Genomic DNA, 71,580 nt, shown 5'->3' on the forward strand with positions numbered 1-71,580 from the left:
AGTCGAGCAAAAACACGTGCGAGAGGATGCATCCCGCAGGCTAGTCGAGTAAAAACACGTGCGAGAGGATGCATCCCGCAGGCTAGTCGAGTAAAAACACGTGCGAGGATTTGTGGGATGCGCATGCGCAGGTTTTGTGGGATGCGCATGCGCAGGTTTTTTGGGATGCGCATGCGCAGTTTTTTTGGGATGCGCATGGCTAGTCGAGCAAAAACACGTGCGAGAGGATGCATCCCGCAGGGTAGTCGAGTAAAAACACGTGCGAGAGGATGCATCCCGCAGACTAGTCGAGTAAAAACACGTGCGAGAGGATGCATCCCGCAGGCTAGTCGAGCAAAAACACGTGCGAGAGGATGCATCCCGCAGGCTAGTCTAGCAAAAACACGTACGAGAGGATGCATCCCGCAGGCTAGTCGAGCAAAAACACGTGCGAGAGGATGCATCCCGCAGGCTAGTCTAGCAAAAACACGTGCGAGAGGATGCATCCCGCAGGCTAGTCGAGTAAAAACACGTGCGAGACGATGCATCCCGCAGCCTAGTCGAGTAAAAACACGTGCGAGAGGATGCATCCCGCAGGCTAGTCGAGTAAAAACGCGTGCGAGAGGATGCATCCCGCAGGCTAGTCGAGTAAAAACACGTGCGAGAGGATGCATCCCGCAGGCTAGTCGAGTAAAAACACGTGCGAGGTTTTGTGGGATGCGCATACGCAGGTTTTGTGGGATGCGCATGCGCAGGTTTTTTGGGATGCGCATGCGCAGGTTTTTTGGGATGCGCATGGCAAGTCGAGCAAAAACACATGCGAGAGGATGCATCCCGCAGGGTAGTCGAGTAAAAACACGTGCGAGAGGATGCATCCCGCAGGCTAGTCGAGTAAAAACACGTGCGAGAGGATGCATCCCGCAGGCTAGTCGAGTAAAAACACGTGCGAGAGGATGCATCCCGCAGGCTAGTCGAGTAAAAACACGTGCGAGGTTTTGTGGGATGCGCATGCGCAGGTTTTGTGGGATGCGCATGCGCAGGTTTTTTGGGATGCGCATGTGCAGGTTTTTTGGGATGCGCATGGCTAGTCGAGCAAAAACACGTGCGAGAGGATGCATCCCGCAGGCTAGTCGAGTAAAAACACGTGCGAGAGGATGCATCCCGCAGGCTAGTCGAGTAAAAACACGTGCGAGGTTTTGTGGGATGCGCATGCGCAGGTTTTTTGGGATGCGCATGTGCAGGATTTTTGGGATGCGCATGGCTAGTCGAGCAAAAACACGTGCGAGAGGATGCATCCCGCAGGCTAGCCGAGCAAAAACACGTGCGAGAGGATGCATCCCGCAGGCTAGTCGAGTAAAAACACGTGCGAGGTTTTGTGGGATGCGCATGCGCAGATTTTTTGGGATGCGCATGCGCAGGTTTTTTGGGATGCGCATGGCTAGTCGAGCAAAAACACGTGTGAGAGGATGCATCCCGCAGGCTAGTCGAGTAAGAACACGTGCGAGACGATGCATCCCGCAGGCCAGTCGAGTAAAAACACGTGCGAGAGGATGCATCCCGCAGGCTAGTCGAGTAAAAACACGTGCGAGGTTTTGTGGGATGCGCATGCGCAGGTTTTGTGGGATGCGCATGCGCAGGTTTTTTGGGATGCGCATGTGCAGGTTTTTTGGGATGCGCATGGCTAGTCGAGCAAAAACACGTGCGAGAGGATGCATCCCGCAGGCTAGTCGAGTAAAAACACGTGCGAGAGGATGCATCCCGCAGGCTAGTCGAGTAAAAACACGTGCGAGGTTTTGTGGGATGCGCATGCGCAGGTTTTTTGGGATGCGCATGTGCAGGATTTTTGGGATGCGCATGGCTAGTCGAGCAAAAACACGTGCGAGAGGATGCATCCCGCAGGCTAGTCGAGTAAAAACACGTGCGAGAGAATGCATCCCGCAGGCTAGTCGAGTAAAAACACGTGCGAGGATTTGTGGGATGCGCATGCGCAGGTTTTTTGGGATGCGCATGGCTAGTCGAGCAAAAACACGTGCGAGAGGATGCATCCCGCAGGCTAGTCGAGTAAAAACACGTGCGAAAGGATGCATCCCGCAGTCTAGTCGAGCACAAACACGTGCGAGGTTTTGTGGGATGCGCATGCGCAGGTTTTGTGGGATGCGCATGCGCAGATTTTTTGGGATGCGCATGCGCAGGTTTTTTGGGATGCGCATGGATAGTCGAGCAAAAACACGTGCGAGAGGATGCATCCCGCAGGGTAGTCGAGCACAAACACGTGCGAGAGGATGCATCCCGCAGGCTAGTCGAGCAAAAACACGTGCGAGAGGATGCATCCCGCAGGCTAGTCGAGTAAAAACACGTGCGAGACGATGCATCCCGCAGCCTAGTCGAGTAAAAACACGTGCGAGAGGATGCATCCCGCAGGCTAGTCGAGTAAAAACGCGTGCGAGAGGATGCATCCCGCAGGCTAGTCGAGTAAAAACACGTGCGAGAGGATGCATCCCGCAGGCTAGTCGAGTAAAAACACGTGCGAGGTTTTGTGGGATGCGCATACGCAGGTTTTGTGGGATGCGCATGCGCAGGTTTTTTGGGATGCGCATGCGCAGGTTTTTTGGGATGCGCATGGCAAGTCGAGCAAAAACACATGCGAGAGGATGCATCCCGCAGGGTAGTCGAGTAAAAACACGTGCGAGAGGATGCATCCCGCAGGCTAGTCGAGTAAAAACACGTGCGAGAGGATGCATCCCGCAGGCTAGTCGAGTAAAAACACGTTCGAGGTTTTGTGGGATGCGCATGCGCAGGTTTTGTGGGATGCGCATGCGCAGGTTTTTTGGGATGCGCATGCGCAGGTTTTTTGGGATGCGCATGGCTAGTCGAGCAAAAACACGTGCGAGAGGATGCATCCCGCAGGCTAGTCGAGTAAAAACACGTGCGAGACGATGCATCCCGCAGGCCAGTCGAGTAAAAACACGTGCGAGAGGATGCATCCCGCAGGCTAGTCGAGTAAAAACACGTGCGAGGTTTTGTGGGATGCGCATGCGCAGGTTTTGTGGGATGCGCATGCGCAGGTTTTTTGGGATGCGCATGTGCAGGTTTTTTGGGATGCGCATGGCTAGTAGAGCAAAAACACGTGCGAGAGGATGCATCCCGCAGGCTAGTCGAGTAAAAACACGTGCGAGAGGATGCATCCCGCAGGCTAGTCGAGTAAAAACACGTGCGAGGATTTGTGGGATGCGCATGCGCAGGTTTTGTGGGATGCGCATGCGCAGGTTTTTTGGGATGCGCATGCGCAGGTTTTTTGGGATGCGCATGGCTAGTCGAGCAAAAACACGTGCGAGAGGATGCATCCTGCAGGGTAGTCGAGTAAAAACACGTGCGAGAGGATGCATCCCGCAGGCTAGTCGAGCACAAACACGTGCGAGGTTTTGTGGGATGCGCATGCGCAGGTTTTGTGGGATGCGCATGCGCAGATTTTTTGGGATGCGCATGCGCAGGTTTTTTGGGATGCGCATGGCTAGTCGAGCAAAAACACGTGCGAGAGGATGCATCCCGCAGGCTAGTCGAGTAAAAACACGTGCGAGACGATGCATCCCGCAGGCCAGTCGAGTAAAAACACGTGCTAGAGGATGCATCCCGCAGGCTAGTCGAGTAAAAACACGTGCGAGAGGATGCATCCCGCAGGCTAGTCGAGTAAAAACACGTGCGAGGTTTTGTGGGATGCGCATGCGCAGGTTTTTTGGGATGCGCATGCGCAGGTTTTTTGGGATGCGCATGGCTAGTCGAGCAAAAACACGTGCGAGAGGATGCATCCCGCAGGCTAGCCGAGCAAAAACACGTGCGAGAGGCTGCATCCCGCAGGCTAGTCGAGTAAAAACACGTGCGAGAGAATGCATCCCGCAGGCTAGTCGAGTAAAAACACGTGCGAGGATTTGTGGGATGCGCATGCGTAGGTTTTGTGGGATGCGCATGCGCAGGTTTTTTGGGATGCGCATGCGCAGGTTTTTTGGGATGCGCATGGCTAGTCGAGCAAAAACACGTGCGAGAGGATGCATCCTGCAGGGTAGTCGAGTAAAAACACGTGCGAGAGGATGCATCCCGCAGGCTAGTCGAGCACAAACACGTGCGAGGTTTTGTGGGATGCGCATGCGCAGGTTTTGTGGGATGCGCATGCGCAGATTTTTTGGGATGCGCATGCGCAGGTTTTTTGGGATGCGCATGGCTAGTCGAGCAAAAACACGTGCGAGAGGATGCATCCCGCAGGCTAGTCGAGTAAAAACACGTGCGAGACGATGCATCCCGCAGGCCAGTCGAGTAAAAACACGTGCGAGAGGATGCATCCCGCAGGCTAGTCGAGTAAAAACACGTGCGAGAGGATGCATCCCGCAGGCTAGTCGAGTAAAAACACGTGCGAGGTTTTGTGGGATGCGCATGCGCAGGTTTTTCGGGATGCGCATGCGCAGGTTTTTTGGGATGCGCATGGCTAGTCGAGCAAAAACACGTGCGAGAGGATGCATCCCGCAGGCTAGCCGAGCAAAAACACGTGCGAGAGGATGCATCCCGCAGGCTAGTCGAGTAAAAACACGTGCGAGGTTTTGTGGGATGCGCATGCGCAGATTTTTTGGGATGCGCATGCGCAGGTTTTTTGGGATGCGCATGGCTAGTCGAGCAAAAACACGTGCGAGAGGATGCATCCCGCAGGCTAGTCGAGTAAGAACACGTGCGAGACGATGCATCCCGCAGGCCAGTCGAGTAAAAACACGTGCGAGAGGATGCATCCCGCAGGCTAGTCGAGTAAAAACACGTGCGAGGTTTTGTGGGATGCGCATGCGCAGGTTTTGTGGGATGCGAATGCGCAGGTTTTTTGGGATGCGCATGTGCAGGTTTTTTGGGATGCGCATGGCTAGTCGAGCAAAAACACGTGCGAGAGGATGCATCCCGCAGGCTAGTCGAGTAAAAACACGTGCGAGAGGATGCATCCCGCAGGCTAGTCGAGTAAAAACACGTGCGAGGTTTTGTGGGATGCGCATGCGCAGGTTTTTTGGGATGCGCATGTGCAGGATTTTTGGGATGCGCATGGCTAGTCGAGCAAAAACACGTGCGAGAGGATGCATCCCGCAGGCTAGTCGAGTAAAAACACGTGCGAGAGAATGCATCCCGCAGGCTAGTCGAGTAAAAACACGTGCGAGGATTTGTGGGATGCGCATGCGCAGGTTTTTTGAGATGCGCATGGCTAGTCGAGCAAAAACACGTGCGAGAGGATGCATCCCGCAGGCTAGTCGAGTAAAAACACGTGCGAAAGGATGCATCCCGCAGTCTAGTCGAGCACAAACACGTGCGAGGTTTTGTGGGATGCGCATGCGCAGGTTTTGTGGGATGCGCATGCGCAGGTTTTTTGGGATGCGCATGTGCAGGTTTTTTGGGATGCGCATGGCTAGTCGAGCAAAAACACGTGCGAGAGGATGCATCCCGCAGGCTAGTCGAGTAAAAACACGTGCGAGAGGATGCATCCCGCAGGCTAGTCGAGTAAAAACACGTGCGAGGTTTTGTGGGATGCGCATGCGCAGGTTTTTTGGGATGCGCATGTGCAGGATTTTTGGGATGCGCATGGCTAGTCGAGCAAAAACACGTGCGAGAGGATGCATCCCGCAGGCTAGTCGAGTAAAAACACGTGCGAGAGAATGCATCCCGCAGGCTAGTCGAGTAAAAACACGTGCGAGGATTTGTGGGATGCGCATGCGCAGGTTTTGTGGGATGCGCATGCGCAGGTTTTTTGGGATGCGCATGCGCAGGTTTTTTGGGATGCGCATGGCTAGTCGAGCAAAAACACGTGCGAGAGGATGCATCCCGCAGGCTAGTCGAGTAAAAACACGTGCGAAAGGATGCATCCCGCAGTCTAGTCGAGCACAAACACGTGCGAGGTTTTGTGGGATGCGCATGCGCAGGTTTTGTGGGATGCGCATGCGCAGATTTTTTGGGATGCGCATGCGCAGGTTTTTTGGGATGCGCATGGATAGTCGAGCAAAAACACGTGCGAGAGGATGCATACCGCAGGCTAGTCGAGTAAAAACACGTGCGAGAGAATGCATCCCGCAGGCTAGTCGAGTAAAAACACGTGCGAAGATTTGTGGGATGCGCATGCGTAGGTTTTGTGGGATGCGCATGCGCAGGTTTTTTGGGATGCGCATGCGCAGGTTTTTTGGGATGCGCATGGCTAGTCGAGCAAAAACACGTGCGAGAGGATGCATCCTGCAGGGTAGTCGAGTAAAAACACGTGCGAGAGGATGCATCCCGCAGGCTAGTCGAGCACAAACACGTGCGAGGTTTTGTGGGATGCGCATGCGCAGGTTTTGTGGGATGCGCATGCGCAGATTTTTTGGGATGCGCATGCGCAGGTTTTTTGGGATGCGCATGGCTAGTCGAGCAAAAACACGTGCGAGAGGATGCATCCCGCAGGCTAGTCGAGTAAAAACACGTGCGAGACGATGCATCCCGCAGGCCAGTCGAGTAAAAACACGTGCGAGAGGATGCATCCCGCAGGCTAGTCGAGTAAAAACACGTGCGAGAGGATGCATCCCGCAGGCTAGTCGAGTAAAAACACGTGCGAGGTTTTGTGGGATGCGCATGCGCAGGTTTTTTGGGATGCGCATGCGCAGGTTTTTTGGGATGCGCATGCGCAGGTTTTTTGGGATGCGCATGGCTAGTCGAGCAAAAACACGTGCGAGAGGATGCATCCCGCAGGCTAGCCGAGCAAAAACACGTGCGAGAGGATGCATCCCGCAGGCTAGTCGAGTAAAAACACGTGCGAGGTTTTGTGGGATGCGCATGCGCAGATTTTTTGGGATGCGCATGCGCAGGTTTTTTGGGATGCGCATGGCTAGTCGAGCAAAAACACGTGCGAGAGGATGCATCCCGCAGGCTAGTCGAGTAAGAACACGTGCGAGACGATGCATCCCGCAGGCCAGTCGAGTAAAAACACGTGCGAGAGGATGCATCCCGCAGGCTAGTCGAGTAAAAACACGTGCGAGGTTTTGTGGGATGCGCATGCGCAGGTTTTGTGGGATGCGCATGCGCAGGTTTTTTGGGATGCGCATGGCTAGTCGAGCAAAAACACGTGGGAGAGGATGCATCCCGCAGGCTAGTCGAGTAAAAACACGTGCGAGACGATGCATCCCGCAGGCCAGTCGAGTAAAAACACGTGCGAGAGGATGCATCCCGCAGGCTAGTCGAGTAAAAACACGTGCGAGGTTTTGTGGGATGCGCATGCGCAGGTTTTGTGGTATGCGCATGCGCAGGTTTTTTGGGATGCGCATGTGCAGGTTTTTTGGGATGCGCATGGCTAGTCGAGCAAAAACACGTGCGAGAGGATGCATCCCGCAGGCTAGTCGAGTAAAAACACGTGCGAGAGGATGCATCCCGCAGGCTAGTCGAGTAAAAACACGTGCGAGGATTTGTGGGATGCGCATGCGCAGGTTTTGTGGGATGCGCATGCGCAGGTTTTTTGGGATGCGCATGCGCAGTTTTTTTGGGATGCGCATGGCTAGTCGAGCAAAAACACGTGCGAGAGGATGCATCCCGCAGGGTAGTCGAGTAAAAACACGTGCGAGAGGATGCATCCCGCAGACTAGTCGAGTAAAAACACGTGCGAGAGGATGCATCCCGCAGGCTAGTCGAGCAAAAACACGTGCGAGAGGATGCATCCCGCAGGCTAGTCTAGCAAAAACACGTACGAGAGGATGCATCCCGCAGGCTAGTCGAGCAAAAACACGTGCGAGAGGATGCATCCCGCAGGCTAGTCGAGTAAAAACACGTGCGAGAGGATGCATCCCGCAGGCTAGTCGAGTAAAAACACGTGCGAGGTTTTGTGGGATGCGCATGCGCAGGTTTTTTGGGATGCGCATGTGCAGGATTTTTGGGATGCGCATGGCTAGTCGAGCAAAAACACGTGCGAGAGGATGCATCCCGCAGGCTAGTCGAGTAAAAACACGTGCGAGAGAATGCATCCCGCAGGCTAGTCGAGTAAAAACACGTGCGAGGATTTGTGGGATGCGCATGCGCAGGTTTTGTGGGATGCGCATGCGCAGGTTTTTTGGGATGCGCATGCGCAGGTTTTTTGGGATGCGCATGGCTAGTCGAGCAAAAACACGTGCGAGAGGATGCATCCCGCAGGCTAGTCGAGTAAAAACACGTGCGAAAGGATGCATCCCGCAGTCTAGTCGAGCACAAACACGTGCGAGGTTTTGTGGGATGCGCATGCGCAGGTTTTGTGGGATGCGCATGCGCAGATTTTTTGGGATGCGCATGCGCAGGTTTTTTGGGATGCGCATGGATAGTCGAGCAAAAACACGTGCGAGAGGATGCATCCCGCAGGGTAGTCGAGCACAAACACGTGCGAGAGGATGCATCCCGCAGGCTAGTCGAGCAAAAACACGTGCGAGAGGATGCATCCCGCAGGCTAGTCGAGTAAAAACACGTGCGAGACGATGCATCCCGTAGCCTAGTCGAGTAAAAACACGTGCGAGAGGATGCATCCCGCAGGCTAGTCGAGTAAAAACGCGTGCGAGAGGATGCATCCCGCAGGCTAGTCGAGTAAAAACACGTGCGAGAGGATGCATCCCGCAGGCTAGTCGAGTAAAAACACGTGCGAGGTTTTGTGGGATGCGCATACGCAGGTTTTGTGGGATGCGCATGCGCAGGTTTTTTGGGATGCGCATGCGCAGGTTTTTTGGGATGCGCATGGCAAGTCGAGCAAAAACACATGCGAGAGGATGCATCCCGCAGGGTAGTCGAGTAAAAACACGTGCGAGAGGATGCATCCCGCAGGCTAGTCGAGTAAAAACACGTGCGAGAGGATGCATCCCGCAGGCTAGTCGAGTAAAAACACGTTCGAGGTTTTGTGGGATGCGCATGCGCAGGTTTTGTGGGATGCGCATGCGCAGGTTTTTTGGGATGCGCATGCGCATGTTTTTTGGGATGCGCATGGCTAGTCGAGCAAAAACACGTGCGAGAGGATGCATCCCGCAGGCTAGTCGAGTAAAAACACGTGCGAGACGATGCATCCCGCAGGCCAGTCGAGTAAAAACACGTGCGAGAGGATGCATCCCGCAGGCTAGTCGAGTAAAAACACGTGCGAGGTTTTGTGGGATGCGCATGCGCAGGTTTTGTGGGATGCGCATGCGCAGGTTTTTTGGGATGCGCATGTGCAGGTTTTTTGGGATGCGCATGGCTAGTAGAGCAAAAACACGTGCGAGAGGATGCATCCCGCAGGCTAGTCGAGTAAAAACACGTGCGAGAGGATGCATCCCGCAGGCTAGTCGAGTAAAAACACGTGCGAGGATTTGTGGGATGCGCATGCGCAGGTTTTGTGGGATGCGCTGTCACGCCGTTCACCGGTTCTCGACAGAATCGGTGGCCGGACTCGGGAAATTATGGCCTGACGGCCGGGCCACGCTCGGTCGCGCGAAACGTGGTCCTCCCGGGACAAACAATCACTCGCGTATTCGAAATTGTTCACCCTCGAGCGCTCGAAAAGGAACCTACGGGCGCCAGGCACGCACTCGTGCCGCACGAAAACAATCGGGGTTCAAACCCGAGGGATCACTTTTCCGAACACCCGAGGATTGCGCGACCTGGGATAGCGATAGAAGGGTCCAAGGTTACACGTGGGATGAAGGACGGGGCATTCCCCGCGACGGGAACGTTTCTCACAGGGAAAGAATGAACCGAGACATTTACGGCAGACAAAGATCGTTTATTATCTCGGGAATTAACGTTGACAGGCCACCGGCGAGAGCCGGTGGCAAACAAGATGGCCGCCGGCGCGATCTCGATCGATTTCGACGGGTGTTCGGTCGTTCGCGCGTAATATTCCCGGTTCGCGTCGGACTCGGCGGTCACAGGATTCCGCGTGAATGATACAAGCCTGGAAAGGCACGATTTCCGCCGAGCCCCGATAGAATACGCGTCGCAGTGCGAAGAGACTAGGCGAGGACGGCAAACACGTAGCGAGATCGAAGCGGGCGCGTCGCGTCGTCCCACCGTGGAACTTCCGAGGATCGTGAATCTAAAGGGCCGCAATCGAAATTCGTACGTCCCGCAAAACCACTCGGGATCGCTACGACACACTGCTTCGGCGCCGGCGCGAGAACACTCGTCTCGGACCCCGGACGCGCCGAAGCACTTAGCCCGCGCAAATAGGTTACAGAACCTTCCAAAAGACGTCCCGAGCCAACACGAGCAATCACAGAACTTTAGTCGCAGTATTATGACCGGTACTTACCAAACGGCACGGCTCAAGCCCGACAATAGCGGTCGTAGCACAGTACTTTTTCTGACGACAACGCGGTTAGAGAATGCGTGAAGCTACTACTGGGTCCTTCGTCCTAGTGACACACTTCGCGTCGGCTCGGAACGCGGAAACGGGGCGTCCCCCACTACTTCCTCATCTATCCTTGCTGCTACTACGGTCGGACCTATCGCGTGGCTCCTCGCTACAGGGCCGAATTCAGGGAATTCGGACCCGGGCCTCCGACAATTGTTCATTTTCTCGGGGCCGCGTCCGATAACGCTGCGAGGGCGAGGGGATGGACCCGAGCTATTCCAGGTGAGCTCTCGTGGCTGTTCCCGGGTGAGAGTCGGCAAGGTTGGGCCGATGAGCGTCCCTACGAAGTCATTTCCTCGTCGGCATCTCCGGGTTGGTAAATCCGAGCTCGGTCCAATCCCCGTTGTCTTCCTCGTTCGCGCCGTCGCGTGATAGGTCGGCCGGGCGTCTTCCCGTAATGGCTTTCGCCAATTAGCAGCTGCGGATAGGTGTCGGCTCCCCTTGCAAGGGAGCAGGTCCTGAAACTCCGTGTCGCGCCCAGCGGCGCGACATTCAAATGCGATAAATTTTCCGCCGCTGGAGGCCGGTTGTCTCCAGGGAGATCGATCGCTACGCTCGCTTCGATTCGTATCGGCTCGCGAGTGACCCGGTCTCGGTTAAAAGGGTTCGGACAGACGTCGGCAACGCTGCCACGTCACAACTCCTCCCCCCCTAAAGGAGACCGGGGCACACCGCTTGGCAGTTACCGGTCATTTCATTCGTGGGCTCGGTGACGATCGATCATCCTCAGAGTTCCGTGGTGTATCCCAAAACCAACATAGAGACATGTACGAACCCGACAACACCAGTCCCAGACAAGTACCTGCAATCTTAACCTCCTTACTTCTTTCCTGTTGACGAGGCCTGCTCATACCGCCGGCACGCATCTGAAACGAAACTTACGCTTTTGCCGGGCCCCGCTTGGCCCGGACGCTTGACGACGACGGGGTGGGGGTGAATGAAGCGACTATCCTCCCTTATTATTAAACGTTTTTATTATGCGCCTTGGCGCGGCAAAGAGGAACATTAAAGCACGCTTAGGTGCGGCAAAAAAAATTGTGTGGGACCTTCAAAAAAAAAATAATCTAACTTTTACGTGCCTGTTGGCGCGGCAAGGTTTCCCACACACGAAACTAAAATAAATACTTTATCTTTGGTCTTCTTTCTGATTAGCTCTTACAGTCTTATTTCTTTTTCTCCTCTCCTCTTCGGCTGTCGGCGATGTTGCAGCCCTCAGTCCGGTGGTGGGCGACCGCCTACCATTTAGGCCCCCGGTCATGCCGTGGCCCCCCCGTTCTCCATGTATCCTTGCATTCGGGGCACGTCTTAACCGTGTAAAACGGTCGCCCACACCGGAAGCAATAATCCCATCTTTGTGGCTTGCGGCACTCATGATGGGTGTGTTCCATGCTGTGGCATCTCCAACAGCCGAATTCCACTTCGCACCCGCGCTTCTTCTTCGCGGCTCCCCGCCACCTGGGTCCGCCCGCCGGGATCGCCCTTCCCTCTTGCCTGCCTCCGTTTGGACTTCGAGGTACTTCCTCCTGTCCTCCCGGGGCCAGTACCTCAACCGTTCGGCGCTGTTGCTCTTGGATGCGCCGCATCCTCGCCTCCACGTTTTCGTGTTGCCGGTTCTGGCTTCTTCCTCCTGCTGCTGGCGGTACGACGGCCGTTGGTAAAGACCTCGGACTCGGGCCCGGCTTGACCTGAGCTGCTGGGATCGGTCTAAAGCTTGAGTCCGGGTTCGATATTTTAGCCCACCTTTCCCGTCCGCGGGGTCCTCCCCTGCCGAAGGCCTGTGCCCAGGCCAGTATCACCGCCATTTGCTCCTCCCGGGGTTGTGATGTTGGGACCGGTGAGCCTAATGGGGGGGGTTCTTCCGACATCCCCCCCGGTACCTCTGCTTCTTCCCGGTCGGGCTCCTCCTCCCCCGAGGTCGTGGCCGACGGGTATAACGCCCGCAATGCCGCCAGGAGGCCTAGGCGAATTATTTCGTCCGTCTGCTCCGCGTCCCCTTCGTCCTCCTGTTGGACGCTTGGTGGCTCCTCTTCCCCTTCCTTCCGTTCCTCGGCAGGATCTTCAATTTGGTGCCGCGTTTCTTCCGCGGAGTCTTCTTCGGGGGTGGTAATTGTTTCCCCACTCGGGAGCCCCAATAATGCCTTCATCCAGGCATCCACCCATGACTGGTCCTCCATCGTGTTTCCTTTTTTTTTTTCTAGTGGACAGGACGGTAATCTGTGAAACGGGAAGATCCTACGATATCAATTGGTGTTCGTTGGTGGCTGTGGGGGGAAGTATGGCTTGAGATCCTCTATGTGGGCTTTGCCGAGGCTGCGTCCGTCCTCCGCGGTTAGGACGTACACCCCCGGCGATAACTTCTGCGTGACCGTGACGGGGCCGATAAATTTCGGCACTAGTTTTGCCGCCACATAATTTGCCGCCGAGGAGAGTACTCGCTGTCGCTTCATTACCCTATCCCCGACGTTAAATTCCTTATCCCTACGTCGCAAATTATAATAGTGCGCCTGTCTCTTATACGCGTCCTCGAGGTTCTCCAACATCCAGTGCCTTAGCGACGGCAACTGTGACACTCTTTTCTTCCACGTGTCGTTGGAGGTCACCTCGAGGTCGACAGGTGGGTCCACGCTTGCCCTTACGCACTTCGCCGGTCGTGGCTCTCGCCCGAAATTCAGAAACGCGGGAGAGGCCTGTAGCACGGAATGGTGCGCGGTATTATATGCGAATCTGAACTGCGGTAAATTAAGGTCCCAATCTCGGTGATCCCTACCAATATATGCTACGATCATTGTCTTCAGAATTCGATTAACGCGCTCTATCGGATTGGCCTGCGGATGGTACGGGGGGGTCGTAGTGAGTCGGATCCCGTACTCTTCCGCGAGCTCCCGAATACTTTTGTTGGCGAACTCCGTACCGTTATCCGTTAATAGGACGTCCGGAGTCCCCCAACGCGAGAAGATTAACGCCTCGAGTGCCTCGGCAATCTTTTGGCCGGTCGCTTTTCGGAGCGGGGTACACTCAATCCATTTCGTGAATAGATCCTGGATCACCAGGAGGTAAACATTGCCGGTCCTGCCAGGCGGAAACGGGCCCATTATGTCCGCTGCTACCACTGACCATGGCGTGTCAACACGGCGCCGACCCATCAACCCCGGTGGAAGTGCTTGCTCCACTTTCGTGAGTTGACAGGTATTACAGCGTCTCACGTATTCGACCACTGTCCTGTACATGCCAGGCCAGTAATAGCGGGACGCGATACGCTGGTACGTCTTTTCGACGCCCAGATGCCCTGCCTGCGGATTGTCATGCGCCTCTTGCAGGATCTCGGTTCTGCGATCCTCCGGTATCACCAGTTTCCATTCACCCCCATCTGACCCCAGTGTTTCCGCGATGAGGGGATCGGTACGGCGGCAAAATAGTTCCCCGTCCCGAATGGACCAGTCCTTATTTTTATTCGGGTTCCGCTCTACTTCCGCGAACTTCCCCTCGTACCAATTCGCTCGTATTGTTGCCACAACGTGTGTCCCGTTTTCTTCGACCCCCTCCCCCTCGAATGCTCGCGATAGTGCATCCGGCACTTTATTCAGGGCGCCCTGCCGATATACCACTTTAAAATCGTATTCCATTAGCTGCAGGGCCCACCGTGCTAACCTACCCGTTGGGTTCTTCAACGTTCTAAGCCAGCGCAGGCTGTTGTGGTCCGTCACCACCGTGAACGCGTACCCCTCCAAGTAGGGTCGAAACTTCTCCACCGCCCAGACGATCGCGAGGCATTCCAATTCCGTGGCGGAATATTTTCTCTCCGGTACCGATAGAGATCTACTCGCGAATGCGATAACTCTTTCGACTTCATCGACCTCCTGCGTTAATACGGCGCCTAGTCCCACCGTACTTGCGTCCGTCTGTACTGTGAAGGGGACTTCGAAATTCGGGCACGAGAGGGTAGGTGCTGAGGCTATCGCGTCTCGAAGGGATTCGAAGGCGGTTTGTTGATCGTCCTTCCATTCCCATGCACGGTCTTTCCGTAAAAGGCCATTTAATGGTTCAGCAAGTGTGGCGAATCCCGGGATGAATCTTCTATACCAAGAAGCCATTCCAAGGAAACGTCGCACCTGCTTCACCGTTTTCGGCGGAGGGAACGATAATACGGGTTGCACTTTCTCCGCATCCACCTTTAGCCCCTCTCGGCTCACCACGAAGCCCAAGTACCGGACTTCCTGTCGGCAAAACTCGCACTTTTTCGCATTGATTATTAGACCAGCCTTTTTGATCTTATTCAACACTCTATCGAGCCACACGAGATGTTCCGTGAACGTCTTGGTGACGATAATGATATCGTCTAAATACGAAAACGCGTGCGGCTCCATTTCCGGCCCTATCAATCGGTCTAATAATCTCTGAAAAGTTGCGGGCGCGCCTGACAGTCCGTACGGCATGCGGCGGAAATGGAATAGGCCCTTCCCCGGGACCGTGAAAGCTGTTATTTCCCGGCTTTTCTCTTCCAGGGGAATTTGAAAATACGCCTGACTGAGGTCGATTGTCGAAATGTATTTCGCCGAACGTAATTTGTCGAGAATCTGTGTCATGAGCGGCAGCGGATACGCGTCTTTCCTCGAGACCTCGTTAACTTTCCGAAAATCGAGACAGAAGCGGTACGTACCATTGGCCTTCTTGACCATCACTATCGGACTTGACCAGGCACTCTGCGATGGCTCTATTATGCCGTCGGCCAGTAGTTTATCTACTTCCTGGTATATGGCCTCCTGTACTTTCGGGGAGACGGCATAGTATCGCTGTTTAATAGGTTGATGGTCACCCACATCGATTCTGTGGCTGATCAAGTCCGTTATGCCCGTCATTTTGTCGAATTCCGGCAACGTGGACTCGAGGAAGGCGTCTAAGCGACTCCTTTCACTGTCCGTTAAAATCTGCAGACCACAACATACCGCGCTAGGGGGGGTATCTTCGAAACGGAACCTATCACCGGGCCGCGACGCGAAATACCAGACAGCGTTATGGTATTCCGCTACTATGCCGAACTTCGCTATCGAATCCGTACCTAGCAGTAGGGGGGTCACGAGATTGTCTAGGACCTTCGCGGCTATCACGCGTCTCTCTTCGCCTATTCTTAACTGAAAATGTGCCTCGTCTTCGGCACGATCCAAAGCCCCCGTGGCAAGAAGGAAATAGCACGGTTTTCCCGCTTTAATGAGCTCGACCCTAGTGCCCTTAACTTTACCGAGGACGTCCCGACTAACAAATGTCAGGGACGACCCCGAATCGATTAGGGCGCGCGTGGCCATTTTGCCGATAAATGCGTCCACGGTTAGCAAAGGAGGGCGGCATTTGTCCCCGACCGTTACTACGCGGGCCGATATCAATTCGGGTGGAGTCTCTCCGGCCGCTCCGATTGACTCCCCCTGTCGTTTCCCGATCGCGGTCGACACCTTTGGCAACGTTTCATCGTGACACCTCCCGCCCCGCAACCGTAACAATGTAACCGACGTTCTTCTCGGCAATGGCGTGAGAGGTGACCGGTCTTACGGCAATTCCAACATTGCAGCCGAATCCCTCCGTTCGCACGCTGTTTATCGTGCGAGTCCCATTGGCCTGTTGTTACGGCTGCGGTCATCTCCGCCGCGCGAGGGCGGGGCTCACGCGAGGGGTCCCGTGATGTTTTTCCGGATCGGGATTTTTCGCTTCCCTTCGGCGTGGCTTGTGGAACACTCTTCCTTAGCGCCGCCTTGGGTTCGCGAGTTCCCGACCCAGATCTCGAGCTCCCCCCGGCAGATTTAAATGAACTCGCGTCCGAATCTCCCGTCTCGTCCCCGCTGGTGGTTGCTACCGCGTTCGCATACTCGAAACGGACTGATCTATTCCGCGTTTCCGATCTAGAGCGCGAGTATCGGGGGGAATCTGAAGCGGATCCGGGGCGGTCCTCCCGCGAGGATTTCGGCCCCTTCTTGTTCCTTTGCTCTATCTCCCGTTCAGCTTCAATTAACTGTTTACGCAGTTCTCTCACCGTAGCTATCGAACCGATCGCTATGGAACGCTGCAGGGATGGCCTTGCGCCCCAATATAACCGCTTCGCCTTTTTCTGTTCCGACCACGGTGGCTGTAATCTCTTAAATAAAACCGACATTTTCATAATGTATTCGCGTACCGGTTCATCCTTCTCCTGATAATTATCTTTTATTCTGCGTACCAGAGTGTCCTGGTAGTCCGTTTCCCCGAAAAATTCCCTAAAAGCCTCCGCGAATTCCTCCCATGTTGTACACTCCGCCCCCTCCTCCTTGTACCAATGCTTTGCGGTTCCCCCGAGACATACCGCTAAACAACGTAACAGGTCGCTTCTTGCGATATTACAATACTCCCGTTGTAGCTCTAGATCTTCTAGAAACTCCTCAGGGTCCTCTTCCGGTTCTCCGGTGAATTTTAATTTCCATCGTCGCATTATGTCGACGATGGGTGTTCCCTGGTAATAAAGGTCTCGAGGTCTCGCTCCGCTCGGTACTCGGGATGTGGGGACTGGGAGGATTACTTCGTGAGGGGGTGACCTCTCTCTCTTGCCCCTTACGTACCCCGAGGGGCCCGCTTCGGATACCCACTCCTGTTCCATCGCGTCTCCGTAAACTGATCGCTCTTCCGAGTTGGACCGTTCCCTTTTCGGTATATTAAGTAGGCTTCTCATTTCCGGGGCTTCGGTCCCTGACTACTCTGGTTGCGGTTGTACGGTATAATGGATAGGGGTCGGGTTCGCCGGCCGCGTTACACGAATGCCGGCCGCTCTAATTGCGGAAATTATTCGAGAGAGAGAGAACGCGTATCCACTTTGTACCCGCGAGCAAACGAAAAATCCGATTTTTCTTACGCGGCCTTCCCCCGGCAATTCATCTTTCTTATCTTCGCGGCAGGAAAGAGTAAGTCTCCTATCGAGTAACCTAATCGCGTTCTACTGCCCGTCGACAGTGTTCACACGCGTTTTCTGTAACTAATCGTCGTACCCCCTCCTCCTTTTCTCGGCCAGCGCTAGCCGTCGCAATCTATACTTGAGGGGTGTACGATATTTCGCTAATTTCATTCGAAAATCACAAATACAACCCGAACGAATCTAATCGAGGTTAAGACGGCACTCGTCTAGGCTACCACATTGACATCTCAAACACCATACTTTCCCCCAACACCACATAAAAAAAACATCATAAAAAAACATGTGGGTGGGCGACAAAATTTTTTGGGGAAAATACACAATAAATTTCAATCAATTTTGCATAAATTCTATCGGTCGTGCGTCATTCCAGGCCTCGATAACTAATTTTCTTTTTGGCGGGTGACCCCGACAAAACCAAAATAGGGGTTTAATTAAACTGCGTCTCCTCGAACGAGTTTTAGTGGTACAACCTCCGCGCGCTATATCCCGCGTGTCGGTTTGCGAGGGGCACCCTCGACCCGCTGGTGGGTCGCACTCGTTGGCGCGTCCCGTACCAGCAAGTGCGATAGTCGCCCGTACCACGCAACCGACCGCGAGACCCCACAACCTACGAAGGTTGTCCCCCCTAAACCTCTTTGGAGACGTTAAAAAAAAATTAATAAATGATAAAATTCGTAGACAACAAATAAGTAATTAAATAAATTAATAAATAAATAATTTAGTAATAATAAATAATTTGAACGAATTACATGACTAGAGATTTACAATAAATAAATTAATAAATAAATAAATAAACTCTTCAACAAACAAATAAATAAATAAATACTGCAACCAATAGACCAACACTTTCAGAAATAATAATTTATTAAATAATCAAATATTTAATCGGTATAATTGTGGTCACCCGGTATCTACGCTTAGCCGCTGGAATGGCACACGAAACACTTACAAGGTGAACCTTGTAGACAGTAAATATCAGATTGTAATACAATTCCGTGCTGGCTCGATTCTCCCGACTGAATGAACGAGAGAGAGAAAAAAAATGTTTACACGGGTCGCGTGTCTCTATTACGCCGCGGCTCGCTTCGTCTCTGTGACTCGTCTTTCCTCGCCGATAATATATTTTCTCCTGTGAGAGCCCGGCGCCTCTCCCCGTGTCGGTACGAACAAGCCTTTTCTCAAATCGCTTCCTCTGCGAGAGATTTGAACTGTTCGGGCGCCAATTTGTCACGCCGTTCACCGGTTCTCGACAGAATCGGTGGCCGGACTCGGGAAATTATGGCCTGACGGCCGGGCCACGCTCGGTCGCGCGAAACGTGGTCCTCCCGGGACAAACAATCACTCGCGTATTCGAAATTGTTCACCCTCGAGCGCTCGAAAAGGAACCTACGGGCGCCAGGCACGCACTCGTGCCGCACGAAAACAATCGGGGTTCAAACCCGAGGGATCACTTTTCCGAACACCCGAGGATTGCGCGACCTGGGATAGCGATAGAAGGGTCCAAGGTTACACGTGGGATGAAGGACGGGGCATTCCCCGCGACGGGAACGTTTCTCACAGGGAAAGAATGAACCGAGACATTTACGGCAGACAAAGATCGTTTATTATCTCGGGAATTAACGTTGACAGGCCACCGGCGAGAGCCGGTGGCAAACAAGATGGCCGCCGGCGCGATCTCGATCGATTTCGACGGGTGTTCGGTCGTTCGCGCGTAATATTCCCGGTTCGCGTCGGACTCGGCGGTCACAGGATTCCGCGTGAATGATACAAGCCTGGAAAGGCACGATTTCCGCCGAGCCCCGATAGAATACGCGTCGCAGTGCGAAGAGACTAGGCGAGGACGGCAAACACGTAGCGAGATCGAAGCGGGCGCGTCGCGTCGTCCCACCGTGGAACTTCCGAGGATCGTGAATCTAAAGGGCCGCAATCGAAATTCGTACGTCCCGCAAAACCACTCGGGATCGCTACGACACACTGCTTCGGCGCCGGCGCGAGAACACTCGTCTCGGACCCCGGACGCGCCGAAGCACTTAGCCCGCGCAAATAGGTTACAGAACCTTCCAAAAGACGTCCCGAGCCAACACGAGCAATCACAGAACTTTAGTCGCAGTATTATGACCGGTACTTACCAAACGGCACGGCTCAAGCCCGACAATAGCGGTCGTAGCACAGTACTTTTTCTGACGACAACGCGGTTAGAGAATGCGTGAAGCTACTACTGGGTCCTTCGTCCTAGTGACACACTTCGCGTCGGCTCGGAACGCGGAAACGGGGCGTCCCCCACTACTTCCTCATCTATCCTTGCTGCTACTACGGTCGGACCTATCGCGTGGCTCCTCGCTACAGGGCCGAATTCAGGGAATTCGGACCCGGGCCTCCGACAATTGTTCATTTTCTCGGGGCCGCGTCCGATAACGCTGCGAGGGCGAGGGGATGGACCCGAGCTATTCCAGGTGAGCTCTCGTGGCTGTTCCCGGGTGAGAGTCGGCAAGGTTGGGCCGATGAGCGTCCCTACGAAGTCATTTCCTCGTCGGCATCTCCGGGTTGGTAAATCCGAGCTCGGTCCAATCCCCGTTGTCTTCCTCGTTCGCGCCGTCGCGTGATAGGTCGGCCGGGCGTCTTCCCGTAATGGCTTTCGCCAATTAGCAGCTGCGGATAGGTGTCGGCTCCCCTTGCAAGGGAGCAGGTCCTGAAACTCCGTGTCGCGCCCAGCGGCGCGACATTCAAATGCGATAAATTTTCCGCCGCTGGAGGCCGGTTGTCTCCAGGGAGATCGATCGCTACGCTCGCTTCGATTCGTATCGGCTCGCGAGTGACCCGGTCTCGGTTAAAAGGGTTCGGACAGACGTCGGCAACGCTGCCACGTCACAGCGCATGCGCAGGTTTTTTGGGATGCGCATGCGCAGGTTTTTTGGGATGCGCATGGCTAGTCGAGCAAAAACACGTGCGAGAGGATGCATCCTGCAGGGTAGTCGAGTAAAAACACGTGCGAGAGGATGCATCCCGCAGGCTAGTCGAGCACAAACACGTGCGAGGTTTTGTGGGATGCGCATGCGCAGGTTTTGTGGGATGCGCATGCGCAGATTTTTTGGGATGCGCATGCGCAGGTTTTTTGGGATGCGCATGGCTAGTCGAGCAAAAACACGTGCGAGAGGATGCATCCCGCAGGCTAGTCGAGTAAAAACACGTGCGAGACGATGCATCCCGCAGGCCAGTCGAGTAAAAACACGTGCTAGAGGATGCACCCCGCAGGCTAGTCGAGTAAAAACACGTGCGAGAGGATGCATCCCGCAGGCTAGTCGAGTAAAAACACGTGCGAGGTTTTGTGGGATGCGCATGCGCAGGTTTTTTGGGATGCGCATGCGCAGGTTTTTTGGGATGCGCATGGCTAGTCGAGCAAAAACACGTGCGAGAGGATGCATCCCGCAGGCTAGCCGAGCAAAAACACGTGCGAGAGGCTGCATCCCGCAGGCTAGTCGAGTAAAAACACGTGCGAGAGAATGCATCCCGCAGGCTAGTCGAGTAAAAACACGTGCGAGGATTTGTGGGATGCGCATGCGTAGGTTTTGTGGGATGCGCATGCGCAGGTTTTTTGGGATGCGCATGCGCAGGTTTTTTGGGATGCGCATGGCTAGTCGAGCAAAAACACGTGCGAGAGGATGCATCCTGCAGGGTAGTCGAGTAAAAACACGTGCGAGAGGATGCATCCCGCAGGCTAGTCGAGCACAAACACGTGCGAGGTTTTGTGGGATGCGCATGCGCAGGTTTTGTGGGATGCGCATGCGCAGATTTTTTGGGATGCGCATGCGCAGGTTTTTTGGGATGCGCATGGCTAGTCGAGCAAAAACACGTGCGAGAGGATGCATCCCGCAGGCTAGTCGAGTAAAAACACGTGCGAGACGATGCATCCCGCAGGCCAGTCGAGTAAAAACACGTGCGAGAGGATGCATCCCGCAGGCTAGTCGAGTAAAAACACGTGCGAGAGGATGCATCCCGCAGGCTAGTCGAGTAAAAACACGTGCGAGGTTTTGTGGGATGCGCATGCGCAGGTTTTTCGGGATGCGCATGCGCAGGTTTTTTGGGATGCGCATGGCTAGTCGAGCAAAAACACGTGCGAGAGGATGCATCCCGCAGGCTAGCCGAGCAAAAACACGTGCGAGAGGATGCATCCCGCAGGCTAGTCGAGTAAAAACACGTGCGAGGTTTTGTGGGATGCGCATGCGCAGATTTTTTGGGATGCGCATGCGCAGGTTTTTTGGGATGCGCATGGCTAGTCGAGCAAAAACACGTGCGAGAGGATGCATCCCGCAGGCTAGTCGAGTAAGAACACGTGCGAGACGATGCATCCCGCAGGCTAGTCGAGTAAAAACACGTGCGAGGTTTTGTGGGATGCGCATGCGCAGGTTTTTTGGGATGCGCATGTGCAGGATTTTTGGGATGCGCATGGCTAGTCGAGCAAAAACACGTGCGAGAGGATGCATCCCGCAGGCTAGTCGAGTAAAAACACGTGCGAGAGAATGCATCCCGCAGGCTAGTCGAGTAAAAACACGTGCGAGGATTTGTGGGATGCGCATGCGCAGGTTTTGTGGGATGCGCATGCGCAGGTTTTTTGGGATGCGCATGCGCAGGTTTTTTGGGATGCGCATGGCTAGTCGAGCAAAAACACGTGCGAGAGGATGCATCCCGCAGGCTAGTCGAGTAAAAACACGTGCGAGAGAATGCATCCCGCAGGCTAGTCGAGTAAAAACACGTGCGAGGATTTGTGGGATGCGCATGCGCAGGTTTTGTGGGATGCGCATGCGCAGGTTTTTTGGGATGCGCATGCGCAGGTTTTTTGGGATGCGCATGGCTAGTCGAGCAAAAACACGTGCGAGAGGATGCATCCCGCAGGCTAGTCGAGTAAAAACACGTGCGAAAGGATGCATCCCGCAGTCTAGTCGAGCACAAACACGTGCGAGGTTTTGTGGGATGCGCATGCGCAGGTTTTGTGGGATGCGCATGCGCAGATTTTTTGGGATGCGCATGCGCAGGTTTTTTGGGATGCGCATGGATAGTCGAGCAAAAACACGTGCGAGAGGATGCATCCCGCAGGGTAGTCGAGCACAAACACGTGCGAGAGGATGCATCCCGCAGGCTAGTCGAGCAAAAACACGTGCGAGAGGATGCATCCCGCAGGCTAGTCGAGTAAAAACACGTGCGAGACGATGCATCCCGCAGCCTAGTCGAGTAAAAACACGTGCGAGAGGATGCATCCCGCAGGCTAGTCGAGTAAAAACGCGTGCGAGAGGATGCATCCCGCAGGCTAGTCGAGTAAAAACACGTGCGAGAGGATGCATCCCGCAGGCTAGTCGAGTAAAAACACGTGCGAGGTTTTGTGGGATGCGCATACGCAGGTTTTGTGGGATGCGCATGCGCAGGTTTTTTGGGATGCGCATGCGCAGGTTTTTTGGGATGCGCATGGCAAGTCGAGCAAAAACACATGCGAGAGGATGCATCCCGCAGGGTAGTCGAGTAAAAACACGTGCGAGAGGATGCATCCCGCAGGCTAGTCGAGTAAAAACACGTGCGAGAGGATGCATCCCGCAGGCTAGTCGAGTAAAAACACGTTCGAGGTTTTGTGGGATGCGCATGCGCAGGTTTTGTGGGATGCGCATGCGCAGGTTTTTTGGGATGCGCATGCGCATGTTTTTTGGGATGCGCATGGCTAGTCGAGCAAAAACACGTGCGAGAGGATGCATCCCGCAGGCTAGTCGAGTAAAAACACGTGCGAGACGATGCATCCCGCAGGCCAGTCGAGTAAAAACACGTGCGAGAGGATGCATCCCGCAGGCTAGTCGAGTAAAAACACGTGCGAGGTTTTGTGGGATGCGCATGCGCAGGTTTTGTGGGATGCGCATGCGCAGGTTTTTTGGGATGCGCATGTGCAGGTTTTTTGGGATGCGCATGGCTAGTAGAGCAAAAACACGTGCGAGAGGATGCATCCCGCAGGCTAGTCGAGTAAAAACACGTGCGAGAGGATGCATCCCGCAGGCTAGTCGAGTAAAAACACGTGCGAGGATTTGTGGGATGCGCATGCGCAGGTTTTGTGGGATGCGCATGCGCAGGTTTTTTGGGATGCGCATGCGCAGGTTTTTTGGGATGCGCATGGCTAGTCGAGCAAAAACACGTGCGAGAGGATGCATCCTGCAGGGTAGTCGAGTAAAAACACGTGCGAGAGGATGCATCCCGCAGGCTAGTCGAGCACAAACACGTGCGAGGTTTTGTGGGATGCGCATGCGCAGGTTTTGTGGGATGCGCATGCGCAGATTTTTTGGGATGCGCATGCGCAGGTTTTTTGGGATGCGCATGGCTAGTCGAGCAAAAACACGTGCGAGAGGATGCATCCCGCAGGCTAGTCGAGTAAAAACACGTGCGAGACGATGCATCCCGCAGGCCAGTCGAGTAAAAACACGTGCTAGAGGATGCACCCCGCAGGCTAGTCGAGTAAAAACACGTGCGAGAGGATGCATCCCGCAGGCTAGTCGAGTAAAAACACGTGCGAGGTTTTGTGGGATGCGCATGCGCAGGTTTTTTGGGATGCGCATGCGCAGGTTTTTTGGGATGCGCATGGCTAGTCGAGCAAAAACACGTGCGAGAGGATGCATCCCGCAGGCTAGCCGAGCAAAAACACGTGCGAGAGGCTGCATCCCGCAGGCTAGTCGAGTAAAAACACGTGCGAGAGAATGCATCCCGCAGGCTAGTCGAGTAAAAACACGTGCGAGGATTTGTGGGATGCGCATGCGTAGGTTTTGTGGGATGCGCATGCGCAGGTTTTTTGGGATGCGCATGCGCAGGTTTTTTGGGATGCGCATGGCTAGTCGAGCAAAAACACGTGCGAGAGGATGCATCCTGCAGGGTAGTCGAGTAAAAACACGTGCGAGAGGATGCATCCCGCAGGCTAGTCGAGCACAAACACGTGCGAGGTTTTGTGGGATGCGCATGCGCAGGTTTTGTGGGATGCGCATGCGCAGATTTTTTGGGATGCGCATGCGCAGGTTTTTTGGGATGCGCATGGCTAGTCGAGCAAAAACACGTGCGAGAGGATGCATCCCGCAGGCTAGTCGAGTAAAAACACGTGCGAGACGATGCATCCCGCAGGCCAGTCGAGTAAAAACACGTGCGAGAGGATGCATCCCGCAGGCTAGTCGAGTAAAAACACGTGCGAGAGGATGCATCCCGCAGGCTAGTCGAGTAAAAACACGTGCGAGGTTTTGTGGGATGCGCATGCGCAGGTTTTTCGGGATGCGCATGCGCAGGTTTTTTGGGATGCGCATGGCTAGTCGAGCAAAAACACGTGCGAGAGGATGCATCCCGCAGGCTAGCCGAGCAAAAACACGTGCGAGAGGATGCATCCCGCAGGCTAGTCGAGTAAAAACACGTGCGAGGTTTTGTGGGATGCGCATGCGCAGATTTTTTGGGATGCGCATGCGCAGGTTTTTTGGGATGCGCATGGCTAGTCGAGCAAAAACACGTGCGAGAGGATGCATCCCGCAGGCTAGTCGAGTAAGAACACGTGCGAGACGATGCATCCCGCAGGCTAGTCGAGTAAAAACACGTGCGAGGTTTTGTGGGATGCGCATGCGCAGGTTTTTTGGGATGCGCATGTGCAGGATTTTTGGGATGCGCATGGCTAGTCGAGCAAAAACACGTGCGAGAGGATGCATCCCGCAGGCTAGTCGAGTAAAAACACGTGCGAGAGAATGCATCCCGCAGGCTAGTCGAGTAAAAACACGTGCGAGGATTTGTGGGATGCGCATGCGCAGGTTTTGTGGGATGCGCATGCGCAGGTTTTTTGGGATGCGCATGGCTAGTCGAGCAAAAACACGTGCGAGAGGATGCATCCCGCAGGCTAGTCGAGTAAAAACACGTGCGAAAGGATGCATCCCGCAGTCTAGTCGAGCACAAACACGTGCGAGGTTTTGTGGGATGCGCATGCGCAGGTTTTGTGGGATGCGCATGCGCAGATTTTTTGGGATGCGCATGCGCAGGTTTTTTGGGATGCGCATGGATAGTCGAGCAAAAACACGTGCGAGAGGATGCATACCGCAGGCTAGTCGAGTAAAAACACGTGCGAGAGAATGCATCCCGCAGGCTAGTCGAGTAAAAACACGTGCGAAGATTTGTGGGATGCGCATGCGTAGGTTTTGTGGGATGCGCATGCGCAGGTTTTTTGGGATGCGCATGCGCAGGTTTTTTGGGATGCGCATGGCTAGTCGAGCAAAAACACGTGCGAGAGGATGCATCCTGCAGGGTAGTCGAGTAAAAACACGTGCGAGAGGATGCATCCCGCAGGCTAGTCGAGCACAAACAGGTGCGAGGTTTTGTGGGATGCGCATGCGCAGGTTTTGTGGGATGCGCATGCGCAGATTTTTTGGGATGCGCATGCGCAGGTTTTTTGGGATGCGCATGGCTAGTCGAGCAAAAACACGTGCGAGAGGATGCATCCCGCAGGCTAGTCGAGTAAAAACACGTGCGAGACGATGCATCCCGCAGGCCAGTCGAGTAAAAACACGTGCGAGAGGATGCATCCCGCAGGCTAGTCGAGTAAAAACACGTGCGAGAGGATGCATCCCGCAGGCTAGTCGAGTAAAAACACGTGCGAGGTTTTGTGGGATGCGCATGCGCAGGTTTTTTGGGATGCGCATGCGCAGGTTTTTTGGGATGCGCATGCGCAGGTTTTTTGGGATGCGCATGGCTAGTCGAGCAAAAACACGTGCGAGAGGATGCATCCCGCAGGCTAGCCGAGCAAAAACACGTGCGAGAGGATGCATCCCGCAGGCTAGTCGAGTAAAAACACGTGCGAGGTTTTGTGGGATGCGCATGCGCAGATTTTTTGGGATGCGCATGCGCAGGTTTTTTGGGATGCGCATGGCTAGTCGAGCAAAAACACGTGCGAGAGGATGCATCCCGCAGGCTAGTCGAGTAAGAACACGTGCGAGACGATGCATCCCGCAGGCCAGTCGAGTAAAAACACGTGCGAGAGGATGCATCCCGCAGGCTAGTCGAGTAAAAACACGTGCGAGGTTTTGTGGGATGCGCATGCGCAGGTTTTGTGGGATGCGCATGCGCAGGTTTTTTGGGATGCGCATGTGCAGGTTTTTTGGGATGCGCATGGCTAGTCGAGCAAAAACACGTGCGAGAGGATGCATCCCGCAGGCTAGTCGAGTAAAAACACGTGCGAGAGGATGCATCCCGCAGGCTAGTCGAGTAAAAACACGTGCGAGGTTTTGTGGGATGCGCATGCGCAGGTTTTTTGGGATGCGCATGTGCAGGATTTTTGGGATGCGCATGGCTAGTCGAGCAAAAACACGTGCGAGAGGATGCATCCCGCAGGCTAGTCGAGTAAAAACACATGCGAGAGAATGCATCCCGCAGGCTAGTCGAGTAAAAACACGTGCGAGGATTTGTGGGATGCGCATGCGCAGGTTTTGTGGGATGCGCATGCGCAGGTTTTTTGGGATGCGCATGCGCAGGTTTTTTGGGATGCGCATGGCTAGTCGAGCAAAAACACGTGCGAGAGGATGCATCCCGCAGGCTAGTCGAGTAAAAACACGTGCGAAAGGATGCATCCCGCAGTCTAGTCGAGCACAAACACGTGCGAGGTTTTGTGGGATGCGCATGCGCAGGTTTTGTGGGATGCGCATGCGCAGATTTTTTGGGATGCGCATGCGCAGGTTTTTTGGGATGCGCATGGATAGTCGAGCAAAAACACGTGCGAGAGGATGCATCCCGCAGGCTAGTCTAGCAAAAACACGTGCGAGAGGATGCATCCCGCAGGCTAGTCGAGTAAAAACACGTGCGAGACGATGCATCCCGCAGGCCAGTCGAGTAAAAACACGTGCGAGAGGATGCATCTCGCAGGCTAGTCGAGTAAAAACACGTGCGAGGTTTTGTGGGATGCGCATGCGCAGGTTTTGTGGGATGCGCATGCGCAGGTTTTTTGGGATGCGCATGTGCAGGTTTTTTGGGATGCGCATGGCTAGTCGAGCAAAAACACGTGCGAGAGGATGCATCCCGCAGGCTAGTCGAGTAAAAACACGTGCGAGAGGATGCATCCCGCAGGCTAGTCGAGTAAAAACACGTGCGAGGATTTGTGGGATGCGCATGCGCAGGTTTTGTGGGATGCGCATGCGCAGGTTTTTTGGGATGCGCATGCGCAGTTTTTTTGGGATGCGCATGGCTAGTCGAGCAAAAACACGTGCGAGAGGATGCATCCCGCAGGGTAGTCGAGTAAAAACACGTGCGAGAGGATGCATCCCGCAGACTAGTCGAGTAAAAACACGTGCGAGAGGATGCATCCCGCAGGCTAGTCGAGCAAAAACACGTGCGAGAGGATGCATCCCGCAGGCTAGTCTAGCAAAAACACGTACGAGAGGATGCATCCCGCAGGCTAGTCGAGCAAAAACACGTGCGAGAGGATGCATCCCGCAGGCTAGTCTAGCAAAAACACGTGCGAGAGGATGCATCCCTCAGGCTAGTCGAGCACAAACACGTGCGAGAGGATGCATCCCGCAGGCTAGTCGAGCAAAAACACGTGCGAGAGGATGCATCCCGCAGGCTAGTCGAGTAAAAACACGTGCGAGACGATGCATCCCGCAGCCTAGTCGAGTAAAAACACGTGCGAGAGGATGCATCCCGCAGGCTAGTCGAGTAAAAACGCGTGCGAGAGGATGCATCCCGCAGGCTAGTCGAGTAAAAACACGTGCGAGAGGATGCATCCCGCAGGCTAGTCGAGTAAAAACACGTGCGAGGTTTTGTGGGATGCGCATACGCAGGTTTTGTGGGATGCGCATGCGCAGGTTTTTTGGGATGCGCATGCGCAGGTTTTTTGGGATGCGCATGGCAAGTCGAGCAAAAACACGTGCGAGAGGATGCATCCCGCAGGGTAGTCGAGTAAAAACACGTGCGAGAGGATGCATCCCGCAGGCTAGTCGAGTAAAAACACGTGCGAGAGGATGCATCCCGCAGGCTAGTCGAGTAAAAACACGTTCGAGGTTTTGTGGGATGCGCATGCGCAGGTTTTGTGGGATGCGCATGCGCAGGTTTTTTGGGATGCGCATGGCTAGTCGAGCAAAAACACGTGCGAGAGGATGCATCCCGCAGGCTAGTCGAGTAAAAACACGTGCGAGACGATGCATCCCGCAGGCCAGTCGAGTAAAAACACGTGCGAGAGGATGCATCCCGCAGGCTAGTCGAGTAAAAACACGTGCGAGGTTTTGTGGGATGCGCATGCGCAGGTTTTGTGGGATGCGCATGCGCAGGTTTTTTGGGATGCGCATGTGCAGGTTTTTTGGGATGCGCATGGCTAGTAGAGCAAAAACACGTGCGAGAGGATGCATCCCGCAGGCTAGTCGAGTAAAAACACGTGCGAGAGGATGCATCCCGCAGGCTAGTCGAGTAAAAACACGTGCGAGGTTTTGTGGGATGCGCATGCGCAGGTTTTTTGGGATGCGCATGTGCAGGATTTTTGGGATGCGCATGGCTAGTCGAGCAAAAACACGTGCGAGAGGATGCATCCCGCAGGCTAGTCGAGTAAAAACACGTGCGAGAGAATGCATCCCGCAGGCTAGTCGAGTAAAAACACGTGCGAGGATTTGTGGGATGCGCATGCGCAGGTTTTGTGGGATGCGCATGCGCAGGTTTTTTGGGATGCGCATGCGCAGGTTTTTTGGGATGCGCATGGCTAGTCGAGCAAAAACACGTGCGAGAGGATGCATCCTGCAGGGTAGTCGAGTAAAAACACGTGCGAGAGGATGCATCCCGCAGGCTAGTCGAGCACAAACACGTGCGAGGTTTTGTGGGATGCGCATGCGCAGGTTTTGTGGGATGCGCATGCGCAGATTTTTTGGGATGCGCATGCGCAGGTTTTTTGGGATGCGCATGGATAGTCGAGCAAAAACACGTGCGAGAGGATGCATCCCGCAGGCTAGTCGAGTAAAAACACGTGCGAAAGGATGCATCCCGCAGGCTAGTTGAGCACAAACACGTGCGAGGTTTTGTGGGATGCGCATGCGCAGATTTTTTGGGATGCGCATGCGCAGGTTTTTTGGGATGCGCATGGCTAGTCGAGCAAAAACACGTGCGAGAGGATGCATCCCGCAGGCTAGTCGAGTAAAAACACGTGCGAGACGATGCATCCCGCAGGCCAGTCGAGTAAAAACACGTGCGAGAGGATGCATCCCGCAGGCTAGTCGAGTAAAAACACGTGCGAGAGGATGCATCCCGCAGGCTAGTCGAGTAAAAACACGTGCGAGGTTTTTTGGGATGCGCATGCGCAGGTTTTTTGGGATGCGCATGGCTAGTCGAGCAAAAACACGTGCGAGAGGATGCGTCCCGCAGGCTAGCCGAGCAAAAACACGTGCGAGAGGATGCATCCCGCAGGCTAGTCGAGTAAAAACACGTGCGAGGTTTTGTGGGATGCGCATGCGCAGATTTTTTGGGATGCGCATGCGCAGGTTTTTTGGGATGCGCATGGCTAGTCGAGCAAAAACACGTGCGAGAGGATGCATCCCGCAGGCTAGTCGAGTAAAAACACGTGCGAGACGATGCATCCCGCAGGCCAGTCGAGTAAAAACACGTGCGAGAGGATGCATCCCGCAGGCTAGTCGAGTAAAAACACGTGCGAGGTTTTGTGGGATGCGCATGCGCAGGTTTTGTGGGATGCGCATGCGCAGGTTTTTTGGGATGCGCATGTGCAGGTTTTTTGGGATGCGCATGGCTAGTCGAGCAAAAACACGTGCGAGAGGATGCATCCCGCAGGCTAGTCGAGTAAAAACACGTGCGAGAGGATGCATCCCGCAGGCTAGTCGAGTAAAAACACGTGCGAGGATTTGTGGGATGCGCATGCGCAGGTTTTGTGGGATGCGCATGCGCAGGTTTTTTGGGATGCGCATGCGCAGTTTTTTTGGGATGCGCATGGCTAGTCGAGCAAAAACACGTGCGAGAGGATGCATCCCGCAGGGTAGTCGAGTAAAAACACGTGCGAGAGGATGCATCCCGCAGGCTAGTCGAGTAAAAACACGTGCGAGAGGATGCATCCCGCAGGCTAGTCGAGCAAAAACACGTGCGAGAGGATGCATCCCGCAGGCTAGTCTAGCAAAAACACGTACGAGAGGATGCATCCCGCAGGCTAGTCGAGCAAAAACACGTGCGAGAGGATGCATCCCGCAGGCTAGTCTAGCAAAAACACGTGCGAGAGGATGCATCCCGCAGGCTAGTCGAGTAAAAACACGTGCGAGACGATGCATCCCGCAGCCTAGTCGAGTAAAAACACGTGCGAGAGGATGCATCCCGCAGGCTAGTCGAGTAAAAACACGTGCGAGAGAATGCATCCCGCAGGCTAGTCGAGTAAAAACACGTGCGAGGATTTGTGGGATGCGCATGCGCAGGTTTTGTGGGATGCGCATGCGCAGGTTTTTTGGGATGCGCATGCGCAGGTTTTTTGGGATGCGCATGGCTAGTCGAGCAAAAACACGTGCGAGAGGATGCATCCTGCAGGGTAGTCGAGTAAAAACACGTGCGAGAGGATGCATCCCGCAGGCTAGTCGAGCACAAACACGTGCGAGGTTTTGTGGGATGCGCATGCGCAGGTTTTGTGGGATGCGCATGCGCAGATTTTTTGGGATGCGCATGCGCAGGTTTTTTGGGATGCGCATGGATAGTCGAGCAAAAACACGTGCGAGAGGATGCATCCCGCAGGCTAGTCGAGTAAAAACACGTGCGAAAGGATGCATCCCGCAGGCTAGTTGAGCACAAACACGTGCGAGGTTTTGTGGGATGCGCATGCGCAGATTTTTTGGGATGCGCATGCGCAGGTTTTTTGGCATGCGCATGGCTAGTCGAGCAAAAACACGTGCGAGAGGATGCATCCCGCAGGCTAGTCGAGTAAAAACACGTGCGAGACGATGCATCCCGCAGGCCAGTCGAGTAAAAACACGTGCGAGAGGATGCATCCCGCAGGCTAGTCGAGTAAAAACACGTGCGAGAGGATGCATCCCGCAGGCTAGTCGAGTAAAAACACGTGCGAGGTTTTGTGGGATGCGCATGCGCAGGTTTTTTGGGATGCGCATGTGCAGGATTTTTGGGATGCGCATGGCTAGTCGAGCAAAAACACGTGCGAGAGGATGCATCCCGCAGGCTAGTCGAGTAAAAACACGTGCGAGAGAATGCATCCCGCAGGCTAGTCGAGTAAAAACACGTGCGAGGATTTGTGGGATGCGCATGCGCAGGTTTTGTGGGATGCGCATGCGCAGGTTTTTTGGGATGCGCATGCGCAGGTTTTTTGGGATGCGCATGGCTAGTCGAGCAAAAACACGTGCGAGAGGATGCATCCTGCAGGGTAGTCGAGTAAAAACACGTGCGAGAGGATGCATCCCGCAGGCTAGTCGAGCACAAACACGTGCGAGGTTTTGTGGGATGCGCATGCGCAGGTTTTGTGGGATGCGCATGCGCAGATTTTTTGGGATGCGCATGCGCAGGTTTTTTGGGATGCGCATGGATAGTCGAGCAAAAACACGTGCGAGAGGATGCATCCCGCAGGCTAGTCGAGTAAAAACACGTGCGAAAGGATGCATCCCGCAGGCTAGTTGAGCACAAACACGTGCGAGGTTTTGTGGGATGCGCATGCGCAGATTTTTTGGGATGCGCATGCGCAGGTTTTTTGGGATGCGCATGGCTAGTCGAGCAAAAACACGTGCGAGAGGATGCATCCCGCAGGCTAGTCGAGTAAAAACACGTGCGAGACGATGCATCCCGCAGGCCAGTCGAGTAAAAACACGTGCGAGAGGATGCATCCCGCAGGCTAGTCGAGTAAAAACACGTGCGAGGATTTGTGGGATGCGCATGCGCAGATTTTTTGGGATGCGCATGCGCAGGTTTTTTGGGATGCGCATGGCTAGTCGAGCAAAAACACGTGCGAGAGGATGCGTCCCGCAGGCTAGCCGAGCAAAAACACGTGCGAGAGGATGCATCCCGCAGGCTAGTCGAGTAAAAACACGTGCGAGGTTTTGTGGGATGCGCATGCGCAGATTTTTTGGGATGCGCATGCGCAGGTTTTTTGGGATGCGCATGGCTAGTCGAGCAAAAACACGTGCGAGAGGATGCATCCCGCAGGCTAGTCGAGTAAAAACACGTGCGAGACGATGCATCCCGCAGGCCAGTCGAGTAAAAACACGTGCGAGAGGATGCATCCCGCAGGCTAGTCGAGTAAAAACACGTGCGAGGTTTTGTGGGATGCGCATGCGCAGGTTTTGTGGGATGCGCATGCGCAGGTTTTTTGGGATGCGCATGTGCAGGTTTTTTGGGATGCGCATGGCTAGTCGAGCAAAAACACGTGCGAGAGGATGCATCCCGCAGGCTAGTCGAGTAAAAACACGTGCGAGAGGATGCATCCCGCAGGCTAGTCGAGTAAAAACACGTGCGAGGATTTGTGGGATGCGCATGCGCAGGTTTTGTGGGATGCGCATGCGCAGGTTTTGTGGGATGCGCATGCGCAGGTTTTTTGGGATGCGCATGCGCAGTTTTTTTGGGATGCGCATGGCTAGTCGAGCAAAAACACGTGCGAGAGGATGCATCCCGCAGGCTAGTCGAGTAAAAACACGTGCGAGAGGATGCATCCCGCAGGCTAGTCGAGTAAAAACACGTGCGAGGATTTGTGGGATGCGCATGCGCAGGTTTTGTGGGATGCGCATGCGCAGGTTTTTTGGGATGCGCATGCGCAGTTTTTTTGGGATGCGCATGGCTAGTCGAGCAAAAACACGTGCGAGAGGATGCATCCCGCAGGGTAGTCGAGTAAAAACACGTGCGAGAGGATGCATCCCGCAGGCTAGTCGAGTAAAAACACGTGCGAGAGGATGCATCCCGCAGGCTAGTCGAGCAAAAACACGTGCGAGAGGATGCATCCCGCAGGCTAGTCTAGCAAAAACACGTACGAGAGGATGCATCCCGCAGGCTAGTCGAGCAAAAACACGTGCGAGAGGATGCATCCCGCAGGCTAGTCTAGCAAAAACACGTGCGAGAGGATGCATCCCGCAGGCTAGTCGAGCACAAACATGTGCGAGAGGATGCATCCCGCAGGCTAGTCGAGCAAAAACACGTGCGAGAGGATGCATCCCGCAGGCTAGTCGAGTAAAAACACGTGCGAGACGATGCATCCCGCAGCCTAGTCGAGTAAAAACACGTGCGAGAGGATGCATCCCGCAGGCTAGTCGAGTAAAAACACGTGCGAGAGAATGCATCCCGCAGGCTAGTCGAGTAAAAACACGTGCGAGGATTTGTGGGATGCGCATGCGCAGGTTTTGTGGGATGCGCATGCGCAGGTTTTTTGGGATGCGCATGCGCAGGTTTTTTGGGATGCGCATGGCTAGTCGAGCAAAAACACGTGCGAGAGGATGCATCCTGCAGGGTAGTCGAGTAAAAACACGTGCGAGAGGATGCATCCCGCAGGCTAGTCGAGCACAAACACGTGCGAGGTTTTGTGGGATGCGCATGCGCAGGTTTTGTGGGATGCGCATGCGCAGATTTTTTGGGATGCGCATGCGCAGGTTTTTTGGGATGCGCATGGATAGTCGAGCAAAAACACGTGCGAGAGGATGCATCCCGCAGGCTAGTCGAGTAAAAACACGTGCGAAAGGATGCATCCCGCAGGCTAGTTGAGCACAAACACGTGCGAGGTTTTGTGGGATGCGCATGCGCAGATTTTTTGGGATGCGCATGCGCAGGTTTTTTGGGATGCGCATGGCTAGTCGAGCAAAAACACGTGCGAGAGGATGCATCCCGCAGGCTAGTCGAGTAAAAACACGTGCGAGACGATGCATCCCGCAGGCCAGTCGAGTAAAAACACGTGCGAGAGGATGCATCCCGCAGGCTAGTCGAGTAAAAACACGTGCGAGAGGATGCATCCCGCAGGCTAGTCGAGTAAAAACACGTGCGAGGTTTTTTGGGATGCGCATGCGCAGGTTTTTTGGGATGCGCATGGCTAGTCGAGCAAAAACACGTGCGAGAGGATGCGTCCCGCAGGCTAGCCGAGCAAAAACACGTGCGAGAGGATGCATCCCGCAGGCTAGTCGAGTAAAAACACGTGCGAGGTTTTGTGGGATGCGCATGCGCAGATTTTTTGGGATGCGCATGCGCAGGTTTTTTGGGATGCGCATGGCTAGTCGAGCAAAAACACGTGCGAGAGGATGCATCCCGCAGGCTAGTCGAGTAAAAACACGTGCGAGACGATGCATCCCGCAGGCCAGTCGAGTAAAAACACGTGCGAGAGGATGCATCCCGCAGGCTAGTCGAGTAAAAACACGTGCGAGGTTTTGTGGGATGCGCATGCGCAGGTTTTGTGGGATGCGCATGCGCAGGTTTTTTGGGATGCGCATGTGCAGGTTTTTTGGGATGCGCATGGCTAGTCGAGCAAAAACACGTGCGAGAGGATGCATCCCGCAGGCTAGTCGAGTAAAAACACGTGCGAGAGGATGCATCCCGCAGGCTAGTCGAGTAAAAACACGTGCGAGGATTTGTGGGATGCGCATGCGCAGGTTTTGTGGGATGCGCATGCGCAGGTTTTGTGGGATGCGCATGCGCAGGTTTTTTGGGATGCGCATGCGCAGTTTTTTTGGGATGCGCATGGCTAGTCGAGCAAAAACACGTGCGAGAGGATGCATCCCGCAGGGTAGTCGAGTAAAAACACGTGCGAGAGGATGCATCCCGCAGGCTAGTCGAGTAAAAACACGTGCGAGAGGATGCATCCCGCAGGCTAGTCGAGCAAAAACACGTGCGAGAGGATGCATCCCGCAGGCTAGTCTAGCAAAAACACGTACGAGAGGATGCATCCCGCAGGCTAGTCGAGCAAAAACACGTGCGAGAGGATGCATCCCGCAGGCTAGTCTAGCAAAAACACGTGCGAGAGGATGCATCCCGCAGGCTAGTCGAGCACAAACACGTGCGAGAGGATGCATCCCGCAGGCTAGTCGAGCAAAAACACGTGCGAGAGGATGCATCCCGCAGGCTAGTCGAGTAAAAACACGTGCGAGACGATGCATCCCGCAGCCTAGTCGAGTAAAAACACGTGCGAGAGGATGCATCCCGCAGGCTAGTCGAGTAAAAACGCGTGCGAGAGGATGCATCCCGCAGGCTAGTCGAGTAAAAACACGTGCGAGAGGATGCATCCCGCAGGCTAGTCGAGTAAAAACACGTGCGAGGTTTTGTGGGATGCGCATACGCAGGTTTTGTGGGATGCGCATGCGCAGGTTTTTTGGGATGCGCATGCGCAGGTTTTTTGGGATGCGCATGGCAAGTCGAGCAAAAACACGTGCGAGAGGATGCATCCCGCAGGGTAGTCGAGTAAAAACACGTGCGAGAGGATGCATCCCGCAGGCTAGTCGAGTAAAAACACGTGCGAGAGGATGCATCCCGCAGGCTAGTCGAGTAAAAACACGTTCGAGGTTTTGTGGGATGCGCATGCGCAGGTTTTGTGGGATGCGCATGCGCAGGTTTTTTGGGATGCGCATGGCTAGTCGAGCAAAAACACGTGCGAGAGGATGCATCCCGCAGGCTAGTCGAGTAAAAACACGTGCGAGACGATGCATCCCGCAGGCCAGTCGAGTAAAAACACGAGCGAGAGGATGCATCCCGCAGGCTAGTCGAGTAAAAACACGTGCGAGGATTTGTGGGATGCGCATGCGCAGGTTTTGTGGGATGCGCATGCGCAGGTTTTTTGGGATGCGCATGCGCAGGTTTTTTGGGATGCGCATGGCTAGTCGAGCAAAAACACGTGCGAGAGGATGCATCCTGCAGGGTAGTCGAGTAAAAACACGTGCGAGAGGATGCATCCCGCAGGCTAGTCGAGCACAAACACGTGCGAGGTTTTGTGGGATGCGCATGCGCAGGTTTTGTGGGATGCGCATGCGCAGATTTTTTGGGATGCGCATGCGCAGGTTTTTTGGGATGCGCATGGCTAGTCGAGCAAAAACACGTGCGAGAGGATGCATCCCGCAGGCTAGTCGAGTAAAAACACGTGCGAGACGATGCATCCCGCAGGCCAGTCGAGTAAAAACACGTGCGAGAGGATGCATCCCGCAGGCTAGTCGAGTAAAAACACGTGCGAGAGGATGCATCCCGCAGGCTAGTCGAGTAAAAACACGTGCGAGGTTTTGTGGGATGCGCATGCGCAGGTTTTTTGGGATGCGCATGCGCAGGTTTTTTGGGATGCGCATGGCTAGTCGAGCAAAAACACGTGCGAGAGGATGCATCCCGCAGGCTAGCCGAGCAAAAACACGTGCGAGAGGATGCATCCCGCAGGCTAGTCGAGTAAAAACACGTGCGAGGTTTTGTGGGATGCGCATGCGCAGATTTTTTGGGATGCGCATGCGCAGGTTTTTTGGGATGCGCATGGCTAGTCGAGCAAAAACACGTGCGAGAGGATGCATCCCGCAGGCTAGTCGAGTAAAAACACGTGCGAGACGATGCATCCCGCAGGCCAGTCGAGTAAAAACACGTGCGAGAGGATGCATCCCGCAGGCTAGTCGAGTAAAAACACGTGCGAGGTTTTGTGGGATGCGCATGCGCAGGTTTTGTGGGATGCGCATGCGCAGGTTTTTTGGGATGCGCATGTGCAGGTTTTTTGGGATGCGCATGGCTAGTCGAGCAAAAACACGTGCGAGAGGATGCATCCCGCAGGCTAGTCGAGTAAAAACACGTGCGAGAGGATGCATCCCGCAGGCTAGTCGAGTAAAAACACGTGCGAGGTTTTGTGGGATGCGAATGCGCAGGTTTTTTGGGATGCGCATGTGCAGGATTTTTGGGATGCGCATGGCTAGTCGAGCAAAAACACGTGCGAGAGGATGCATCCCGCAGGCTAGTCGAGTAAAAACACGTGCGAGAGAATGCATCCCGCAGGCTAGTCGAGTAAAAACACGTGCGAGGATTTGTGGGATGCGCATGCGCAGGTTTTGTGGGATGCGCATGCGCAGGTTTTTTGGGATGCGCATGGCTAGTCGAGCAAAAACACGTGCGAGAGGATGCATCCCGCAGGGTAGTCGAGTAAAAACACGTGCGAGAGGATGCATCCCGCAGGCTAGTCGAGTAAAAACACGTGCGACAGGATGCATCCCGCAGGCTAGTCGAGCAAAAACACGTGCGAGAGGATGCATCCCGCAGGCTAGTCTAGCAAAAACACGTGCGAGAGGATGCATCCCGCAGGCTAGTCGAGCAAAAACACGTGCGAGAGGATGCATCCCGCAGGCTAGTCTAGCAAAAACACGTGCGAGAGGATGCATCCCGCAGGCTAGTCGAGCACAAACACGTGCGAGAGGATGCATCCCGCAGGCTAGTCGAGCAAAAACACGTGCGAGAGGATGCATCCCGCAGGCTAGTCGAGTAAAAACACGTGCGAGACGATGCATCCCGCAGCCTAGTCGAGTAAAAACACGTGCGAGAGGATGCATCCCGCAGGCTAGTCGAGTAAAAACACGTGCGAGAGGATGCATCCCGCAGGCTAGTCGAGTAAAAACACGTGCGAGAGGATGCATCCCGCAGGCTAGTCGAGTAAAAACACGTGCGAGGTTTTGTGGGATGCGCATACGCAGGTTTTGTGGGATGCGCATGCGCAGGTTTTTTGGGATGCGCATGCGCAGGTTTTTTGGGATGCGCATGGCAAGTCGAGCAAAAACACGTGCGAGAGGAAGCATCCCGCAGGGTAGTCGAGTAAAAACACGTGCGAGAGGATGCATCCCGCAGGCTAGTCGAGTAAAAACACGTGCGAGAGGATGCATCCCGCAGGCTAGTCGAATAAAAACACGTTCGAGGTTTTGTGGGATGCGCATGCGCAGGTTTTGTGGGATGCGCATGCGCAGGTTTTTTGGGATGCGCATGCGCAGGTTTTTTGGGATGCGCATGGCTAGTCGAGCAAAAACACGTGCGAGAGGATGCATCCCGCAGGCTAGTCGAGTAAAAACACGTGCGAGACGATGCATCCCGCAGGCCAGTCGAGTAAAAACACGTGCGAGAGGATGCATCCCGCAGGCTAGTCGAGTAAAAACACGTGCGAGGTTTTGTGGGATGCGCATGCGCAGGTTTTGTGGGATGCGCATGCGCAGGTTTTTTGGGATGCGCATGTGCAGGTTTTTTGGGATGCGCATGGCTAGTAGAGCAAAAACACGTGCGAGAGGATGCATCCCGCAGGCTAGTCGAGTAAAAACACGTGCGAGAGGATGCATCCCGCAGGCTAGTCGAGTAAAAACACGTGCGAGGTTTTGTGGGATGCGCATGCGCAGGTTTTTTGGGATGCGCATGTGCAGGATTTTTGGGATGCGCATGGCTAGTCGAGCAAAAACACGTGCGAGAGGATGCATCCCGCAGGCTAGTCGAGTAAAAACACGTGCGAGAGGATGCATCCCGCAGGCTAGTCGAGTAAAAACACGTGCGAGAGGATGCATCCCGCAGGCTAGTCGAGTAAAAACACGTGCGAGGTTTTGTGGGATGCGCATACGCAGGTTTTGTGGGATGCGCATGCGCAGGTTTTTTGGGATGCGCATGCGCAGGTTTTTTGGGATGCGCATGGCAAGTCGAGCAAAAACACGTGCGAGAGGAAGCATCCCGCAGGGTAGTCGAGTAAAAACACGTGCGAGAGGATGCATCCCGCAGGCTAGTCGAGTAAAAACACGTGCGAGAGGATGCATCCCGCAGGCTAGTCGAGTAAAAACACGTTCGAGGTTTTGTGGGATGCGCATGCGCAGGTTTTGTGGGATGCGCATGCGCAGGTTTTTTGGGATGCGCATGCGCAGGTTTTTTGGGATGCGCATGGCTAGTCGAGCAAAAACACGTGCGAGAGGATGCATCCCGCAGGCTAGTCGAGTAAAAACACGTGCGAGACGATGCATCCCGCAGGCCAGTCGAGTAAAAACACGTGCGAGAGGATGCATCCCGCAGGCTAGTCGAGCAACAACACGTGCGAGGTTTTGTGGGATGCGCATGCGCAGGTTTTGTGGGATGCGCATGCGCAGGTTTTTTGGGATGCGCATGTGCAGGTTTTTTGGGATGCGCATGGCTAGTAGAGCAAAAACACGTGCGAGAGGATGCATCCCGCAGGCTAGTCGAGTAAAAACACGTGCGAGAGGATGCATCCCGCAGGCTAGTCGAGTAAAAACACGTGCGAGGTTTTGTGGGATGCGCATGCGCAGGTTTTTTGGGATGCGCATGTGCAGGATTTTTGGGATGCGCATGGCTAGTCGAGCAAAAACACGTGCGAGAGGATGCATCCCGCAGGCTAGTCGAGTAAAAACACGTGCGAGAGCATGCATCCCGCAGGCTAGTCGAGTAAAAACACGTGCGAGGATTTGTGGGATGCGCATGCGCAGGTTTTGTGGGATGCGCATGCGCAGGTTTTTTGGGATGCGCATGCGCAGGTTTTTTGGGATGCGCATGGCTAGTCGAGCAAAAACACGTGCGAGAGGATGCATCCTGCAGGGTAGTCGAGTAAAAACACGTGCGAGAGGATGCATCCCGCAGGCTAGTCGAGTAAAAACACGTGCGAGAGGATGCATCCCGCAGGCTAGTCGAGCAAAAACACGTGCGAGAGGATGCATCCCGCAGGCTAGTCTAGCAAAAACACGTGCGAGAGGATGCATCCCGCAGGCTAGTCGAGCACAAACACGTGCGGGGGGTGCATCCCGCAGGCTAGTCGAGCAAAAACACGTGCGAGAGGATGCATCCCGCAGGCTAGTCGAGTAAAAACACGTGCGAGACGATGCATCCCGCAGCCTAGTCGAGTAAAAACACGTGCGAGAGGATGCATCCCGCAGGCTAGTCGAGTAAAAACACGTGCGAGGTTTTGTGGGATGCGCATACGCAGGTTTTGTGGGATGCGCATGCGCAGGTTTTTTGGGATGCGCATGGCAAGTCGAGCAAAAACACGTGCGAGAGGATGCATCCCGCAGGGTAGTCGAGTAAAAACACGTGCGAGAGGATGCATCCCGCAGGCTAGTCGAGTAAAAACACGTGCGAGAGGATGCATCCCGCAGGCTAGTCGAGTAAAAACACGTTCGAGATTTTGTGGGATGCGCATGCGCAGGTTTTGTGGGATGCGCATGCGCAGGTTTTTTGGGATGCGCATGCGCAGGTTTTTTTGGATGCGCATGGCTAGTCGAGCAAAAACACGTGCGAGAGGATGCATCCCGCAGGCTAGTCGAGTAAAAACACGTTCGAGGTTTTGTGGGATGCGCATGCGCAGGTTTTGTGGGATGCGCATGCGCAGGTTTTTTGGGATGCGCATGCGCAGGTTTTTTTGGATGCGCATGGCTAGTCGAGCAAAAACACGTGCGAGAGGATGCATCCCGCAGGGTAGTCGAGTAAAAACACGTGCGAGAGGATGCATCCCGCAGGCTAGTCGAGTAAAAACACGTGCGAGAGGATGCATCCCGCAGGCTAGTCGATCAAAAACACGTGCGAGAGGATGCATCCCGCAGGCTAGTCGAGCAAAAACACGTGCGAGAGGATGCATCCCGCAGGCTAGTCGAGTAAAAACACGTGCGAGAGGATGCATCTCGCAGGCTAGTCGAGCACAAACACGTGCGAGAGGATGCATCCCGCAGGCTAGTCGAGCAAAAACACGTGCGAGAGGATGCATCCCGCAGGCTAGTCGAGTAAAAACACGTGCGAAAGGATGCATCCCGCAGTCTAGTCGAGCACAAACACGTGCGAGGTTTTGTGGGATGCGCATGCGCAGGTTTTGTGGGATGCGCATGCGCAGATTTTTTGGGATGCGCATGCGCAGGTTTTTTGGGATGCGCATGGCTAGTCGAGCAAAAACACGTGCGAGAGGATGCATCCCGCAGGCTAGTCGAGTAAAAACACGTGCGAGAGGATGCATCCCGCAGGCTAGTCGAGTAAAAACACGTGCGAGGTTTTGTGGGATGCGCATGCGCAGGTTTTTTGGGATGCGCATGTGCAGGATTTTTGGGATGCGCATGGCTAGTCGAGCAAAAACACGTGCGAGAGGATGCATCCCGCAGGCTAGTCGAGTAAAAACACGTGCGAGAGAATGCATCCCGCAGGCTAGTCGAGTAAAAACACGTGCGAGGATTTGTGGGATGCGCATGCGCAGGTTTTGTGGGATGCGCATGCGCAGGTTTTTTGGGATGCGCATGCGCAGGTTTTTTGGGATGCGCATGGCTAGTCGAGCAAAAACACGTGCGAGAGGATGCATCCTGCAGGGTAGTCGAGTAAAAACACGTGCGAGAGGATGCATCCCGCAGGCTAGTCGAGCACAAACACGTGCGAGGTTTTGTGGGATGCGCATGCGCAGGTTTTGTGGGATGCGCATGCGCAGGTTTTGTGGGATGCGCATGCGCAGATTTTTTGGGATGCGCATGCGCAGGTTTTTTGGGATGCGCATGGCTAGTCGAGCAAAAACACGTGCGAGAGGATGCATCCCGCAGGCTAGTCGAGTAAAAACACGTGCGAGACGATGCATCCCGCAGGCCAGTCGAGTAAAAACACGTGCGAGAGGATGCATCCCGCAGGCTAGTCGAGTAAAAACACGTGCGAGAGGATACATCCCGCAGGCTAGTCGAGTAAAAACACGTGCGAGGTTTTGTGGGATGCGCATGCGCAGGTTTTTTGGGATGCGCATGCGCAGGTTTTTTGGGATGCGCATGGCTAGTCGAGCAAAAACACGTGCGAGAGGATGCATCCCGCAGGCTAGCCGAGCAAAAACACGTGCGAGAGGATGCATCCCGCAGGCTAGTCGAGTAAAAACACGTGCGAGGTTTTGTGGGATGCGCATGCGCAGATTTTTTGGGATGCGCATGCGCAGGTTTTTTGGGATGCGCATGGCTAGTCGAGCAAAAACACGTGCGAGAGGATGCATCCCGCAGGCTAGTCGAGTAAAAACACGTGCGAGACGATGCATCCCGCAGGCCAGTCGAGTAAAAACACGTGCGAGAGGATGCATCCCGCAGGCTAGTCGAGTAAAAACACGTGCGAGGTTTTGTGGGATGCGCATGCGCAGGTTTTGTGGGATGCGCATGCGCAGGTTTTTTGGGATGCGCATGTGCAGGTTTTTTGGGATGCGCATGGCTAGTCGAGCAAAAACACGTGCGAGAGGATGCATCCCGCAGGCTAGTCGAGTAAAAACACGTGCGAGAGGATGCATCCCGCAGGCTAGTCTAGCAAAAACACGTGCGAGAGGATGCATCCCGCAGGCTAGTCGAGCACAAACACGTGCGAGAGGATGCATCCCGCAGGCTAGTCGAGCAAAAACACGTGCGAGAGGATGCATCCCGCAGGCTAGTCGAGTAAAAACACGTGTGAGACGATGCATCCCGCAGCCTAGTCGAGTAAAAACACGTGCGAGAGGATGCATCCCGCAGGCTAGTCGAGTAAAAACACGTGCGAGAGGATGCATCCCGCAGGCTAGTCGAGTAAAAACACGTGCGAGAGGATGCATCCCGCAGGCTAGTCGAGTAAAAACACGTGCGAGGTTTTGTGGGATGCGCATACGCAGGTTTTGTGGGATGCGCATGCGCAGGTTTTTTGGGATGCGCATGCGCAGGTTTTTTGGGATGCGCATGGCAAGTCGAGCAAAAACACGTGCGAGAGGAAGCATCCCGCAGGGTAGTCGAGTAAAAACACGTGCGAGAGGATGCATCCCGCAGGCTAGTCGAGTAAAAACACGTGCGAGAGGATGCATCCCGCAGGCTAGTCGAGTAAAAACACGTTCGAGGTTTTGTGGGATGCGCATGCGCAGGTTTTGTGGGATGCGCATGTGCAGGTTTTTTGGGATGCGCATGCGCAGGTTTTTTGGGATGCGCATGCGCAGGTTTTTTGGGATGCGCATGGCTAGTCGAGCAAAAACACGTGCGAGAGGATGCATCCCGCAGGCTAGTCGAGTAAAAACACGTGCGAGACGATGCATCCCGCAGGCCAGTCGAGTAAAAACACGTGCGAGAGGATGCATCCCGCAGGCTAGTCGAGTAAAAACACGTGCGAGGTTTTGTGGGATGCGCATGCGCAGGTTTTGTGGGATGCGCATGCGCAGGTTTTTTGGGATGCGCATGCGCAGGTTTTTTGGGATGCGCATGGCTAGTCGAGCAAAAACACGTGCGAGAGGATGCATCCTGCAGGGTAGTCGAGTAAAAACACGTGCGAGAGGATGCATCCCGCAGGCTAGTCGAGTAAAAACACGTGCGAGAGGATGCATCCCGCAGGCTAGTCGAGCAAAAACACGTGCGAGAGGATGCATCCCGCAGGCTAGTCTAGCAAAAACACGTGCGAGAGGATGCATCCCGCAGGCTAGTCGAGCACAAACACGTGCGAGAGGATGCATCCCGCAGGCTAGTCGAGCAAAAACACGTGCGAGAGGATGCATCCCGCAGGCTAGTCGAGTAAAAACACGTGCGAGACGATGCATCCCGCAGCCTAGTCGAGTAAAAACACGTGCGAGAGGATGCATCCCGCAGGCTAGTCGAGTAAAAACACGTGCGAGAGGATGCATCCCGCAGGCTAGTCGAGTAAAAACACGTGCGAGAGGATGCATCCCGCAGGCTAGTCGAGTAAAAACACGTGCGAGGTTTTGTGGGATGCGCATACGCAGGTTTTGTGGGATGCGCATGCGCAGGTTTTTTGGGATGCGCATGGCAAGTCGAGCAAAAACACGTGCGAGAGGATGCATCCCGCAGGGTAGTCGAGTAAAAACACGTGCGAGAGGATGCATCCCGCAGGCTAGTCGAGTAAAAACACGTGCGAGAGGATGCATCCCGCAGGCTAGTCGAGTAAAAACACGTTCGAGGTTTTGTGGGATGCGCATGCGCAGGTTTTGTGGGATGCGCATGCGCAGGTTTTTTGGGATGCGCATGCGCAGGTTTTTTTGGATGCGCATGGCTAGTCGAGCAAAAACACGTGCGAGAGGATGCATCCCGCAGGCTAGTCGAGTAAAAACACGTTCGAGGTTTTGTGGGATGCGCATGCGCAGGTTTTGTGGGATGCGCATGCGCAGGTTTTTTGGGATGCGCATGCGCAGGTTTTTTTGGATGCGCATGGCTAGTCGAGCAAAAACACGTGCGAGAGGATGCATCCCGCAGGGTAGTCGAGTAAAAACACGTGCGAGAGGATGCATCCCGCAGGCTAGTCGAGTAAAAACACGTGCGAGAGGATGCATCCCGCAGGCTAGTCGATCAAAAACACGTGCGAGAGGATGCATCCCGCAGGCTAGTCGAGCAAAAACACGTGCGAGAGGATGCATCCCGCAGGCTAGTCGAGTAAAAACACGTGCGAGAGGATGCATCTCGCAGGCTAGTCGAGCACAAACACGTGCGAGAGGATGCATCCCGCAGGCTAGTCGAGCAAAAACACGTGCGAGAGGATGCATCCCGCAGGCTAGTCGAGTAAAAACACGTGCGAAAGGATGCATCCCGCAGTCTAGTCGAGCACAAACACGTGCGAGGTTTTGTGGGATGCGCATGCGCAGGTTTTGTGGGATGCGCATGCGCAGATTTTTTGGGATGCGCATGCGCAGGTTTTTTGGGATGCGCATGGCTAGTCGAGCAAAAACACGTGCGAGAGGATGCATCCCGCAGGCTAGTCGAGCAAAAACACGTGCGAGGTTTTGTGGGATGCGCATGCGCAGGTCTTGTGGGATGCGCATGCGCAGATTTTCTGGGATGCGCATGCGCAGGTTTTTTGGGATGCGCATGGCTAGTCGAGCAAAAACACGTGCGAGAGGATGCATCCCGCAGGCTAGTCGAGTAAAAACACGTGCGAGACGATGCATCCCGCAGGCTAGTCGAGTAAAAACACGTGCGAGAGGATGCATCCCGCAGGCTAGTCGAGTAAAAACACGTGCGAGAGGATGCATCCCGCAGGCTAGTCGAGTAAAAACACGTGCGAGGTTTTGTGGGATGCGCATGCGCAGGTTTTTTGGGATGCGCATGCACAGGTTTTTTGGGATGCGCATGGCTAGTCGAGCAAAAACACGTGCGAGAGGATGCATCCCGCAGGCTAGTCGAGTAAAAACACGTGCGAGAGGATGCATCCCGCAGGCTAGTCGAGTAAAAACACGTGCGAGGATTTGTGGGATGCGCATGCGCAGGTTTTGTGGGATGCGCATGCGCAGGTTTTGTGGGATGCGCATGCGCAGGTTTTTTGGGATGCGCATGGCTAGTCGAGCAAAAACACGTGCGAGAGGATGCATCCCGCAGGGTAGTCGAGTAAAAACACGTGCGAGAGGATGCATCCCGCAGGCTAGTCGAGTAAAAACACGTGCGAGAGGATGCATCCCGCAGGCTAGTCGAGCAAAAACACGTGCGAGAGGATGCATCCCGCAGGCTAGTCTAGCAAAAACACGTGCGAGAGGATGCATCCCGCAGGCTAGTCGAGCAAAAACACGTGCGAGAGGATGCATCCCGCAGGCTAGTCTAGCAAAAACACGTGCGAGAGGATGCATCCCGCAGGCTAGTCGAGCACAAACACGTGCGAGAGGATGCATCCCGCAGGCTAGTCGAGCAAAAACACGTGCGAGAGGATGCATTCCGCAGGCTAGTCGAGTAAAAACACGTGCGAGACGATGCATCCCGCAGCCTAGTCGAGTAAAAACACGTGCGAGAGGATGCATCCCGCAGGCTAGTCGAGTAAAAACACGTGCGAGAGGATGCATCCCGCAGGCTAGTCGAGTAAAAACACGTGCGAGAGGATGCATCCCGCAGGCTAGTCGAGTAAAAACACGTGCGAGGTTTTGTGGGATGCGCATACGCAGGTTTTGTGGGATGCGCATGCGCAGGTTTTTTGGGATGCGCATGCGCAGGTTTTTTGGGATGCGCATGGCAAGTCGAGCAAAAACACGTGCGAGAGGATGCATCCCGCAGGGTAGTCGAGTAAAAACACGTGCGAGAGGATGCATCCCGCAGGCTAGTCGAGTAAAAACACGTGCGAGAGGATGCATCCCGCAGGCTAGTCGAGTAAAAACACGTTCGAGGTTTTGTGGGATGCGCATGCGCAGGTTTTGTGGGATGCGCATGCGCAGGTTTTTTGGAATGCGCATGCGCAGGTTTTTTGGGATGCGCATGGCTAGTCGAGCAAAAACACGTGCGAGAGGATGCTTCCCGCAGGCTAGTCGAGTAAAAACACGTGCGAGACGATGCATCCCGCAGGCCAGTCGAGTAAAAACACGTGCGAGAGGATGCATCCCGCAGGCTAGTCGAGTAAAAACACGTGCGAGGTTTTGTGGGATGCGCATGCGCAGGTTTTGTGGGATGCGCATGCGCAGGTTTTTTGGGATGCGCATGTGCAGGTTTTTTGGGATGCGCATGGCTAGTAGAGCAAAAACACGTGCGAGAGGATGCATCCCGCAGGCTAGTCGAGTAAAAACACGTGCGAGAGGATGCATTCCGCAGGCTAGTCGAGTAAAAACACGTGCGAGAGGATGCTTCCCGCAGGCTAGTCGAGTAAAAACACGTGCGAGACGATGCATCCCGCAGGCCAGTCGAGTAAAAACACGTGCGAGAGGATGCATCCCGCAGGCTAGTCGAGTAAAAACACGTGCGAGGTTTTGTGGGATGCGCATGCGCAGGTTTTGTGGGATGCGCATGCGCAGGTTTTTTGGGATGCGCATGTGCAAGTTTTTTGGGATGCGCATGGCTAGTCGAGCAAAAACACGTGCGAGAGGATGCATTCCGCAGGCTAGTCGAGTAAAAACACGTGCGAGACGATGCATCCCGCAGCCTAGTCGAGTAAAAACACGTGCGAGAGGATGCATCCCGCAGGCTAGTCGAGTAAAAACACGTGCGAGAGGATGCATCCCGCAGGCTAGTCGAGTAAAAACACGTGCGAGAGGATGCATTCCGCAGGCTAGTCGAGTAAAAACACGTGCGAGTGGATGCATCCCGCAGGCTAGTCGAGTAAAAACACGTGCGAGGTTTTGTGGGATGCGCATGCGCAGGTTTTTTGGGATGCGCATGCGCAGGTTTTTTGGGATGCGCATGGCTAGTCGAGCAAAAACACGTGCGAGAGGATGCATCCCGCAGGCTAGTCGAGTAAAAACACGTGCGAGACGATGCATCCCGCAGGCCAGTCGAGTAAAAACACGTGCGAGGTTTTGTGGGATGCGCATGCGCAGGTTTTGTGGGATGCGCATGCGCAGGTTTTTTGGGATGCGCATGTGCAGGTTTTTTGGGATGCGCATGGCTAGTCGAGCAAAAACACGTGCGAGAGGATGCATCCCGCAGGCTAGTCGAGTAAAAACACGTGCGAGACGATGCATCCCGCAGGCCAGTCGAGTAAAAACACGTGCGAGGTTTTGTGGGATGCGCATGCGCAGGTTTTGTGGGATGCGCATGCGCAGGTTTTTTGGGATGCGCATGTGCAGGTTTTTTGGGATGCGCATGGCTAGTCGAGCAAAAACACGTGCGAGAGGATTCATCCCGCAGGCTAGTCGAGTAAAAACACGTGCGAGACGATGCTTCCCGCAGGCCAGTCGAGTAAAAACACGTGCGAGGTTTTGTGGGATGCGCATGCGCAGGTTTTGTGGGATGCGCATGCGCAGGTTTTTTGGGATGCGCATGGCTAGTCGAGCAAAAACACGTGCGAGAGGATGCATCCCGCAGGCTAGTCGAGTAAAAACACGTGCGAGAGGATGCATCCCGCAGGCTAGTCGAGCAAAAACACGTGCGAGAGGATGCATCCCGCAGGCTAGTCTAGCAAAAAACACGTACGAGAGGATGCATCCCGCAGGCTAGTCGAGCAAAAACACGTGCGAGAGGATGCATCCCGCAGGCTAGTCTAGCAAAAACACGTGCGAGAGGATGCATCCCGCAGGCTAGTCGAGCACAAACACGTGCGAGAGGATGCATCCCGCAGGCTAGTCGAGCAAAAACACGTGCGAGAGGATGCATCCCGCAGGCTAGTCGAGTAAAAACACGTGCGAGACGATGCATCCCGCAGCCTAGTCGAGTAAAAACACGTGCGAGAGGATGCATCCCGCAGGCTAGTCGAGTAAAAACGCGTGCGAGAGGATGCATCCCGCAGGCTAGTCGAGTAAAAACACGTGCGAGAGGATGCATCCCGCAGGCTAGTCGAGCAAAAACACGTGCGAGAGGATGCATCCCGCAGGCTAGTCTAGCAAAAACACGTGCGAGAGGATGCATCCCGCAGGCTAGTCGAGCACAAACACGTGCGAGAGGATGCATCCCGCAGGCTAGTAGAGCAAAAACACGTGCGAGAGGATGCATCCCGCAGGCTAGTCGAGTAAAAACACGTGCGAGACGATGCATCCCGCAGCCTAGTCGAGTAAAAACACGTGCGAGAGGATGCATCCCGCAGGCTAGTCGAGTAAAAACGCGTGCGAGAGGATGCATCCCGCAGGCTAGTCGAGTAAAAACACGTGCGAGAGGATGCATCCCGCAGGCTAGTCGAGTAAAAACACGTGCGAGGTCTTGTGGGATGCGCATACGCAGGTTTTGTGGGATGCGCATGCGCAGGTTTTTTGGGATGCGCATGCGCAGGTTTTTTGGGATGCGCATGGCAAGTCGAGCAAAAACACGTGCGAGAGGATGCATCCCGCAGGGTAGTCGAGTAAAAACACGTGCGAGACGATGCATCCCGCAGGCCAGTCGAGTAAAAACACGTGCGAGAGGATGCATCCCGCAGGCTAGTCGAGTAAAAACACGTGCGAGGTTTTGTGGGATGCGCATGCGCAGGTTTTGTGGGATGCGCATGCGCAGGTTTTTTGGGATGCGCATGTGCAGGTTTTTTGGGATGCGCATGGCTAGTAGAGCAAAAACACGTGCGAGAGGATGCATCCTGCAGGGTAGTCGAGTAAAAACACGTGCGAGAGGATGCATCCCGCAGGCTAGTCGAGCACAAACACGTGCGAGGTTTTGTGGGATGCGCATGCGCAGGTTTTGTGGGATGCGCATGCGCAGATTTTTTGGGATGCGCATGCGCAGGTTTTTTGGGATGCGCATGGCTAGTCGAGCAAAAACACGTGCGAGAGGATGCATCCCGCAGGCTAGTCGAGTAAAAACACGTGCGAGACGATGCATCCCGCAGGCCAGTCGAGTAAAAACACGTGCGAGAGGATGCATCCCGCAGGCTAGTCGAGTAAAAACACGTGCGAGAGGATGCATCCCGCAGGCTAGTCGAGTAAAAACACGTGCGAGGTTTTGTGGGATGCGCATGCGCAGGTTTTTTGGGATGCGCATGGCTAGTCGAGCAAAAACACGTGCGAGAGGATGCATCCCGCAGGCTAGCCGAGCAAAAACACGTGCGAGAGGATGCATCCCGCAGGCTAGTCGAGTAAAAACACGTGCGAGGTTTTGTGGGATGCGCATGCGCAGATTTTTTGGGATGCGCATGCGCAGGTTTTTTGGGATGCGCATGGCTAGTCGAGCAAAAACACGTGCGAGGATGCATCCCGCAGGCTAGTCGAGTAAAAACACGTGCGAGACGATGCATCCCGCAGGCCAGTCGAGTAAAAACACGTGCGAGAGGATGCATCCCGCAGGCTAGTCGAGTAAAAACACGTGCGAGAGGATGCATCCCGCAGGCTAGTCGAGTAAAAACACGTGCGAGGTTTTGTGGGATGCGCATACGCAGGTTTTGTGGGATGCGCATGCGCAGGTTTTTTGGGATGCGCATGCGCAGGTTTTTTGGGATGCGCATGGCAAGTCGAGCAAAAACACGTGCGAGAGGATGCATCCCGCAGGGTAGTCGAGTAAAAACACGTGCGAGAGGATGCATCCCGCAGGCTAGTCGAGTAAAAACACGTGCGAGAGGATGCATCCCGCAGGCTAGTCGAGTAAAAACACGTTCGAGGTTTTGTGGGATGCGCATGCGCAGGTTTTGTGGGATGCGCATGCGCAGGTTTTTTGGGATGCGCATGCGCAGGTTTTTTGGGATGCGCATGGCTAGTCGAGCAAAAACACGTGCGAGAGGATGCATCCCGCAGGCTAGTCGAGTAAAAACACGTGCGAGACGATGCATCCCGCAGGCCAGTCGAGTAAAAACACGTGCGAGAGGATGCATCCCGCAGGCTAGTCGAGTAAAAACACGTGCGAGGTTTTGTGGGATGCGCATGCGCAGGTTTTGTGCGATGCGCATGCGCAGGTTTTTTGGGATGCGCATGTGCAGGTTTTTTGGGATGCGCATGGCTAGTAGAGCAAAAACACGTGCGAGAGGATGCATCCCGCAGGCTAGTCGAGTAAAAACACGTGCGAGAGGATGCATCCCGCAGGCTAGTCGAGTAAAAACACGTGCGAGGTTTTGTGGGATGCGCATGCGCAGGTTTTGTGGGATGCGCATGCGCAGGTTTTTTGGGATGCGCATGTGCAGGTTTTTTGGGATGCGCATGGCTAGTCGAGCAAAAACACGTGCGAGAGGATTCATCCCGCAGGCTAGTCGAGTAAAAACACGTGCGAGACGATGCTTCCCGCAGGCCAGTCGAGTAAAAACACGTGCGAGGTTTTGTGGGATGCGCATGCGCAGGTTTTGTGGGATGCGCATGCGCAGGTTTTTTGGGATGCGCATGGCTAGTCGAGCAAAAACACGTGCGAGAGGATGCATCCCGCAGGCTAGTCGAGTAAAAACACGTGCGAGACGATGCATCCCGCAGGCCAGTCGAGTAAAAACACGTGCGAGGTTTTGTGGGATGCGCATGCGCAGGTTTTGTGGGATGCGCATGCGCAGGTTTTTTGGGATGCGCATGCGCAGTTTTTTTGGGATGCGCATGGCTAGTCGAGCAAAAACACGAGCGAGAGGATGCATCCCGCAGGGTAGTCGAGTAAAAACACGTGCGAGAGGATGCATCCCGCAGGCTAGTCGAGTAAAAACACGTGCGAGAGGATGCATCCCGCAGGCTAGTCGAGCAAAAACACGTGCGAGAGGATGCATCCCGCAGGCTAGTCTAGCAAAAACACGTACGAGAGGATGCATCCCGCAGGCTAGTCGAGCAAAAACACGTGCGAGAGGATGCATCCCGCAGGCTAGTCTAGCAAAAACACGTGCGAGAGGATGCATCCCGCAGGCTAGTCGAGCACAAACACGTGCGAGAGGATGCATCCCGCAGGCTAGTCGAGCAAAAACACGTGCGAGAGGATGCATCCCGCAGGCTAGTCGAGTAAAAACACGTGCGAGACGATGCATCCCGCAGCCTAGTCGAGTAAAAACACGTGCGAGAGGATGCATCCCGCAGGCTAGTCGAGTAAAAACGCGTGCGAGAGGATGCATCCCGCAGGCTAGTCGAGTAAAAACACGTGCGAGAGGATGCATCCCGCAGGCTAGTCGAGTAAAAACACGTGCGAGAGGATGCATCCCGCAGGCTAGTCTAGCAAAAACACGTACGAGAGGATGCATCCCGCAGGCTAGTCGAGCAAAAACACGTGCGAGAGGATGCATCCCGCAGGCTAGTCTAGCAAAAACACGTGCGAGAGGATGCATCCCGCAGGCTAGTCGAGCACAAACACGTGCGAGAGGATGCATCCCGCAGGCTAGTCGAGCAAAAACACGTGCGAGAGGATGCATCCCGCAGGCTAGTCGAGTAAAAACACGTGCGAGACGATGCATCCCGCAGCCTAGTCGAGTAAAAACACGTGCGAGAGGATGCATCCCGCAGGCTAGTCGAGTATTAACGCGTGCGAGAGGATGCATCCCGCAGGCTAGTCGAGTAAAAACACGTGCGAGAGGATGCATCCCGCAGGCTAGTCGAGTAAAAACACGTGCGAGAGAATGCATCCCGCAGGCTAGTCGAGTAAAAACACGTGCGAGGATTTGTGGGATGCGCATGCGCAGGTTTTGTGGGATGCGCATGCGCAGGTTTTTTGGGATGCGCATGCGCAGGTTTTTTGGGATGCGCATGGCTAGTCGAGCAAAAACACGTGCGAGAGGATGCATCCTGCAGGGTAGTCGAGTAAAAACACGTGCGAGAGGATGCATCCCGCAGGCTAGTCGAGTAAAAACACGTGCGAGAGGATGCATCCCGCAGGCTAGTCGAGCAAAAACACGTGCGAGAGGATGCATCCCGCAGGCTAGTCTAGCAAAAACACGTGCGAGAGGATGCATCCCGCAGGCTAGTCGAGCACAAACACGTGCGAGAGGATGCATCCCGCAGGCTAGTCGAGCAAAAACACGTGCGAGAGGATGCATCCCGCAGGCTAGTCGAGTAAAAACACGTGCGAGACGATGCATCCCGCAGCCTAGTCGAGTAAAAACACGTGCGAGAGGATGCATCCCGCAGGCTAGTCGAGTAAAAACACGTGCGAGAGGATGCATCCCGCAGGCTAGTCGAGTAAAAACACGTGCGAGAGGATGCATCCCGCAGGCTAGTCGAGTAAAAACACGTGCGAGGTTTTGTGGGATGCGCATACGCAGGTTTTGTGGGATGCGCATGCGCAGGTTTTTTGGGATGCGCATGGCAAGTCGAGCAAAAACACGTGCGAGAGGATGCATCCCGCAGGCTAGTCGATTGAAAACACGTGCGAGAGGATGCATACCGCAGGCTAGTCGAGCAAAAACACGTGCGAGAGGATGCATCCCGCAGGCTAGTCTAGCAAAAACACGTGCGAGAGGATGCATCCCGCAGGCTAGTCTAGCAAAAACACGTGCGAGAGGATGCATCCCGCAGGCTAGTCGAGCAAAAACACGTGCGAGAGGATGCATCCCGCAGGCTAGTCGAGTAAAAACACGTGCGAGAGGATGCATCCCGCAGGCTAGTCGAGTAAAAACACGTGCGAGGATTTGTGGGATGCGCATGCGCAGGTTTTGTGGGATGCGCATGCGCAGGTTTTTTGGGATGCGCATGCGCAGGTTTTTTGGGATGCGCATGGCTAGTCGAGCAAAAACACGTGCGAGAGGATGCATCCCGCAGGGTAGTCGAGTAAAAACACGTGCGAGAGGATGCATCCCGCAGGCTAGTCGAGTAAAAACACGTGCGAGAGGATGCATCCCGCAGGCTAGTCGAGCAAAAACACGTGCGAGAGGATGCATCCCGCAGGCTAGTCTAGCAAAAACACGTGCGAGAGGATGCATCCCGCAGGATAGTCGAGCAAAAACACGTGCGAGAGGATGCATCCCGCAGGCTAGTCTAGCAAAAACACGTGCGAGAGGATGCATCCCGCAGGCTAGTCGAGCACAAACACGTGCGAGAGGATGCATCCCGCAGGCTAGTCGAGCAAAAACACGTGCGAGAGGATGCATCCCGCAGGCTAGTCGAGTAAAAACACGTGCGAGACGATGCATCCCGCAGCCTAGTCGAGTAAAAACACGTGCGAGAGGATGCATCCCGCAGGCTAGTCGAGTAAAAACGCGTGCGAGAGGATGCATCCCGCAGGCTAGTCGAGTAAAAACACGTGCGAGAGGATGCATCCCGCAGGCTAGTCGAGTAAAAACACGTGCGAGAGGATGCATCCCGCAGGCTAGTCTAGCAAAAACACGTACGAGAGGATGCATCCCGCAGGCTAGTCGAGCAAAAACACGTGCGAGAGGATGCATCCCGCAGGCTAGTCTAGCAAAAACACGTGCGAGAGGATGCATCCCGCAGGCTAGTCGAGCACAAACACGTGCGAGAGGATGCATCCCGCAGGCTAGTCGAGCAAAAACACGTGCGAGAGGATGCATCCCGCAGGCTAGTCGAGTAAAAACACGTGCGGGACGATGCATCCCGCAGCCTAGTCGAGTAAAAACACGTGCGAGAGGATGCATCCCGCAGGCTAGTCGAGTATTAACGCGTGCGAGAGGATGCATCCCGCAGGCTAGTCGAGTAAAAACACGTGCGAGAGGATGCATCCCGCAGGCTAGTCGAGTAAAAACACGTGCGAGAGAATGCATCCCGCAGGCTAGTCGAGTAAAAACACGTGCGAGGATTTGTGGGATGCGCATGCGCAGGTTTTGTGGGATGCGCATGCGCAGGTTTTTTGGGATGCGCATGCGCAGGTTTTTTGGGATGCGCATGGCTAGTCGAGCAAAAACACGTGCGAGAGGATGCATCCTGCAGGGTAGTCGAGTAAAAACACGTGCGAGAGGATGCATCCCGCAGGCTAGTCGAGTAAAAACACGTGCGAGAGGATGCATCCCGCAGGCTAGTCGAGCAAAAACACGTGCGAGAGGATGCATCCCGCAGGCTAGTCTAGCAAAAACACGTGCGAGAGGATGCATCCCGCAGGCTAGTCGAGCACAAACACGTGCGAGAGGATGCATCCCGCAGGCTAGTCGAGCAAAAACACGTGCGAGAGGATGCATCCCGCAGGCTAGTCGAGTAAAAACACGTGCGAGACGATGCATCCCGCAGCCTAGTCGAGTAAAAACACGTGCGAGAGGATGCATCCCGCAGGCTAGTCGAGTAAAAACACGTGCGAGAGGATGCATCCCGCAGGCTAGTCGAGTAAAAACACGTGCGAGAGGATGCATCCCGCAGGCTAGTCGAGTAAAAACACGTGCGAGGTTTTGTGGGATGCGCATACGCAGGTTTTGTGGGATGCGCATGCGCAGGTTTTTTGGGATGCGCATGGCAAGTCGAGCAAAAACACGTGCGAGAGGATGCATCCCGCAGGCTAGTCGATTGAAAACACGTGCGAGAGGATGCATACCGCAGGCTAGTCGAGCAAAAACACGTGCGAGAGGATGCATCCCGCAGGCTAGTCTAGCAAAAACACGTGCGAGAGGATGCATCCCGCAGGCTAGTCTAGCAAAAACACGTGCGAGAGGATGCATCCCGCAGGCTAGTCGAGCAAAAACACGTGCGAGAGGATGCATCCCGCAGGCTAGTCGAGTAAAAACACGTGCGAGAGGATGCATCCCGCAGGCTAGTCGAGTAAAAACACGTGCGAGGATTTGTGGGATGCGCATGCGCAGGTTTTGTGGGATGCGCATGCGCAGGTTTTTTGGGATGCGCATGCGCAGGTTTTTTGGGATGCGCATGGCTAGTCGAGCAAAAACACGTGCGAGAGGATGCATCCCGCAGGGTAGTCGAGTAAAAACACGTGCGAGAGGATGCATCCCGCAGGCTAGTCGAGTAAAAACACGTGCGAGAGGATGCATCCCGCAGGCTAGTCGAGCAAAAACACGTGCGAGAGGATGCATCCCGCAGGCTAGTCTAGCAAAAACACGTGCGAGAGGATGCATCCCGCAGGATAGTCGAGCAAAAACACGTGCGAGAGGATGCATCCCGCAGGCTAGTCTAGCAAAAACACGTGCGAGAGGATGCATCCCGCAGGCTAGTCGAGCACAAACACGTGCGAGAGGATGCATCCCGCAGGCTAGTCGAGCAAAAACACGTGCGAGAGGATGCATCCCGCAGGCTAGTCGAGTAAAAACACGTGCGAGACGATGCATCCCGCAGCCTAGTCGACTAAAAACACGTGCGAGAGGATGCATCCCGCAGGCTAGTCGAGTAAAAACACGTGCGAGAGGATGCATCCCGCAGGCTAGTCGAGTAAAAACACGTGCGAGGTTTTGTGGGATGCGCATAAACAGGTTTTGTGGGATGCGCATGCGCAGGTTTTTTGGGATGCGCATGGCAAGTCGAGCAAAAACACGTGCGAGAGGATGCATCCCGCAGGGTAGTCGAGTAAAAACACGTGCGAGAGGATGCATCCCGCAGGCTAGTCGAGTAAAAACACGTGCGAGAGGATGCATCCCGCAGGCTAGTCGAGTAAAAACACGTTCGAGGTTTTGTGGGATGCGCATGCGCAGGTTTTGTGGGATGCGCATGCGCAGGTTTTTTGGAATGCGCATGCGCAGGTTTTTTGGGATGCGCATGGCTAGTCGAGCAAAAACACGTGCGAGAGGATGCTTCCCGCAGGCTAGTCGAGTAAAAACACGTGCGAGACGATGCATCCCGCAGGCCAGTCGAGTAAAAACACGTGCGAGAGGATGCATCCCGCAGGCTAGTCGAGTAAAAACACGTGCGAGGTTTTGTGGGATGCGCATGCGCAGGTTTTGTGGGATGCGCATGCGCAGGTTTTTTGGGATGCGCATGTGCAGGTTTTTTGGGATGCGCATGGCTAGTAGAGCAAAAACACGTGCGAGAGGATGCATCCCGCAGGCTAGTCGAGTAAAAACACGTGCGAGAGGATGCATTCCGCAGGCTAGTCGAGTAAAAACACGTGCGAGAGGATGCTTCCCGCAGGCTACTCGAGTAAAAACACGTGCGAGACGATGCATCCCGCAGGCCAGTCGAGTAAAAACACGTGCGAGAGGATGCATCCCGCAGGCTAGTCGAGTAAAAACACGTGCGAGGTTTTGTGGGATGCGCATGCGCAGGTTTTGTGGGATGCGCATGCGCAGGTTTTTTGGGATGCGCATGTGCAGGTTTTTTGGGATGCGCATGGCTAGTCGAGCAAAAACACGTGCGAGAGGATGCATTCCGCAGGCTAGTCGACTAAAAACACGTGCGAGACGATGCATCCCGCAGCCTAGTCGAGTAAAAACACGTGCGAGAGGATGCATCCCGCAGGCTAGTCGAGTAAAAACACGTGCGAGAGGATGCATCCCGCAGGCTAGTCGAGTAAAAACACGTGCGAGAGGATGCATTCCGCAGGCTAGTCGAGTAAAAACACGTGCGAGAGGATGCATCCCGCAGGCTAGTCGAGTAAAAACACGTGCGAGGTTTTGTGGGATGCGCATGCGCAGGTTTTTTGGGATGCGCATGCGCAGGTTTTTTGGGATGCGCATGGCTAGTCGAGAAAAAACACGTGCGAGAGGATGCATCCCGCAGGCTAGCCGAGCAAAAACACGTGCGAGAGGATGCATCCCGCAGGCTAGTCGAGTAAAAACACGTGCGAGGTTTTGTGGGATGCGCATGCGCAGATTTTTTGGGATGCGCATGCGCAGGTTTTTTGGGATGCGCATGGCTAGTCGAGCAAAAACACGTGCGAGAGGATGCATCCCGCAGGCTAGTCGAGTAAAAACACGTGCGAGGTTTTGTGGGATGCGCATGCGCAGGTTTTGTGGGATGCGCATGCGCAGGTTTTTTGGGATGCGCATGTGCAGGTTTTTTGGGATGCGCATGGCTAGTCGAGCAAAAACACGTGCGAGAGGATGCATCCCGCAGGCTAGTCGAGTAAAAACACGTGCGAGACGATGCATCCCGCAGGCCAGTCGAGTAAAAACACGTGCGAGGTTTTGTGGGATGCGCATGCGCAGGTTTTGTGGGATGCGCATGCGCAGGTTTTTTGGGATGCGCATGTGCAGGTTTTTTGGGATGCGCATGGCTAGTCGAGCAAAAACACGTGCGAGAGGATGCATCCCGCAGGCTAGTCTAGCAAAAACACGTACGAGAGGATGCATCCCGCAGGCTAGTCGAGCAAAAACACGTGCGAGAGGATGCATCCCGCAGGCTAGTCTAGCAAAAACACGTGCGAGAGGATGCATCCCGCAGGCTAGTCGAGCACAAACACGTGCGAGAGGATGCATCCCGCAGGCTAGTCGAGCAAAAACACGTGCGAGAGGATGCATCCCGCAGGCTAGTCGAGTAAAAACACGTGCGAGACGATGCATCCCGCAGCCTAGTCGAGTAAAAACACGTGCGAGAGGATGCATCCCGCAGGCTAGTCGAGTAAAAACGCGTGCGAGAGGATGCATCCCGCAGGCTAGTCGAGTAAAAACACGTGCGAGAGGATGCATCCCGCAGGCTAGTCGAGTAAAAACACGTGCGAGAGGATGCATCCCGCAGGCTAGTCTAGCAAAAACACGTACGAGAGGATGCATCCCGCAGGCTAGTCGAGCAAAAACACGTGCGAGAGGATGCATCCCGCAGGCTAGTCTAGCAAAAACACGTGCGAGAGGATGCATCCCGCAGGCTAGTCGAGCACAAACACGTGCGAGAGGATGCATCCCGCAGGCTAGTCGAGCAAAAACACGTGCGAGAGGATGCATCCCGCAGGCTAGTCGAGTAAAAACACGTGCGAGACGATGCATCCCGCAGCCTAGTCGAGTAAAAACACGTGCGAGAGGATGCATCCCGCAGGCTAGTCGAGTAAAAACGCGTGCGAGAGGATGCATCCCGCAGGCTAGTCGAGTAAAAACACGTGCGAGAGGATGCATCCCGCAGGCTAGTCGAGTAAAAACACGTGCGAGGTCTTGTGGGATGCGCATACGCAGGTTTTGTGGGATGCGCATGCGCAGGTTTTTTGGGATGCGCATGCGCAGGTTTTTTGGGATGCGCATGGCAAGTCGAGCAAAAACACGTGCGAGAGGATGCATCCCGCAGGGTAGTCGAGTAAAAACACGTGCGAGACGATGCATCCCGCAGGCCAGTCGAGTAAAAACACGTGCGAGAGGATGCATCCCGCAGGCTAGTCGAGTAAAAACACGTGCGAGGTTTTGTGGGATGCGCATGCGCAGGTTTTGTGGGATGCGCATGCGCAGGTTTTTTGGGATGCGCATGTGCAGGTTTTTTGGGATGCGCATGGCTAGTAGAGCAAAAACACGTGCGAGAGGATGCATCCTGCAGGGTAGTCGAGTAAAAACACGTGCGAGAGGATGCATCCCGCAGGCTAGTCGAGCACAAACACGTGCGAGGTTTTGTGGGATGCGCATGCGCAGGTTTTGTGGGATGCGCATGCGCAGATTTTTTGGGATGCGCATGCGCAGGTTTTTTGGGATGCGCATGGCTAGTCGAGCAAAAACACGTGCGAGAGGATGCATCCCGCAGGCTAGTCGAGTAAAAACACGTGCGAGACGATGCATCCCGCAGGCCAGTCGAGTAAAAACACGTGCGAGAGGATGCATCCCGCAGGCTAGTCGAGTAAAAACACGTGCGAGAGGATGCATCCCGCAGGCTAGTCGAGTAAAAACACGTGCGAGGTTTTGTGGGATGCGCATGCGCAGGTTTTTTGGGATGCGCATGGCTAGTCGAGCAAAAACACGTGCGAGAGGATGCATCCCGCAGGCTAGCCGAGCAAAAACACGTGCGAGAGGATGCATCCCGCAGGCTAGTCGAGTAAAAACACGTGCGAGGTTTTGTGGGATGCGCATGCGCAGATTTTTTGGGATGCGCATGCGCAGGTTTTTTGGGATGCGCATGGCTAGTCGAGCAAAAACACGTGCGAGGATGCATCCCGCAGGCTAGTCGAGTAAAAACACGTGCGAGACGATGCATCCCGCAGGCCAGTCGAGTAAAAACACGTGCGAGAGGATGCATCCCGCAGGCTAGTCGAGTAAAAACACGTGCGAGAGGATGCATCCCGCAGGCTAGTCGAGTAAAAACACGTTCGAGGTTTTGTGGGATGCGCATGCGCAGGTTTTGTGGGATGCGCATGCGCAGGTTTTTTGGGATGCGCATGCGCAGGTTTTTTGGGATGCGCATGGCTAGTCGAGCAAAAACACGTGCGAGAGGATGCATCCCGCAGGCTAGTCGAGTAAAAACACGTGCGAGACGATGCATCCCGCAGGCCAGTCGAGTAAAAACACGTGCGAGAGGATGCATCCCGCAGGCTAGTCGAGTAAAAACACGTGCGAGGTTTTGTGGGATGCGCATGCGCAGGTTTTGTGCGATGCGCATGCGCAGGTTTTTTGGGATGCGCATGTGCAGGTTTTTTGGGATGCGCATGGCTAGTAGAGCAAAAACACGTGCGAGAGGATGCATCCCGCAGGCTAGTCGAGTAAAAACACGTGCGAGGTTTTGTGGGATGCGCATGCGCAGGTTTTGTGGGATGCGCATGCGCAGGTTTTTTGGGATGCGCATGGCTAGTCGAGCAAAAACACGTGCGAGAGGATGCATCCCGCAGGCTAGTCGAGTAAAAACACGTGCGAGACGATGCATCCCGCAGGCCAGTCGAGTAAAAACACGTGCGAGGTTTTGTGGGATGCGCATGCGCAGGTTTTGTGGGATGCGCATGCGCAGGTTTTTTGGGATGCGCATGCGCAGTTTTTTTGGGATGCGCATGGCTAGTCGAGCAAAAACACGTGCGAGAGGATGCATCCCGCAGGCTAGTCGAGTAAAAACACGTGCGAGAGGATGCATCCCGCAGGCTAGTCGAGCAAAAACACGTGCGAGAGGATGCATCCCGCAGGCTAGTCGAGCAAAAACACGTGCGAGAGGATGCATCCCGCAGGCTAGTCTAGCAAAAACACGTACGAGAGGATGCATCCCGCAGGCTAGTCGAGCAAAAACACGTGCGAGAGGATGCATCCCGCAGGCTAGTCTAGCAAAAACACGTGCGAGAGGATGCATCCCGCAGGCTAGTCGAGCACAAATACGTGCGAGAGGATGCATCCCGCAGGCTAGTCGAGCAAAAACACGTGCGAGAGGATGCATCCCGCAGGCTAGTCGAGTAAAAACACGTGCGAGACGATGCATCCCGCAGCCTAGTCGAGTAAAAACACGTGCGAGAGGATGCATCCCGCAGGCTAGTCGAGTAAAAACGCGTGCGAGAGGATGCATCCCGCAGGCTAGTCGAGTAAAAACACGTGCGAGAGGATGCATCCCGCAGGCTAGTCGAGTAAAAACACGTGCGAGAGGATGCATCCCGCAGGCTAGTCTAGCAAAAACACGTACGAGAGGATGCATCCCGCAGGCTAGTCTAGCAAAAACACGTGCGAGAGGATGCATCCCGCAGGCTAGTCGAGCACAAACACGTGCGAGAGGATGCATCCCGCAGGCTAGTCGAGCAAAAACACGTGCGAGAGGATGCATCCCGCAGGCTAGTCGAGTAAAAACACGTGCGAGACGATGCATCCCGCAGCCTAGTCGAGTAAAAACACGTGCGAGAGGATGCATCCCGCAGGCTAGTCGAGTAAAAACGCGTGCGAGAGGATGCATCCCGCAGGCTAGTCGAGTAAAAACACGTGCGAGAGGATGCATCCCGCAGGCTAGTCGAGTAAAAACACGTGCGAGGTCTTGTGGGATGCGCATACGCAGGTTTTGTGGGATGCGCATGCGCAGGTTTTTTGGGATGCGCATGGCAAGTCGAGCAAAAACACGTGCGAGAGGATGCATCCCGCAGGGTAGTCGAGTAAAAACACGTGCGAGACGATGCATCCCGCAGGCCAGTCGAGTAAAAACACGTGCGAGAGGATGCATCCCGCAGGCTAGTCGAGTAAAAACACGTGCGAGGTTTTGTGGGATGCGCATGCGCAGGTTTTGTGGGATGCGCATGCGCAGGTTTTTTGGGATGCGCATGCGCAGGTTTTTTGGGATGCGCATGGCAAGTCGAGCAAAAACACGTGCGAGAGGATGCATGCCGCAGGGTAGTCGAGTAAAAACACGTGCGAGAGGATGCATCCCGTAGGCTAGTCGAGTAAAAACACGTGCGAGTGGATGCATCCCGCAGGCTAGTCGAGTAAAAACACGTTCGAGGTTTTGTGGGATGCGCATGCGCAGGTTTTGTGGGATGCGCATGCGCAGGTTTTTTGGGATGCGCATGCGCAGGTTTTTTTGGATGCGCATGGCTAGTCGAGCAAAAACACGTGCGAGAGGATGCATCCCGCAGGGTAGTCGAGTAAAAACACGTGCGAGAGGATGCATCCCGCAGGCTAGTCGAGTAAAAACACGTGCGAGAGGATGCATCCCGCAGGCTAGTCGAGCAAAAACACGTGCGAGGTTTTGTGGGATGCGCATGCGCAGATTTTTTGGGATGCGCATGCGCAGGTTTTTTGGGATGCGCATGGCTAGTCGAGCAAAAACACGTGCGAGAGGATGCATCCCGCAGGGTAGTCGAGTAAAAACACGTGCGAGAGGATGCATCCCGCAGGCTAGTCGAGTAAAAACACGTGCGAGAGGATGCATCCCGCAGGCTAGTCGAGCAAAAACACGTGCGAGAGGATGCATCCCGCAGGCTAGTCTAGCAAAAACACGTGCGAGAGGATGCATCCCGCAGGCTAGTCGAGTAAAAACACGTGCGAGAGGATGCATCCCGCAGGCTAGTCGAGTAAAAACACGTGCGAGGTTTTGTGGGATGCGCATGCGCAGGTTTTTTGGGATGCGCATGTGCAGGATTTTTGGGATGCGCATGGCTAGTCGAGCAAAAACACGTGCGAGAGGATGCATCCCGCAGGCTAGTCGAGTAAAAACACGTGCGAGAGAATGCATCCCGCAGGCTAGTCGAGTAAAAACACGTGCGAGGATTTGTGGGATGCGCATGCGCAGGTTTTGTGGGATGCGCATGCGCAGGTTTTTTGGGATGCGCATGCGCAGGTTTTTTGGGATGCGCATGGCTAGTCGAGCAAAAACACGTGCGAGAGGATGCATCCCGCAGGCTAGTCGAGTAAAAACACGTGCGAGAGGATGCATCCCGCAGGCTAGTCGAGTAAAAACACGTGCGAGAGGATGCATCCCGCAGGCTAGTCGAGTAAAAACACGTGCGAGGTTTTGTGGGATGCGCATACGCAGGTTTTGTGGGATGCGCATGCGCAGGTTTTGTGGGATGCGCATGCGCAGATCTTTTGGGATGCGCATGCGCAGGTTTTTTGGGATGCGCATGGCTAGTCGAGCAAAAACACGTGCGAGAGGATGCATCCCGCAGGCTAGTCGAGTAAAAACACGTGCGAGACGATGCATCCCGCAGGCCAGTCGAGTAAAAACACGTGCGAGAGGATGCATCCCGCAGGCTAGTCGAGTAAAAACACGTGCGAGAGGATGCATCCCGCAGGCTAGTCGAGTAAAAACACGTGCGAGGTTTTGTGGGATGCGCATGCGCAGGTTTTTTGGGATGCGCATGCGCAGGTTTTTTGGGATGCGCATGGCTAGTCGAGCAAAAACACGTGCGAGAGGATGCATCCCGCAGGCTAGCCGAGCAAAAACACGTGCGAGAGGATGCATCCCGCAGGCTAGTCGAGTAAAAACACGTGCGAGGTTTTGTGGGATGCGCATGCGCAGATTTTTTGGGATGCGCATGCGCAGGTTTTTTGGGATGCGCATGGCTAGTCGAGCAAAAACACGTGCGAGGATGCATCCCGCAGGCTAGTCGAGTAAAAACACGTGCGAGACGATGCATCCCGCAGGCCAGTCGAGTAAAAACACGTGCGAGAGGATGCATCCCGCAGGCTAGTCGAGTAAAAACACGTGCGAGGTTTTGTGGGATGCGCATGCGCAGGTTTTGTGGGATGCGCATGCGCAGGTTTTTTGGGATGCGCATGTGCAGGTTTTTTGGGATGCGCATGGCTAGTCGAGCAAAAACACGTGCGAGAGGATGCATCCCGCAGGCTAGTCGAGTAAAAACACGTGCGAGAGGATGCATCCCGCAGGCTAGTCGAGTAAAAACACGTGCGAGGTTTTGTGGGATGCGCATGCGCAGGTTTTTTGGGATGCGCATGTGCAGGATTTTTGGGATGCGCATGGATAGTCGAGCAAAAACACGTGCGAGAGGATGCATCCCGCAGGCTAGTCGAGTAAAAACACGTGCGAGAGAATGCATCCCGCAGGCTAGTCGAGTAAAAACACGTGCGAGGATTTGTGGGATGCGCATGCGCAGGTTTTGTGGGATGCGCATGCGCAGGTTTTTTGGGATGCGCATGCGCAGGTTTTTTGGGATGCGCATGGCTAGTCGAGCAAAAACACGTGCGAGAGGATGCATCCCGCAGGGTAGTCGAGTAAAAACACGTGCGAGAGGATGCATCCCGCAGGCTAGGCGAGTAAAAACACGTGCGAGAGGATGCATCCCGCAGGCTAGTCGAGCAAAAACACGTGCGAGAGGATGCATCCCGCAGGCTAGTCTAGCAAAAACACGTGCGAGAGGATGCATCCCGCAGGCTAGTCGAGCAAAAACACGTGCGAGAGGATGCATCCCGCAGGCTAGTCTAGCAAAAACACGTGCGAGAGGATGCATCCCGCAGGCTAGTCGAGCACAAACACGTGCGAGAGGATGCATCCCGCAGGCTAGTCGAGCAAAAACACGTGCGAGAGGATGCATCCCGCAGGCTAGTCGAGCAAAAACACGTGCGAGAGGATGCATCCCGCAGGCTAGTCGAGTAAAAACACGTGCGAAAGGATGCATCCCGCAGGCTAGTCGAGCACAAACACGTGCGAGGTTTTGTGGGATGCGCATGCGCAGGTTTTTTGGGATGCGCATGGCTAGTCGAGCAAAAACACGTGCGAGAGCATGCATCCCGCAGGCTAGTCAAGTAAAAACACGTGCGAGACGATGCATCCCGCAGGCTAGTCGAGTAAAAACACGTGCGAGAGGATGCATCCCGCAGGCTAGTCGAGTAGAAACACGTGCGAGGTTTTGTGGGATGCGCATGCGCAGGTTTTGTGGGATGCGCATGGCTAGTCGAGCAAAAACACGTGCGAGAGGATGCATCCCGCAGGGTAGTCGAGTAAAAACACGTGCGAGAGGATGCATCCCGCGGGCTAGTCGAGTGAAAACACGTGCGAGAGGGTGCATCCCGCAGGCTAGTCGAGCAAAAACACGTGCGAGAGGATGCATCCCGCAGGCTAGTCTGGCAAAAACACGTGCGAGAGGATGCATCCCGCAGGCTAGTCTAGCAAAAACACGTGCGAGAGGATGCATCCCGCAGGCTAGTCGAGCAAAAACACGTGCGAGAGGATGCATCCCGCAGGCTAGTCGAGTAAAAACACGTGCGAGGTTTTTTGGGATGCGCATGCGCAGGTTTTTTTGGATGCGCATGGCTAGTCGAGCAAAAACACGTGCGAGAGGATGCATCCCGCAGGGTAGTCGAGTAAAAACACGTGCGAGAGGATGCATCCCGCAGGCTAGTCGAGTAAAAACACGTTCGAGGTTTTGTGGGATGCGCATGCGCAGGTTTTGTGGGATGCGCATGCGCAGGTTTTTTGGGATGCGCATGCGCAGGTTTTTTTGGATGCGCATGGCTAGTCGAGCAAAAACACGTGCGAGAGGATGCATCCCGCAGGGTAGTCGAGTAAAAACACGTGCGAGAGGATGCATCCCGCAGGCTAGTCGAGTAAAAACACGTGCGAGAGGATGCATCCCGCAGGCTAGTCTAGCAAAAACACGTGCGAGAGGATGCATCCCGCAGGCTAGTCGAGCACAAACACGTGCGAGAGGATGCATCCCGCAGGCTAGTCGAGCAAAAACACGTGCGAGAGGATGCATCCCGCAGGCTAGTCGAGTAAAAACACGTGCGAGACGATGCATCCCGCAGCCTAGTCGAGTAAAAACACGTGCGAGAGGATGCATCCCGCAGGCTAGTCGAGTAAAAACACGTGCGAGAGGATGCATCCCGCAGGCTAGTCGAGTAAAAACACGTGCGAGAGGATGCATCCCGCAGGCTAGTCGAGTAAAAACACGTGCGAGGTTTTGTGGGATGCGCATACGCAGGTTTTGTGGGATGCGCATGCGCAGGTTTTTTGGGATGCGCATGCGCAGGTTTTTTGGGATGCGCATGGCAAGTCGAGCAAAAACACGTGCGAGAGGATGCATCCCGCAGGGTAGTCGAGTAAAAACACGTGCGAGAGGATGCATCCCGCAGGCTAGTCGAGTAAAAACACGTGCGAGAGGATGCATCCCGCAGGCTAGTCGAGTAAAAACACGTTCGAGGTTTTGTGGGATGCGCATGCGCAGGTTTTGTGGGATGCGCATGCGCAGGTTTTTTGGGATGCGCATGCGCAGGTTTTTTTGGATGCGCATGGCTAGTCGAGCAAAAACACGTGCGAGAGGATGCATCCCGCAGGGTAGTCGAGTAAAAACACGTGCGAGAGGATGCATCCCGCAGGCTAGTCGAGTAAAAACACGTTCGAGGTTTTGTGGGATGCGCATGCGCAGGTTTTGTGGGATGCGCATGCGCAGGTTTTTTGGGATGCGCATGCGCAGGTTTTTTTGGATGCGCATGGCTAGTCGAGCAAAAACACGTGCGAGAGGATGCATCCCGCAGGGTAGTCGAGTAAAAACACGTGCGAGAGGATGCATCCCGCAGGCTAGTCGAGTAAAAACACGTGCGAGAGGATGCATCCCGCAGGCTAGTCGATCAAAAACACGTGCGAGAGGATGCATCCCGCAGGCTAGTCGAGCAAAAACACGTGCGAGAGGATGCATCCCGCAGGCTAGTCGAGTAAAAACACGTGCGAGAGGATGCATCTCGCAGGCTAGTCGAGCACAAACACGTGCGAGAGGATGCATCCCGCAGGCTAGTCGAGCAAAAACACGTGCGAAAGGATGCATCCCGCAGTCTAGTCGAGCACAAACACGTGCGAGGTTTTGTGGGATGCGCATGCGCAGGTTTTGTGGGATGCGCATGCGCAGATTTTTTGGGATGCGCATGCGCAGGTTTTTTGGCATGCGCATGGCTAGTCGAGCAAAAACACGTGCGAGAGGATGCATCCCGCAGGCTAGTCGAGCAAAAACACGTGCGAGGTTTTGTGGGATGCGCATGCGCAGGTCTTGTGGGATGCGCATGCGCAGATTTTTTGGGATGCGCATGCGCAGGTTTTTTGGGATGCGCATGGCTAGTCGAGCAAAAACACGTGCGAGAGGATGCATCCCGCAGGCTAGCCGAGCAAAAACACGTGCGAGAGGATGCATACCGCAGGCTAGTCGAGTAAAAACACGTGCGAGGTTTTGTGGGATGCGCATGCGCAGGTTTTTTGGGATGCGCATGCGCAGGTTTTTTGGGATGCGCATGGCTAGTCGAGCAAAAACACGTGCGAGAGGATGCATCCCGCAGGCTAGCCGAGCAAAAACACGTGCGAGAGGATGCATCCCGCAGGCTAGTCGAGTAAAAACACGTGCGAGGTTTTGTGGGATGCGCATGCGCAGGTTTTGTGGGATGCGCATGCGCAGGTTTTTTGGGATGCGCATGTGCAGGTTTTTTGGGATGCGCATGGCTAGTCGAGCAAAAACACGTGCGAGAGGATGCATCCCGCAGGCTAGTCGAGCAAAAACACGTGCGAGAGGATGCATCCCGCAGGCTAGTCGAGTAAAAACACGTGCGAGAGGATGCATCCCGCAGGCTAGTCGAGCACAAACACGTGCGAGGTTTTGTGGGATGCGCATGCGCAGGTTTTGTGGGATGCGCATGCGCAGGTTTTTTGGGATGCGCATGGCTAGTCGAGCAAAAACACGTGCGAGAGGATGCATCCCGCAGGCTAGTCGAGCAAAAACACGTGCGAGGTTTTGTGGGATGCGCATGCGCAGGTCTTGTGGGATGCGCATGCGCAGGTTTTTTGGGATGCGCATGGCTAGTCGAGTAAAAACACGTGCGAGAGGATGCATCCCGCAGGCTAGTCGAGTAAAAACACGTGCGAGAGGATGCATCCCGCAGGCTAGTCGAGTAAAAACACGTGCGAGGTTTTGTGGGATGCGCATGCGCAGGTTTTTTGGGATGCGCATGCGCAGGTTTTTTGGGATGCGCATGGCTAGTCGAGCAAAAACACGTGCGAGAGCATGCATCCCGCAGGCTAGTCGAGTAAAAACACGTGCGAGACGATGCATCCCGCAGGCTAGTCGAGTAAAAACACGTGCGAGAGCATGCATCCCGCAGGCTAGTCGAGTAGAAACACGTGCGAGGTTTTGTGGGATGCGCATGCGCAGGTTTTGTGGGATGCGCATGGCTAGTCGAGCAAAAACACGTGCGAGAGGATGCATCCCGCAGGGTAGTCGAGTAAAAACACGTGCGAGAGGATGCATCCCGCAGGCTAGTCGAGTGAAAACACGTGCGAGAGGATGCATCCCGCAGGCTAGTCGAGCAAAAACACGTGCGAGAGGATGCATCCCGCAGGCTAGTCTAGCAAAAACACGTGCGAGAGGATGCATCCCGCAGGCTAGTCTAGCAAAAACACGTGCGAGAGGATGCATCCCGCAGGCTAGTCGAGCAAAAACACGTGCGAGAGGATGCATCCCGCAGGCTAGTCGAGTAAAAACACGTGCGAAAGGATGCATCCCGCAGTCTAGTCGAGCACAAACACGTGCGAGGTTTTGTGGGATGCGCATGCGCAGGTTTTGTGGGATGCGCATGCGCAGATTTTTTGGGATGCGCATGCGCAGGTTTTGTGGGATGCGCATGCGCAGGTTTTTTGGGATGCGCATGTGCAGGTTTTTTGGGATGCGCATGGCTAGTCGAGCAAAAACACGTGCGAGAAGATGCATCCCGCAGGCTAGTCGAGTAAAAACACGTTCGAGGTTTTGTGGGATGCGCATGCGCAGGTTTTGTGGGATGCGCATGCGCAGGTTTTTTGGGATGCGCATGCGCAGGTTTTTTGGGATGCGCATGGCTAGTCGAGCAAAAACACGTGCGAGAGGATGCATCCCGCAGGCTAGCCGAGCAAAAACACGTGCGAGAGGATGCATCCCGCAGGCTAGTCGAGTAAAAACACGTGCGAGGTTTTGTGGGATGCGCATGCGCAGGTTTTGTGGGATGCGCATGCGCAGGTTTTTTGGGATGCGCATGTGCAGGTTTTTTGGGATGCGCATGGCTAGTCGAGCAAAAACACGTGCGAGAGGATGCATCCCGCAGGCTGGTCGAGCAAAAACACGTGCGAGAGGATGCATCCCGCAGGCTAGTCGAGTAAAAACACGTGCGAGAGGATGCATCCCGCAGGCTAGTCGAGCACAAACACGTGCGAGGTTTTGTGGGATGCGCATGCGCAGGTTTTGTGGGATGCGCATGCGCAGGTTTTGTGGGATGCGCATGCGCAGGTTTTTTGGGATGCGCATGGCTAGTCGAGCAAAAACACGTGCGAGAGGATGCATCCCGCAGGCTAGTCGAGTAAAAACACGTGCGAAAGGATGCATCCCGCAGGCTAGTCGAGCACAAACACGTGCGAGGTTTTGTGGGATGCGCATGCGCAGGTTTTTTGGGATGCGCATGGCTAGTCGAGCAAAAACACGTGCGAGAGCATGCATCCCGCAGGCTAGTCGAGTAAAAACACGTGCGAGACGATGCATCCCGCAGGCTAGTCGAGTAAAAACACGTGCGAGAGCATGCATCCCGCAGGCTAGTCGAGTAGAAACACGTGCGAGGTTTTGTGGGATGCGCATGCGCAGGTTTTGTGGGATGCGCATGGCTAGTCGAGCAAAAACACGTGCGAGAGGATGCATCCCGCAGGGTAGTCGAGTAAAAACACGTGCGAGAGGATGCATCCCGCAGGCTAGTCGAGTGAAAACACGTGCGAGAGGATGCATCCCGCAGGCTAGTCGAGCAAAAACACGTGCGAGAGGATGCATCCCGCAGGCTAGTCTAGCAAAAACACGTGCGAGAGGATGCATCCCGCAGGCTAGTCTAGCAAATACACGTGCGAGAGGATGCATCCCGCAGGCTAGTCGAGCAAAAACACGTGCGAGAGGATGCATCCCGCAGGCTAGTCGAGTAAAAACACGTGCGAAAGGATGCATCCCGCAGTCTAGTCGAGCACAAACACGTGCGAGGTTTTGTGGGATGCGCATGCGCAGGTTTTGTGGGATGCGCATGCGCAGATTTTTTGGGATGCGCATGCGCAGGTTTTGTGGGATGCGCATGCGCAGGTTTTTTGGGATGCGCATGTGCAGGTTTTTTGGGATGCGCATGGCTAGTCGAGCAAAAACACGTGCGAGAGGATGCATCCCGCAGGCTAGTCGAGTAAAAACACGTTCGAGGTTTTGTGGGATGCGCATGCGCAGGTTTTGTGGGATGCGCATGCGCAGGTTTTTTGGGATGCGCATGCGCAGGTTTTTTTGGATGCGCATGGCTAGTCGAGCAAAAACACGTGCGAGAGGATGCATCCCGCAGGCTAGTCTAGCAAAAACACGTGCGAGAGGATGCATCCCGCAGGCTAGTCTAGCAAAAACACGTGCGAGAGGATGCATCCCGCAGGCTAGTCGAGCAAAAACACGTGCGAGAGGATGCATCCCGCAGGCTAGTCGAGTAAAAACACGTGCGAAAGGATGCATCCCGCAGTCTAGTCGAGCACAAACACGTGCGAGGTTTTGTGGGATGCGCATGCGCAGGTTTTGTGGGATGCGCATGCGCAGATTTTTTGGGATGCGCATGCGCAGGTTTTGTGGGATGCGCATGCGCAGGTTTTTTGGGATGCGCATGTGCAGGTTTTTTGGGATGCGCATGGCTAGTCGAGCAAAAACACGTGCGAGAGGATGCATTCCGCAGGCTAGTCGAGTAAAAACACGTTCGAGGTTTTGTGGGATGCGCATGCGCAGGTTTTGTGGGATGCGCATGCGCAGGTTTTTTGGGATGCGCATGCGCAGGTTTTTTTGGATGCGCATGGCTAGTCGAGCAAAAACACGTGCGAGAGGATGCATCCCGCAGGCTAGTCTAGCAAAAACACGTGCGAGAGGATGCATCCCGCAGGCTAGTCTAGCAAAAACACGTGCGAGAGGATGCATCCCGCAGGCTAGTCGAGCAAAAACACGTGCGAGAGGATGCATCCCGCAGGCTAGTCGAGTAAAAACACGTGCGAAAGGATGCATCCCGCAGTCTAGTCGAGCACAAACACGTGCGAGGTTTTGTGGGATGCGCATGCGCAGGTTTTGTGGGATGCGCATGCGCAGATTTTTTGGGATGCGCATGCGCAGGTTTTGTGGGATGCGCATGCGCAGGTTTTGTGGGATGCGCATGCGCAGGTTTTTTGGGATGCGCATGTGCAGGTTTTTGGGATGCGCATGGCTAGTCGAGCAAAAACACGTGCGAGAGGATGCATCCCGCAGGCTAGTCGAGTAAAAACACGTTCGAGGTTTTGTGGGATGCGCATGCGCAGGTTTTGTGGGATGCGCATGCGCAGGTTTTTTGGGATGCGCATGCGCAGGTTTTTTTGGATGCGCATGGCTAGTCGAGCAAAAACACGTGCGAGAGGATGCATCCCGCAGGCTAGTCGAGTAAAAACACGTTCGAGGTTTTGTGGGATGCGCATGCGCAGGTTTTGTGGGATGCGCATGCGCAGGTTTTTTGGGATGCGCATGCGCAGGTTTTTTTGGATGCGCATGGCTAGTCGAGCAAAAACACGTGCGAGAGGATGCATCCCGCAGGGTAGTCGAGTAAAAACACGTGCGAGAGGATGCATCCCGCAGGCTAGTCGAGTAAAAACACGTGCGAGAGGATGCATCCCGCAGGCTAGTCGATCAAAAACACGTGCGAGAGGATGCATCCCGCAGGCTAGTCGAGCAAAAACACGTGCGAGAGGATGCATCCCGCAGGCTAGTCGAGTAAAAACACGTGCGAGAGGATGCATCTCGCAGGCTAGTCGAGCACAAACACGTGCGAGAGGATGCATCCCGCAGGCTAGTCGAGCAAAAACACGTGCGAAAGGATGCATCCCGCAGTGTAGTCGAGCACAAACACGTGCGAGGTTTTGTGGGATGCGCATGCGCAGGTTTTGTGGGATGCGCATGCGCAGATTTTTTGGGATGCGCATGCGCAGGTTTTTTGGGATGCGCATGGCTAGTCG

This window comes from Lasioglossum baleicum, unplaced genomic scaffold (genome assembly GCF_051020765.1).
Source record: "Lasioglossum baleicum unplaced genomic scaffold, iyLasBale1 scaffold0046, whole genome shotgun sequence".
NCBI lineage: Eukaryota > Metazoa > Arthropoda > Insecta > Hymenoptera > Halictidae > Lasioglossum > Lasioglossum baleicum.